The sequence below is a fragment of the Triticum urartu genome, chromosome 5A (genome assembly GCF_056163025.1).
Source record: "Triticum urartu cultivar PI428250 chromosome 5A, HENAU_Tu73, whole genome shotgun sequence".
Lineage (NCBI taxonomy): Eukaryota > Viridiplantae > Streptophyta > Magnoliopsida > Poales > Poaceae > Triticum > Triticum urartu.
In genome coordinates, this window is record NC_141877.1 from 452,756,711 (window position 1) to 452,828,799 (window position 72,089).

Genomic DNA, 72,089 nt, shown 5'->3' on the forward strand with positions numbered 1-72,089 from the left:
AAAAAACCCGACAATTCGGCAACAGTAGAGTCCTATAGACCGACACTATGCCTATGTCGAAACGGTTGGTGGACCGATCCGGAGATTATGTTGCCACCCATGTTGGGTAAAAACCTCCATAGCCACCTGCTCCAATCGCGTACACACCGCCTTGAATAGCGGTAGGTACTCTGCACGTTGTAGCATAGACCACATACGAAGCGAGTGCGTACAACGGAAAATAACCTGCAGAGGAGAAGCATTTTTGTCATTAAAAACCAAATCGTTTCTACATAGCCAAAGCGACCATAGTAAGGTGTACGCTCCCACCCTTATTAGTGTTTTGAATCTATTTGAAATACCATCCAACCAATGACCAAAAATATTGGCAACACTTGTGGGCGGATACAAATTTGACGCTATTTGGATGAATGACCACGTAGAACGCGCAAACTTGCATTGAAAAAAAAGGTGTTTGATTGTCTCGTCAAGAGTACAAAAACAACACTTCTTACTTCCTGGCCAGTTGCGTCGTGCAAGGTTGTCTTTGGTTAGCACAACACCTCTACGAAGATACCACATGAATATTTTAACTTTTAGTGGAATCTTTGCCTTCCAGATTTTCTTGTTATTGCTCTCCGGTACCTCAGAATGCGTGAGCGCACGATACATAGAGTCTACCGTGAAAGACCCTGATGTAGTAAGGTTCCAGCGAAACACATCACGCCCTTGCGTCAGGTTAATCAGATCCAGACGGGATAACAGATTATGCCATGACATAAGTCGGGCGCCAACCAAATCCCGCCTGAATGAAATATTCGGCGGGGATGAGCTGAGCACCTGCGCAATAGTATTGTTCTTATCGCGAGCAATGTTGTACAAGGCTGGATATTGTTCTCGGAGACTGGCATTGCCTAGCCAGATGTCTTCCCAGAAACGAATCTCTGACCCGTCCTTTATCGCGAAAGACCCAAAGCGAAAGAGTTGTTTCTTTGCTGCCATTAGGCCAGCCCAAAAGTGTGAGTCGCCAGGTTTCCAATATTCCTGAGACACCGCCTTTTGGCCTAGATACTTGTTGCGCAGCATGGTTTGCCAAACACCATCCTCAGTAAGAAGTTTGAACAACCATTTACTAAGTAGGGCCTCATTCTTGACCTGCAGGTCATGAATTCCAAGGCCACCTTGGTCTTTCGGCCTACAAACCATGCTCCATTTGGTCAGCCGGTATTTTTTCTTTTCACCATCTCCTTGCCAAAAGAATCTAGACCTAAAATAGTCCAATCTTTGCAAGACCCCTTTTGGGAGTTGGAAGAAAGAAAGCATATAGAGAACCATATTTGTGAGGATAGAGTTTATCAAAACCAGTCGTCCTCCAACTGAGAGCAACTTGCCTTTCCAACTGCTCAACCGTTTCTCTAGCCGCTCCTCTACATGCTTCCACTCCGCAATGGTGAGACGTCGATAATGACTAGGTATTCCCAGATATTTGATCGGGAATTGGCCAAGTGCGCAACCAAACAGGTCCGCGTAATCGGCCGCTGCCTCCACGGCTTCTCCAAAGCAGAACACTTCGCTTTTATGGAAGTTAATTTTAAGACCTGACATTTGCTCAAACGCTGACAACAGGAGTTTCATGTTTCGAGCCTTGTCCAAGTCATGTTCCATAAAAAGTATTGGTCATCAGCATATTGCAGAATAGAGAGGCCACCATCCACAAGGTGTGGCACTACCCCAGCAATTTGCCCGTCCTGCTTGGCGCGCTCAATCAGAATAGCCAACATGTCAGCCACAATGTTAAATAACATTGGGGACATGGGGTCACCCTGCCGTAGTCCTTTTTTTGTCTGGAAGTAATGACCTACATCATCATTGACTTTGATGGCCACACTACCTCCAGTTACAAAATTTTGGATCCACTTGCACCATTTTTCAGAGAAACCTTTCATCCTTAGGGCCTGTTGGAGAAAAGACCATTTGACCTTGTCATAGGCTTTTTCAAAGTCAATTTTGAATACTACTCCACTTAGGTTTTTCCGATGCATCTCGTGGACGGTTTCATGCAGGATTACTACGCCATCAAGTATATTCCTTCCTTGCATGAAAGCCGTTTGAGATGGTCGGACAACATTGTTAGCTACCGAGTTAAGCCGATTCATAGCCACTTTGGTGAAAATCTTGAAGCTGACATTAAGGAGGCATATGGGTCTGAACTGCTGGATCCGTTCAGCCTCCTTAATCTTTGGCAACAAGACAATCTCGCCAAAATTAAGCCTAAATAGCTCAAGTCGGTCGGCATGAAGACAATTGAACAACTCCATAATGTCATCCTTGATGATATCCCAAAAATTCTGATAGAATTCTGCGGGGAAACCATCTGGGCCTGGAGCTTTGTTATGTTCCATTTGGAACACCGCAGCTTTCACCTCCTCTTCCGAGAATGGTGCCGTCAGAATATCGTTTTCTTCTGCTCCCGTACTTTGACAGAAAAAGGAAATATAATTGACAGAGTAAGTGACTGGATTGCCAACCTAAACAGAAAGAATATACAAAGGGTATGCATCAAAATATATTTAAGATAATAAATGGCAGTACATATATATTAAACAACCTGAACGGAAAGAATGTACAAAGAAAATGCATGAAAACATATTTAAGTTAACAAATGGCAGCACATTATATATTAACCAAAATACACTGGCCGTCCTAAAGCCAATATAAAAAACCAACTAACAAACCTGAAAGTAGGAATCAACATTGCATTAATATCAGAATCTAATTGTTCAGGAAAGAATCAAGTAGCTTGTGCGACTCTAACTACGCTTTGTCTCTCCCTTTTTGCGAGTGTGATTCGTACTGAGCTATGTTTAAATATCTACCAAAAAAGTATGGCAACGATGAAGCTGATACGAAAAAGGCCAGCAACTCCTAGTGCAAATCACAACTACAAAATGTTCAAACCAACTATTTGCTCGGATGTTGCAACCATCCTTCACAATCAGTACTTTCTACCATACCATGAAACACCTATATCCCGAAGAATGAAAGCCATTACCATAATATGTAAGGCTACTATTACAGGAAGGAATTTTACCTTGTACTTGGCTGGGCAGATGGCTAAATAGCTATTTCATGCTTCTAAGTAGTTACACACGGTCCTTGTAGAATAATGCCCAGAAAAATAACTTCCATGCAGAATAGGGAACACAACACATACAGTAGCCTCAAAGCACTGTAGTTCTCTCTAAACTAAACCATGCTGATAGTAAGTAAATAGAGGGGCACAAAAGGCATACCTGCCGCAGAGCCAGATCGCCGAGTGTCTCCCTTTTCTTAATATCCAAGAGTCAGCTTTTTTCCCGCAGACTCCCATGTGCCTTTGGAACAGCAAAACAACCCTAAAGATCGTAATCATATTCTTTCATGGAAGAAAGGAAACTAACAAGTGAAACAAAACAAAATCAAGCTGAAATCAGACCACAAAACATCGAGTTCGCGCTGATGGCCAAAGTCCTGGCTGCCACCCCATACGCCATGCCCGCGTACGTGTTTATAGTGAGTCCACTAATGCGAGCATGCTGATTAAACAAAAGAAACCGTATAGTACGCCATTATGTGAAGAAATTGAATAATGAAGGCCATTGAAAATTTGGTGGTAAGCACGATCATCCAGGCGGGATGCCGACGCGCTCTCTCTTCCTCTGGATGCCGCGCTCCTCGACAACGACCCGCCTCTCCCTCCTCTCAAAAGCCGACCGGCCGCCGACCTGGATCTGCCTCATCACCGGAAGCCGCCTCGATGAGCTCCTCTTCCACTCTCGTGCATGTGCTAGCTGCTCCCGCTTGAGCTACTGGTGTTGTGCTGCTGCTTGTGCTACTGTTCTGTTGTGCCATGGATGGGTGGTTCTGCTGATGCTATTGGCTGCTGTTCTAAAAAAAATCAGTTTTCCAGTTGAAGCATGTGTACAGTGGGCATTTTACTTTCCAGTTGATATGTGTGGAGATAGCGTGCACTGCCATGTTGTTTGTTAACATTGGACATTGTACACAACAGGCATGTTGTAGCTGCATTACTATGTGGTTTGTAGATAGTGGCCAGTGGGGAATGGGATTTTTATCTCTTGATACAGTAGTATATTGTACACTTCGCACCATGTATCAGAACACATCACATGTTATTGAAAAAAGAATATCCTTAATACATATGTACTTCACCTAAGTGCTAGACTGCTGTGTTGAGACCTGATGCCTATTATGACATGATACCTGTAACACTGTTGCGATGTGCCATGCTTCCTAAATCCCAAGTGTTGGTTGGTACCTCTTATGTTTCAACATGCCTGGATCGTCAAAATACTGCATTGTAGCTGTGATAGTATTTGGTTTATGGTGACTTATTTTTTACTTTTCTTGCTTATGATGACTCATCTTATGGATGAAACTACTTTATTTCTGCTCTAGTTTGTTTTGGTTAAATCCTAGAAATTGGTGGCATATCAGGTCATGGAGGGGAGTAAGGGCATGCAAGAGCCATACACTGAACCTATTGTTAAAGTACCCAGAGAGCCTGCCATCATTACCAATCGTGTCCCAGACTTGCCTCCTGAATTCACATCTGGTTCACAACTTGCAGTAAGAGATGCTTCGTGATATCGAGTTGACCATCGCTTTGGGGAATGGCTAGAAGAGCGGAAAGTGAGAAAGCTGTTTGCAGACACATACTATGTAGGGAAAGTTGTCAATAAGAATAGAATCACTAACTAACATCTGAGATCAATAAGAATCCATCTAACAATTTAGAAACTGAGAGAGGGGAGAAAAGGAGTCGAGCCTGCCTCGGTATTGTGCAGCCTTCATCTTTCTCCACTTGCTTCCCTCCATCCCCGATCAGTGGATCCACGGCCCTCGAAGTTGGTGGGGCGAGGCGGCACTCGCAGGAGGCACTGCACGATGAAGGACAGATGTAGGCAGTCCAGCAACCTCGTTGATCAACAGGGGCCGATTCATGGCGCCGCACCAAATCAAGCGTCGTCGTCCTTGCCGTTTGCCTGTAGGTTGCTGACCACCCTCAAAAAATCATCCGTTGCCTCCAGACTCCTCTTCCTCTCCCTGCAATCGCTGCCAATCCTCATGTCTCTCCTCTCCTCCCTCAAGTTGACTCCTCCCTCCTTGTCCACGTGGCCAGCGCCCAAGGCCCGCGCCCTCGCCTCGTGGAACAGCCATTGCCGCGCCGTTGGGGCTCGGCCACCCCAGACCAGCCGCCGCCTCGCCGTTGGGGCTCGGCCGACGTGGGTTGCCATGGGGAAGGAGCAGATGCGGGAGGAGGGGGTGGAGAAGGTGGGCGGCTGCGGGGTTTGCTGGGAAGGGGATAGTGTTTGCGTGGCGGGAGGAGGGGATTGGACGATGAAAGACCTCAAGCGCGCGGCGCTCTCTCCCACGTCGCGTTGTTCCCGCGGCACTCCCTTCTCGCACGTCCTCTGGTTCCCGCCCGTGGCACTCACTTAGTCAGCCACAGTGCGAGTCAGACGACTCATACACGAGCACGCGCACGCACCGTACTAGTTGAACCAAGATTTGGAAATATCCACAATGAATCAACCGAATCACATAGACAGAAGGTCTACAAGTCATCCAACCAAAAAAAAATAGAAAAAGGTAACAAAATTTACCATGCAGTCAACCGATCCAATAACCAGTAGCAAAAGTCAAACGCCATCCAACGGCCACGCTCGATACGCACGGGAGGAGCTCCGTGGAGGAGGGTCGGCTAGCATCTTTACAGGTTTAAATGAGCTTGAACCCCTGGAAACTTGTGACATATGACCGCATCTCTCTAAAGCCATCCACTGCTTCAGATCCTCCCACATTGTGCATAAAACTTGGCCTTCAGTCTCAATAATAAATATTTTCAGAATCCTTCTTCAATACACATCAACATGGTTGCCCCTACAGGCCAACTTACGATTCTGAACATACTAGCTTTGGCTGTACGAGCTACTGAAGAAACTGAAGCTCGTTGGCAAACAGAATAAGGCACTACCTTTGTTGTTTTTGGACTTCTCGATTTTTTGATTATGAACTTGCGATTTATTTAATTGTTTGCAGGGTGCAGGGTGACTGCCCATGCTGTGGGGGCGGGCTTCGCTCTCTCAGGTAGCCATGTCCTCCGCCGCTCATGACAGCAAGCAGGGGAGGCAAGAGAGACAGACCTGGCAGCAAGCACTAGTAGTTAGATGATAAATATAGCGGACCATCTACTTATAAGTTCAAGAAAAAATAAGCACATCAGTCTTTGTCCATCACAGTGCGAAGCAAAGGAAAATCAAAGGGAACACTTAGCTACAACAGTCTCCTTATGTCGTGGTATTCTCACGGGGGGCTTGCGAGTCGACAGATGCCACAAGGGCTTAGTGTGAGGGTAAGACTGCTGCTGATAGGACCAGGAGAGGGTATGCGAGTAGCATGCGGTGGTTTACCCAGCTTCGGAGCTCTCCGGAGAGATAATACTCCTACTGCTGCATGTCTGAGTGTATCTGATATATTTAATACAGAGTGTTCCTAGAGCTGTATCTGGGATCAGTACCACAGGTATTTGACTTGGTGTATGCCTGTATGAGGCATGCTCTAGTGGCCGGCTATGCGCATGGCCTATGGCCGAATGGATGTGTGTGGGCTCATGCGTGAGTCTCCTCTATGGATGGATGGATGGATAGCTAACTATCTTGCTAGCTATTTGCTTGTGTGTGTGCGTCAGAATCCATCCCCTGGATGGATGGATGTGTGCCTCCTTTTATAGTGTGAGGTAGCTTAGGATGTAAGCTAGGTAGTGGCATGGGCTAGGCATGGTGGGTGTCATCCTTGTCCCCTGGGTCACTACATAAATAGTGCCAGGGGACAAGTGACACTATACATGATGGCTGAGATGACACATGAATAGTGCTCGGATACATCCGTCTCGTCGGTGTCTCGTCGATGTTGGGTCGGGCTGCAGTCGGCAGCCGGCTAGTTGGCGCAGTCAGTAGCCGGCTGGTTGGCACAGTCGGCAGGAGCGACCGGGCAGTCGGAATGAGGGGCTTTGCTAGCCCCGATGTCTTGAATAATTATCTTGCCGTCTTCGGGGTATCCTTGTCCAATTACTCCGACAGTAGCCCCCAAGCCTCCGGGCAACTTGGCAAAGTTGGGCGGAGGTTTTTTAGGCGAGTGTTCATGGAAATGATCATGAAAAAAGACAAAGTTAGTCCATGCAGAAATATCAAATGTTTGCTTTTAGCATTGAAAGTTTTATGCGGAGGGTGCCGACTCGGTTTCGTCCGAGCCCCCTTAAACTTTTTCATGTTCCCTCCACTTTTTGGCTTGTGCTCTCGCTCGTCGGACAGCCGCTCTGCGGTCTATGGCTGAGAGTGGGCCGCGAAGTGGAGTGTACAGTACTTAGAGTATGGGAGCAGATTTGACCGAGCAGGTACTCATAAAGGAAACGCCCGGGTCACCCGAACCGTTTTTCTTCCCGGATGTTTTTCGCGTGGGTGGCCTCCAGCGTTCACTCTTGCTAGTCGAACAGCCGCTCTGCGATCTGTGACTAAGAGTGGGCCTTTGGTACCGCGCACGGTACTAAGCCGTCTGCGGGAACTAACGTCTCAGGCCAAGCGGCCAGCCCCCGAGCCAACTCTGGCTGGCGCCGGGGCAAACAGTGATGCAACTGTAATTAAAATGTGAAGATAGCCCCCGAGCATCGCTCGGGGTTATCCGTGCTTGCGTGATGCAAAAATATGCGGGTGAGGAGCTCACATTGATTTTCGTGTAGTCGCGGTCGTCGAAGACAGCTGGCGCGACTCGGCGCTCGCGGAGCGCGTCGGCGCACCCGCTGGGTGTAGCCTTCGAGCCCCCGGGTGCTCGAAGGGGGGTCCCGGCCGGTCAGGCTCGACCGGCCAGGCGGCGAGGTGTCTTGCAACGCCCTTTTTCTTCTTTTCCTTTTCTGTCGGCTGCTGGCAGCTGGACAGAACTCTTCTCTTGTCTGCAATCTTCGCGGGGGTGCGCCAGCGCACCCGCTGGGTGTAGCCCCCGAGATTCGGGCCAACTGCTGAGCAGTCGGGCCGGATCTCTCGGCGAATACTTTGTCTTCTTATCGCGGGGGCGCGTCAGCGCACCCGCTGGGTCTAGCCCCCGAGATTTGGGCCGACTGCTGGGCAGTCGGGCCGGATCTCCCGGTAACTACTTTGTCTTCTCTCTCGCGGGGGCGCGTCAGCGCACCCGCTAGGTGTAGCCCCCGAGATTTGGGCCGACTGCTGAGCAGTCGGGCCGGATCTCCCAGCAACTACTTTGTCTTCTTCTCTTTTGCCGGCTGTCGACAATCGGACGCTTCTTGTGCACGAGCAGTCAGGTGGGCATCCGGCCTGACTTTTCTCCACCTGGCAACAATCTTTTTTCTTCTCTTTTCTCTTCGTCCGCCGACTGCTGGTAGCCGGACGGGCACGTTTCTTTTTTCTCAGTACCTGGCCACTTTCTCAGTCGGACGCGATGCTCTTTCTCTTTCTTTTCTTTTTTTAGCAGTCGGCTGTTGACTTTTGCTTTGGGCAGCCGGCCCACTTCTTTTTCCTTCTTTTCTTTGCAATCGGCCTCTGCTTTTCTCTTCGGGCACTCGTCCGCAGCAGGTGGCTAGATCTGGAGCGCAGCAGCCGGCAGCAGGGGAGGCCGAGCCGGGTGTGGGGTGGAGCCGGCCGTCCGGGTGCGCGGCTGAGCGCGATGTAGGCGCAGAGCAGCAGTCGGCCAAGGGCGACACGGACAGAGGAGTCCGGGATGCCGGGGAAGTCGACGCACGGGAGCCGGCTAGCCGGGTTGCGGGAAGCCGGCGAGCGCAGGAGCCGGACGGAGCGGAGGCGGAGTCGGCGATGTGTGCGGAGCGGATGGGGGCATGAGTTCGGACCCAACCGGGCACCGGGGAGCCGGAGCCGGCGCAGAGGACCCGGCGTAGGGCATCCGGCGGGGTGGAGTCAGCGCGGGGAGGCCGAAAGCGGGGCCAAGTGACGCCGGCGACGGGAGGCCGAGCTTGGGGCGCGGGCGTGTGGGCGGTTGGAGGTGGAGGCGCTTCGGCTAGGCGGAGGAGAGGAGTCGGCCCAATGCGGGATGTAGGCAGAGTCGGCCGCAGGGCAGGCCTGGCAACGCGCCGAGCCGGCTGGAGCTGTGAGAGCCGGGCCGGGATGGGGCCACAGCTGGCGCAGGCAGAGGAGCACGCAGGGGCGCAGCGGCCGGGCGCGAAGATGGCGGCAACGACGCGAACGCAAGCCAGCGGGCGGGCAGGCGAAGTAGGCGGACGGGCACGGAGGCGGAGCTTCCGCTCGGGAGGCCGAGAGCAGTCGGCCACAGGCGGGGATGGACCCGGCGGCCGGGAGGCCAACGAGCAGCAAGGAGCGCAGCGGGCGTGACGGGCACTCGACCACGGGCGGAGAAGGCCGCGTGGAGGCCGGCACAGGGCGGCGTGAACGCGGTGCCGTTGCGCAGGGCCGGCCAGAGTGTGGGCCACTGGGGAAGAGCCCGGACGGGAACGCAGCAATCCGCAGCGGCGCGGGCGCGGCCGTGTGGGATCTTGACTGGGGGCAGCAAGCTGCAGCAGCGCTGGTGTGGCCGGAGATGCACGAGGCAAGACGCAGTGCAGGTGCTAACAACAGGTCATGCCGTTGCTTGCGTAGTGTATGGATGGTTTGACCATTGACTTCCGTCTAGCTAGCAATCATAGATGATATATGGAGGAGTGAGCGTGTGTTTTGGCGTGAGCAAGCCGCAACGCAGAGGGAAGCAAACACGAGCAGCGTGTGGATGGCCACGGCCGACCGAAACGAGGCTCCGCGCGCGGACTGACGGCCGACGTTGCGGTGGTGATGACGAAGGCGTGGCCGACGGCGAGGACGCGCCGCCCCTCGCGGCCATTTCGGGGGCGTGTCGATGTCGAGCCCCAGACCGTTATCGGAGAGACGGCGCGATGCCGCGGTGGTGAAGACGAAGAGGCCGACAGCGAGGACGCGCCACCCCTCGCAGCCGCTCCGGGGGCGGGTCGATGTCGAGCCCCCGAGCGCTATCGGAGAGATGGCGCGACGCCGCGGCGGAGGCGATGAAGAAAAAAGGGTCCCGCCCGGACTGCGAAACCAGCAGCAGCGTGGTAGCATAGTAGTAGTACCACCCCACGGTGGGCGCCAACTGTCGTGGTATTCTCACGGGGGGCTTGCGAGTTGACAGATGCCACAAGGGCTTAGTGTGAGGGTAAGACTGCTGCTGATAGGACCGGTAGCGGGTATGCGAGTAGCACGCGGTGGTTTACCCAGCTTCGGAGCTCTCCGGAGAGATAATACTCCTACTGCTGCATGTCTGAGTGTATCTGATATATTTAGTATAGAGTGCTCCTAGAGCTGTATCTGGGATCAGTACCACGGGTATCTGACTTTGTGTATGCCTGTATGAGGCATGCTCTAGTGGCCGGCTATGCCCATGGCCTATGGACGAATGGATGTGTGTGGGCTCATGCGTGAGTCTCCTCTATGGATGGATGGATGGATAGCTAACTAGCTTGCTAGCTATTTGCTTGTGTGTGTGCGTCAGAATCCATCCCCTGGATGGATGGATGTGTGCCTCCTTTTATAATGTGAGGTAGCTTAGGATGTAAGCTAGGTAGTGGCATGGGCTAGGCATGGTGGGTGTCATTCTTATCCGCTGGGTCACTTCATAAATAGTGCCAGGGGACAAGTGACACTATACATGATGGCTGAGATGACACATGAATAGTGCTCGGGTACATCCGTCTCGTCGGTGTCTCATCGATGTTGGGTCGGGCTGCAGTCGGCAGCCGGCTAGTTGGCGCAGTCAGCAGCCGGCTGGTTGGCACAGTCGGCAGGAGCGACCGGGCAGTCGGACTGAGGGGCTTTGCTAGCCCCGATGTCTTGAATAATTATCTTGCCGTCTTCGGGGTACCCGTGTCCAATTACTCCGACACCTTACACACATTAACGCGCACACATTCTAGGCAAAGAAATGTTGGGCATATCTCCATCAATTACAAAAAGAGAAGCACTACTATCTCCCTATGGGACTAGCTTGCACCAGCGCTTCATATTCTCACACAAACCACCACCTGCCAGCACTGTCTTGTGCTTCTTCAAAAACACAAATCTTTGGTCAGGCTAAAGCAGTCACGATGACACAAACTTACAAGAAAACTCTTCTTTGTTGCATTTTTAAGAAGGATCTGCGAAACTGAAACCACAAATCAAAACAATAGTTCTTTGCACCCAGAGATACTATTGAACTTCGGCACAAAATAACAGAGCTAGAATGAAAGAAGACATTTTTTAAACTAACAATGGGAGAGATAGACAACACACACAAACTAACAAATAACACACATGAGCAAGGGGGGCTAGGCAATGGGGACTAACCATTCACTGGAGTTGCAGCAATCACAGGGGTGGATGCACAGAAAGTGCAGAACCTGAATGGGGACTAGATGCAAGCACATGCACTGCTCGGTGTACGGTGCGGTGAGGCCTTGAAATTTGATGGGAGTTCGCCCGGTGATGCCTTTTGAGCGGCATCGACGGACTTGTCGAGCAGAGCGGTGGCGCGGGCGGCATTGTGTAGAGGGGAAGGCTCCTTGGCCTCTGCTGCCTGCTTGCTTGATCCTGCAGCTAAGTGATCATTCTAGGTGCTGAAGCGTGATCCCTGCTGTAGTTGGAACCGGAACTGGAACTAGGTGGTTCCTTGTAGTTGGAAGGTTCAGACAGACTTGCCTTGCTTTAATTTCAGCAAGACCAGGCGTTACATCATGCACAATTTCTATTAAAAAATACCACTACTTACTGAAGGAGTATCTATGAGAAAGAGCATGGAATTTCATTGAAAGCTTTTGGTAATTTGCTGGCGTTGGTGAGCTAAACGACTGAATTTGAAAGCCAAGAAGTATGCTGAGAACATAAGTAAAAATGCAGAATATGGACAAGTATAATCACTTAATTGGGCTTGGATGCAAGCATTTCTGAGTAGTGAGTAGTGCCAGAAAGCAGAAGCAACCTTGAGCTTGCACTGCTCGGTATAGTTGGACTGGCGCATCCACGGCGGGAATGGTGCTGGCCTGGCTCCCCGCCTGGGACATGGAGAGGACGATAGCAGTGCTCGCAGTCCAGGAGAGTCACGGTCTAGCCCTCGATGAAGTCCTCTAGGCATATCTCACGTTCCTGCATGTCGGGCCGCCCCTCCTCCAAGTTCGGCGCTGCGTAGTTCATTGTCCTCAGCGCTGCGACCTTCTCTGCATCCGCACCCCATGAGATGCCGGTGGTGGGTGTTGGATCTGCTATTGTGCCCGCCTTGCTGTCTCACGCCGCCATATGTACAAAAAGATGGCGAGGCAGCCGATGATCGCTAAAACAACCACTCCTACTACCCAAAGTGTGTCGTCCTTTGACGGTCCTCCCGCCGGTTGGGTAGACGGGCCAAGGACAACACTAGAGTCCCACACCATGATGTCTGCAAAAAATGTTTCAAACAAAAAATGATTTCAGCCACCCAAAAGAGAACGGAATCGAGAGAAAAAAAATTTATACCAAAAAGACTATTCACCTCGTTTTATAGATAAAGAAAGGACCGTAAACGTACAAGCATACAACCAACGAAAACGGAGGTGCACACACACCACATGCGGCACGCACACATCAAAAGTACACAAGAAAGGCAGTTCAGAAGATGTTGGGGGTTACAGCACAACATGCCCACAAAAAACTTTACCCGTACGTAACCCTTGGGATAGTCAACGTAATCATGTGTTGAAACGCAGTGGCGGAGCTATGTGGTGAGCTAGGGGGGCTACGCCCGCCCCCCTCTTGGACTACTCGGTATAGTTGGACTGGCGTATCCACGGCGGGAAGGGTGCTGGCCTGCTCCCCGCCTGGGTCATGGAGAGGAGAATAGCAGTGTTCACAGTCCAGGAGAGTCATGGTCTCACCCTCGACGAAGTCCTCCAGGCATATCTCACATTCCTACATGTCAGGCCACCCCTCCTTCAAGTTCGGCGCTGCATAGTTCATTGTCCTCAGCACTGCGACCTTCTCTGCATCCGCACCCCAAGCCGATGCCGGCGGTGGGTGTTGGATCTGCTGCTGTGCCCGCCTCGCTGCCTCACGCCGCCATATGTACAAGAAGATAGCGAGGCAGCCGACGATTGCTAAAACAACCCCTCCCACTACCCAAAGTGTGTCGTCGTTCGACGGTCCTCCTGTCGGCTCGGCAGACGGGCCAGGGACAACACTGGAGTCCGACACCATGATGCCTGCAAAAAAAGTTTCAAACAAAAAATGATTTCAGCCACCCAAAAGAGAACGGAATTGAGAAAAAAACTTTATACCGAAAATACTATTCACCTCATTTTATAAATAAAGCAAGGACCGTAAACGTACAAGCATCCAACCGACAAAAACGGAGGTGCACACACACCACACACTGCACGCACACATCGAAAGTACACAAGAAAGGCAATTCAGAAGATGTTGGGGGTTACAGCATAACATGCCGACAAAAAAACTTTATCCGTACGTAACCCTTGGGATAGTCAACGTAATCATGTGTTGAAAGGCAACGACAAAGCTATGTGGTGAGGTGGGGGGCTATGCCCCCCCTCCCAGCTTGTACTGCTCGGTATAGTTGGATTGGCACATCCACGGCGGGAATGGTGCTGGCCTGGCTCCCCGCTTGGGACATGGAGAGGACGATAGCAATGCTTGCAGTCCAGGAGACTCAACGTCTCGCCCTCGACGAATTCCTCCAGGCATATCTCACATTCCTGCATGTCGGGCCGGCCCTCCTCCAAGTTCGGCGCGCGTAGTTCACTGTCCTCAGCATTGCGACCTTCTCTGCATCCGCACCCCACGCCGATGCCGGTGGTGGATGTTGGATCTGTTGTTGTGCCTGCCTCGCTGCCTCACAGTGCCATATGTACAAGAAGACGGTGAGGCAGCCGATGATCGCTAAAACAACCCCTCCCACTACCCAAAGCGTGTCGTCCTTCGACGGTCCTCCTGTCGGCTAGGCAGATGGGCCAGGGACGACACAGGAGTCCCACACCATGATGCCTGCAAAAAAGTTTCAAACAAAAAATGATTTCATCCACCCAAAAGAGAACGGAATCGAGAAAAAAACTTTATACCGAAAAGACTATTCACCTCGTTTTATAGGTAAAGCAAGGAGCGTAAGCATACAAGCATCCAACCGATGAAAAAGGAGGTGCACACACACCACACGCGGCACACACACATCGAAAGTACACAAGAAAAGCAGTTTAGAAGATGTTGGGGGTTACAGCACAACCTGCCCACAAAAAACTTTATCCATACGTAAGCCTTGGGATAGTCAACGTAATCATGTGTTGAAAGGCAGCGGCGGAGCTATGTGGTGAGCTGGGGGCTGTGCCCCCCAGCCTTGTAGATATTCTTGAAGAATTTTTTATTTGAAGGGCATAGATTATGAAAAAAATAGACTGGGGCTTTTTTCTTTTTTTGCTTCGGACGAGTTCGAGTCTTCGAGAACATCTCTTCGGCTCTGGGAGGAGTTATCAATTGTGCTGCTAATATTATGATCCACCCAAGTTCTCAAAGACGGGGCATCTACCCATTGGCTGGGCAGCTGGGGTTGCTGCCAGCCCACCCAATTTCGAGTTCTGGCTCGGACGCGCAGTGCTCGCGGAGTTTCTCCTATAAAAAATGCCAACGAGGATTAGCCCTTGGGTTGGTCTCATTTTTTGAGGACGGGGCGTCGACCCGTTGGCTGGGCAGCTGGGGTTGCTGCCAGCCCACCTAAGTTCGAGTCTCGGCTCGGACGCGCGGTGCTCGCGAAGTTTCTCCTATAAAAAAATGCTAACGAGGGTTAGCCCTTGGGTTGGTGTCATTTTTTAATATTTATGATTCTCAGTGCTGCTGCTCTCTCTCCCTCTCTCTTTCTCTCTCTCTCTCTATATATATAATGTACGCTACCTCGCCTCTGCAAATTGGGCATGCACTATTCAGGGGCAGCCACTTCTTAATATAGTGAGGGTGATAGAAGTGCTGGCAGTCGAGGAGAGTCAGGGGCACGCCCTCGACGAAGTACTCAAGGCATATCGCACATTCCTGCATGTCGGGCCGCCCCTCCTCCAAGTTCGGCGCTGCGTAGTTCACTGTCCTCAGTGCTGCGACCTTCTCTACATCCGCACCCCGCGCCGACGCCGGTGGTGGGTGTTGGATCTACTTCTGTGCCCGCCTCACTGCCTCACGCCACCATATGTACAAGAAGACGGCGAGGTAGCCGATGATCGCTAAAACAACCCCTCCCACTACCCAAAGTGTGTCGTCCTCCAACGGTCCTCCTATCAGCTGGGTAGATGAGCCAGGGACGACACGGAGTCCCACAACCTGATGCCTGCATAAAAAAATTTCAAACAAAAAATGATTTCAGCCACCCAAAATAGAACGGAATCGAGAAAGAAACTTTATACCAAAAAGACTATTCACCTCCACTGGTACGTGTCAGTCCAAAACAAAATGTTTTTAACCCCTTTCCGCGACGACATTTGGAACCGTCGCCAAGTGAGTGTGGGCGATAGGGGGTCCTTCCCACACGACCCAAAAACCATTGGGGATATGCCCTCCTGGCACACAAGCTTGGCAAAATGAGGTCGTCTGCGACCGCCGAGCGCTCAAATACAGAAATACATGAAATAGAGCTAAAAATACAATTATATGGCGAAATTGTTTCCGGTCGCAAGTACATCCCACATAGTCAGTCCTCGCTAAATGTTTCCGTTCGTATGTACATCCCACACAGTCGCTACAAGGAAAATGTTTCCGTTCACAGGTACATCACACATAATTTTTCCCGTTAAATCGTTTGCGTTATTGAATGTATCACACACGGTCCATAGAAAAAACTGTGTGGCAAAGGCTGTCTATCACACATAGTTTTTATGTGGTAAACGTTTGCGCAAGGTGACCTAACGCAAACAGTTTTCAAGAGAAAGTCGTGTGTGTTTGTTCATTGATCCAACACGGTTTATTCCTAGAAACTGTGTGCGTTCCCTGAGGTCATCACCCACGGTATTTTTTAACAACCGTTTGCAATAGCAAAGCCCAATTAGCGGGCTAATTCGCCATTACTAGGCTAATTTCCCTATTATTAATAGTCCATTTATTAATCTAATTGACATTCATATTAAGCACATAATATATTTTATTCCCATATTAAGGAAGCAGAATTTCATAATTGAAATACATCAGATTACAACATGATATAACTTCGGCACTGAGCTACCCCATTACACAACTGCACTAGCACCAAGTTTCACATGCAACATGTAGAACCTTTCGAAATTAGCATCATAGACGGTATATAGACAGATGCATCTCATATGGAAAAATGCTGAAGTGGAATGAGAATATTGAGCCTTTATTCATGTTGAAGGTCTTTGCAACTTTAGGCCAGTGCATGTGGATGATTGACCGTCTGTCCTTCGTCCTCTTCAGGAACACTTCAATATTGAACCGTGGGTGTTGTATGAAAACCTTCCTCGCCTCCTAACCATAGAGGTGGGTTGAGAGCTAATCATCAGTGAACTGCTTTGAAAAGGCCTAAAAACAAGAATGTGCATAAATATCTTCTCTATATTGGAAATGGGGCAAATGAATAAAAAAGGCAAGGTATAATAGTTAGTACCATCTTGTAGTGAACTGATGTCTTCTGCATTGTGGAGACAAAGATCTTGTTGTTTTTTGTCGCTAATTTCTTTATCCTAACAATCTTTCTGAGTTTCTTGATTTGATTGATATTCATGGACAACTCATTTCCCCATAAGCAAAAAGGGTCAAACGGTGGGTCAAAACCTCTGACAGCAGGACCTACATATGTGCAAGACCAAATTGTTAAAAGCCAAAATATTAGAATGGTTCTTGCAATTGCACAATAATGTGCTATTAGACAACAGACCATGCACGTGCTAACCTTGATTGTAAACCTTAGTGCTTCTCATTGTTTCTCTACAACACATATAAGGTAGTTAGTCATCAGGTTAAGTATTTACTACAGGCAAATTCAATTTATCCCTCACATGGTATACAATAAAAAAATGCACCCACAACTATTGAACATCGCATCACTACAAAAAAAGACACATCCGTGACATTTTGGGCTGAACGAATTTTTTTTCTGTCATGCCTATGAAACTTCTATGATGATAATTGTGACAAAACCCGGTATCATCATAGATGTGGTGGGGTCCTACTTCTATGACAAAAAATCATGACAGAAAATGGGCCTTTTGTCCTGGCCGGGCCTGAGACGCAGCTACATGACATTCTTTGGGCCGCCCATGACAGAAAAAACCATGGTAGAAGCGAGGGCGTGGAAAATTTTGGGGAGTTCCCTGTTACGGTGGGTGGTCGGGGGCCGAGCGATACGCATTTCTCTCATACGTATGCGCGTGTGTGCGAGGCGTTGGGCTCTAACTGGACCCGAGCGATTGCACTACATGCTACATGTTACTGATCCCGAGCGATCGATCGATCCCTTGCTTTTAACTGAACCCGAGTGATTCCTTTGCTACTGCTGCTAACTGAAGTCGATCGATGCTACCTCGGGATGAACAGTGAGCGTTGTTGGGGGCTTTTGATGAACAGTTCCCGATGGGGGGTTGGATGAACAGGACCCAGTGGTAGTAGAGGCTGTTGCCGCTGGATGAACAGTACCCCGATCGATCGAGTCGGTGGATGAACAGGACCCCATGGAGGGCTGGATGAACAGGACCCCGTGGAGGACTGGATGAACAGTAGCCGGTAGAGGGCTGGTTGAACTGTAGCCCGTGGAGGGCTAGATGAACAGTAGCCCATGGAGGGGTGGTTGAACAGGACCCCGTGGAGAGGGCTGGTTGAACTGTAGCCGGTGTAGGAGCGCGCGATGGAGGCTGGATGAACAGGAGCTTGTGGATGAATAGTCGCAGGTGGAGGCTGGAGGAGGTCGACGGTGGATGAACAGGAGCCCGTGGAGGCTGGAGGAGGTCGACGGTGGAGATGAACAGTATCCCGTGGAGTCCCGTTTTGCGGTACGCCACACCCCTCCCGATGAACAGGATCCCCCGTTTCGACCGTAGCGCTCCAACACAAGTATGTTTCCTCCGTTTTGTGGTACGCCACACCCCTCCCGATCAACAGGACCCAATTTCAACCGTCAGAGGTTCGTTTCCTCCGTTTTGCGGTACGCCAGACCCCTCCCGATGAACATGATCCTGTTTCCACTGTGCCGGTCGAACACAAGGCCGTTTCCTCCATTCTACGGTATGCCAGGCCTCATTTCCATCGGTTGTTCCGTCCAAGCCAGTTGGCTACCGATGAGAAGCACGTGTTCCATTGCCTCTCGATGAACACGACGCATTCCGTTGCCTCCCCCTGAACACGACGACGATGTCGTTTCTCCGTTCCGACCCAGCCACAACCATGTATAGGAGCCCTGGCCATACGTATGCGCGAGTAGGCATTCGAGACCCTGCCCGTATGTACGTATGTGGCTGTATTTACTTTCTTGAACGTTGGCCATTGTACGTACGTGTACATGCTACGTGCGTGCCTCTACTACGTCATGTGCCCTTCCTTACAAGGCCACGGTTCATCACTACAGCCTGTAGATAGACCGATCGACCAGTATGTACGTACACGTTCGCGACCAAAATGACAACGCTACGTACGCTTCGACCGGGTGGGTCCCGACTGTCAGGCACTTCCTTGCATGCGAAGATGTAGCTGGTGGGTCCCAGCAGTCAGGGGAGAAAACATTATTTTTCAGGGTAAAAAGGATGCAGTTGCATGCATGCATCCATGGGCGTGGTGCATCCCCACTGTCAGCCTCTCACGTACAATCATCTTCCAATGACTCTCATTTGTTGACCATGTTAACCACACCGTGCCGACCGCACCATGGCCGGTGGACGATGGCGAGGCCCCAGATTGGAATGACCTGGAGATGGGGAAGACGTGACAGTGGAGTCACAGATGGAGAGGAGTGGGAAACCTGACTGGTTTGGGTGCGCGGCAGCACAGCCGCCCACGGGTGACAGGAGCAAGAATAGAGGTTGAAGAAGGAGCACGGCTGTTGGATTAACATCCAATGGTCCAGCTGCTAGAATCATTTATTGATTAAGTTGACAAAGCCCTGCGTACACATCTACTTAGTAGGCCCACAAGTCAGCCACCAAATCTTTCAGGGCCCAGCTGTCATCGGCAGGAATGGTTTTTTTATAACAAGGAGGCACTTCCTTTCGTTCGAAGATACAGCCGGTGGGTCCCAGCTGTCAGGGGGAGGAAACATCTTAATAAGGAGGAACTTTCCTTGCATGCGAGCATGGACCTCGCGGGTCCCAGCCGTCAGGTTCTCCACGTACAGTCCTGTTCCGATGACTCTCGTTTGTTGACCACACCGCGCCGAGCACAGTGAGGCAGTGGACGACGGCGAGGCCCCAGACTAGAATGTCTCGAAGATGAGGAAGATGCGGCAGTGGAGTCGCAGACGGAGAGGAGTGGGAAACTTGACTGGTTCGGGTGCGGGGTGGGCCTACACTCGGCAGAGAATAATAGGAGGTGCGGAGTGAAGGGATGGCCTGGCCGTCGGTGGGGTAGCGTTTCGCCGAGGCGCGCAAAACAACACCGCTGGGTGCCGGAGGCTGGAGCGGGAGGTCCCGACAGCGTTGGGGGAAGGAGACGAGAGATTGAAGAAGAATGCCGACCATTGGATGTAAATCTAATGCCTTGCTTAGGCTTCGACCTACTGGCCCACATGTCAGCCAATCCATTTGTTTTTTAGTCCATTTGGTGGGCTGGGTGAAACAATGATGTAGCATCTATGCAGCCCGTTTATATATATGGTAGAATTTAAAGCCCATTTGCATTTTTCTCGAAATCGCGGACTTGCTGGGCTGGGTGAAAATATGATGTTGGGCTGGACGGAGAAATGTTATAAAAACATAAACACATGATTGCACGTCTATTACTGCATTGGTTAGTAAATTTTTTGCAGGCTTATGTGCGCAATCACTAGGAGTTAACTTTCCAAGTTATATATAAACAATTATTATTATTACTAGTCAATATGCCGTGCGTTGCAACAGGGAAAAAAATGATACACCACTATCTAATAAGCATGCCTGAATGATCCCTCCCCCCACTCCGCGTCCTCTATTCTATCAGCACCCCTTCCGTCCATCTTTCCGCCCTTGCCGAAGATGGCTGTTTTGTCCACCTGGTCACAAGCGAGTAGACGTGATCCATTCAAGGTGATGAGCTTGGCCACCTCATGACATGTATCACTGAACCGCGCAGGGTAATGGGATGTTTCAACCTATCTCTTGATCTGACCACCCTCACTACCTTATACTTTGGCCAGCTTTGACCGTGAACTTGTCTTATGGGAGGGAAGGTCCTGCTCGTGTCCCCGCATACCACCTTGACCTTCCAAACCACATGCTCGATCGCAACTAATATGTATATAATAAAAGGACACATTAGATGGCTATCAGTAGTGAACGTTAGGTAAGAAATATCATCGCCCATGCTTTCGTACAGAGCAAGCACCAACTGCGAAATAACTATAGTGAAAATTACATAATTTGTACTGAAATATTATTTCAATCTATTTGAAACTAAAATACACATGAGAAAACAATCATGTGCGAGCACAAAATATCTTAGACCCAGAAAGGGAACCTGATACTAATGATGTTCTCAGTATATATCAGACCATCTCATCGATTACACAGTGTGTTCTCTCTTTGGATGCAGGTGAGACAAATGTTCAAGTTCACATATAGATTTCGTATTGGAGTTGATGTATATACAAATCTGTGCTATGCATTTTGGTTGCACTGAAAGAGGGATCACCGTTCTGCTATATACGTTGCAGTCTTCGAATTGTGAAATCATGCACATACTTCTTCAAAACAAAAGTAGTACTCAAGGTCTGAATTCATTTTCAAAGAGCAAATCACATGCTGAAGTACATCCTTGCACCCAAGCCGTACACGTTCCAGTTGTGGAGTTCAGAAGGCTACGGACAAACAAACACAAATCAACACCCCTTTTACTGAATCAATTAACGCAAGCTGGCCATGCTACATGCAGGAGGGAATAAGATCAGTTACATGGGGATCGCCCTGGTGACACACAAATACATAATCTTGGTTAGGAGCCCCATGATATGGTGGCCCTTGCTGTAGAGGAACATGTACACCACTGCGCCCAGGAGTCACTCCATCACATCAAGGCACACCCCCATGCATATCCTGAAAGACGAACTTTATGTCAGAATATCATGAGTAAGAATAATCATGTAGAACACAAATACTCAAAAAAGTAGTAGGAAAACATTAATTGTTTTACTCATGAGGATACCTAAAGTTTTCTTGGACACGGTAACTGCTGCTGGCAACCTTGAGGTGACCTAACAATGATCCTAACCTGTATGCTCTCTACTTTTTCAAAATCAATTGAAAAAATTACCATTGTGTACCAGGAGAGCAACAGACACCTGGAGAATTAATTGACTCATGAGTATGTATGGGCAGGAATTTTTGGCACCGTTGTTGCAAGCAACCCTTCAGGCCATGCTAGGAAGACATCGACTGCATGTCCTAAAGAATGCATTAGGAGTTTGGCTTATGATTTGGCGCCGCATCTATCTAGCGCTATGGCCCTCCTAGCTATGCAAAACGGAATCTTTCGAGGAACTTGGACACCATGTTAGTAATCAAGCAAGTCATAGCCACAATCGCCAATGTAAAGTTAATCATATCTCACATTGCAACCGACATGATCGCCTTTCCTCTCTGTATTCCTCGAGTGTGGACGACAGCCACTATTAGACGCCGGCTACGCGCGGTCGCGCCACACAGTTACAATCTCCTTCTGCACTAGGAACGGTGCCTTCCAACGTGCCATAGAATCTCTACGACAGCTCACAGCTTGTTGTGTTCCCCCTCCGCCCTCTCCTCCCCAACCTCCTCCTTGTTGCCTTCCCTGATCAGGGCCTCCAGCGGCCAATGTTCAGCTCCTTCCGTGGAAGCTCCAGTTATTCAAGTTCACGACCACTTCATGCAACACATGCACCGAGCCACCGACGACTCTTGTCGCGACACTGGTGGCGAGAAGAATGATGTCGGCACCCGCCACAATTAGAATACTACCAACGACGACAAAGCGGGGCCGAACCCAAGCACCCCACATAAAGGTAGCCTGCTCCCGTCAGATTGTTCATGTCAATGATGTCACCCCTGCCTGCCACTACAACCGTGCAGCTTGTTCTGGTGGCCATCGTTGGTTCAACTTCGATCAACACAGCAGGGATGTTGCTCCCGTCTTCGGCAAAGCTGTCGGTAGCTTTAGGTTTTCAAGCCTGCCACGGTTAGAACACCACCAACAACGACGATGCGGGGCACACCCCACATAGAGGTAGCCTCGGCCTGTGGAAGGCCAAAGGCGTCCCTGTCGAAGTGCCGCTCACTCCATGGGTGCATGCGTGCTCGAGGAGAGTTTGAGTCGGAGGAGGTGATGGGCGCGGGAAGGATTAGACAGAAGATGATGTTTCCGGATCAAAAGAGGAAGGACTTGATCGAATAGGAAGGAGATCGGGACTGTCCTAGCACCGGAACGTGATCGTGATAGAAAGGGAGAAGATCAGCAATAGCGATGGAGATCGAGTTGGACCCGGCAGCGTATCTCTTTGGTGGGCTAAGGCCCAAGTAACAGGCAGCCTAGTCGTAGCGTACCTCTTTGGACCGAGCCCATGCAACGAAACTAAAGAATCTAGGAGCTACGTAAGCGATTTTGGTGTGACATAACGACAGACTGACCGCGGAGCAATAGTACCACCTCGGATGTAGAAAATAATATAGGTGAAAACACTGAAAGCATAAATTCACAGAAAGAAAGCGTATTGTGACGGTGAACCCACGGAGTCAATCCGTGCTTTATTATTTGGGAAAGATTTTTTAAAAACTTTTAATTGACGAAATAAAATATCATTTTAATTTGATGAGTTAATAGGACGTGGGGTATTATTATTTTTTAGCTAGACGTGGGACAGTTGAGTTGGTTCTAGGGAAAAGTACTGGGAAAAAACTCAATTTACATCAAAAAAGAAAGTGGGAGAAAATTCAGATATAGGATTAATGAAAATGAAAAATAAAGGAAGTGGGAAGGTCTATAAAATGGTTGGACGAACGACAGGTTTAACGGAACCTTATGTTGTTTCTATTATATATATATATGTAATAAAATAAGATATAAATATATGTTCAGTTCTGCATTCTTATAGAAAACATAGGTTCGGTTTTGCATGCTTCTAGAAAAATAGAACTGAGCTGTGCGTCGTCTTGAAAAAACAAACATAACTTGGGCTGCTGATGTTATAGACAAGTTAGGTTGGGAGGCCCAGAGGCCGCTTGATACCTGTTGGATCCAAAAAATGTTGAAACATGTCGAGGGCTCCCCATGTTAAACAACAAAACCTAGGCCATGGACCTAGTGGGCCTAGGACTGTCAGCCTCTCGACGAATAGTTGTCTCCCGATTCCTCTTGTTTTGCTGACAATGTTGGGAACGACAAACGGTGGCGCTGTGACGAGAGCACCAAGGCGGAGGACGACGTCGAGACCTCGGACCGAACAAACCGGAGCGGGGGAAGACGCAGGCGGAGGGGAGTATGAGGGTTGACTTGTTCAGGTGCAGGGTGGGCTGGTGGAGCTGCCGCCGTCGGACAATGTGTGGGAGTAGAGGGATGGCATGGCCAATGCCATAGGCTATGATGGCCAACCGCTGTATAGAAAGAGGACAAAAGATTGAACAAAATAAAGAACTACAAATGGATAGGTGGTTGGTCCCATATGTCTGTGTACGAGACCTGCTAGGTCCACCTGAGAAGGGGAATATGTTGGGAGGAGGAGATTCAAAGCACGGAAGTTGAGTGAACTAGTTTTTTTATACAGACAAGAGAACTAGTTACATACATAAGCAAATAGCCACTAAAAAAAGCAAACAGGTTAATGGGTTTTTAAAAGAAATATTTCAGACAAAACAAATAATTACGACACATAGGCTAATGCATGAAACACTCAGATGATAAAGGTGCTTATAAACAGATAAAGTACAACTCTAGACCTTCCTGGCACGCTTGATCATGACGCTACGGCTGTCCGTGTACTCGTCGGTTACGGGAAGCAGACACGCCCTCATGTCCAAGATCCACCTGTACATGTCGTAGCATGTGTATGCGTTCTTGGACGCGTAGGTTATGTAGGCTAGATTCAGAGGTACCTCCCACGTGTTCAGGTCCTTTGGTATCGTTGTCTTCTTTCATGTTGGCGTATCAGGGGTCGATGATGGTCTCGGCGAGGTCAACCACGAAGTTCTTCTCCTGCCTGTTGCCGATGACCTTGTATTGCTTCTGGATGTCGACAAGCTTGTTGCACCAGATGGCCGAATCGTCGCGTTCTTCCTTCTCTCCACCGTAGCGAAGGTGCAGTCGATGCTGCCGATGAAATGGGCGAATGCTCTAGAACCTCTGATGGCCCTACAGCACTGGTAGACGAGAACCTCGTCCCGCACACATACCTGGGCGACGACGATCCGCTGGTCCCTGTCAGGAGACGAATGGACGGGCACAAGGTCTAGTCCTACGACCTTGTGCTTTCTCGTCCTGTAGGTACTGCTTGAACTTGGTGAGGCAGAGCTTCACCGAATCCGGATCGTTGGTGTACAATACATTCAACTTGGTGCAGCCATAGGACTGAACGACGAACTCAAAGAGGAACTCCTTGCTGAAGTCCATATCCAGGAGGCTCACCCCTCGGATCGCCATTGGAGTATCTTCAAGTGAACGAGTGGGTAGGCGGCGGTAGCAGTTTGTTTTCAGCTCTTGGGGAACGGGATGCCACAGTAAACTGAGTGTGTACAGGCGACAACAGTTACTACCCCTCCCTCGCCCGCTGCACGTCCAACAGAAGATGCACCCTCGGCGCATTCAAACGCCTCCATTAAGAAACCTACTCCGGCCACACGTTGATTCATGAGCGGGTCTATATTGGTACTATAATAACAAGAGTTAGTGGTCACTTTACTTAAATTTAATTAGCTTTAATAGAAATTTATACTTAAAACAAGCAATGCATTGGCTCGTTCTATCAGTACCACGGGATCAACATGCACAACAATTAGAATTATTATTCTCAAGATGCACACGATCAGCACATTTGTCGCACTTTCACATAGATAATACTACCAAGTTTGAACTGTTTGTTATGGTTGTTGTCATCTGCATCATCATGCCGTGTTTCCTAGCTTGCAAGATTCAGAACCAACAAATAAGATCCAAATAATAAGTACAACAAAGATTCCTACACATCTCATTGATTCCCAGCTTGCAAGATTCATAACCAACAAATAAGATTCAAATAATAAGTACAACAGAGATGCCTACAACTTATATTTGGGAAAGGAGGGAGTGCTATACTAATAAAACATTAAGGCCATGAGGCGATGCAGTGCTGGTTACAGGAGGCAAGAACATTGTTGAGGAAATCGTTAACTGGTAGCTGCTCGGTTGGCTAGCGAGTAGGGGATTAATCGGCTAATCGGCAAGTTAATCGGCCATTTAATCAATTAATCGGACGATTTTTCGGTTTATCGGCTACTCGGTGACCCTATGAGTAGGGATTAATCGGCAAGTTAACTGGTTAATCGGATGAATTCTTGAAGAGGGGGCAAGAAGAACAGATGCATCCATCGACGACGTCCACCTCCTCAACTCAGGACACCGGCCCACCGAACGGCGGCTAAGTAGCAGCGGCTTTCGTGGCCAGGTCGACGTGCTTCTGAACAATGGCGTCCAAAGATTCCAGCCGCTGGAAGAAGGCCAACGTCTTTCTATCCTCGCTGGCCTTGTAGTGGCCTATGTAGACGATTTCCTCGTAGACGTCGATCTGCAGGTCGACGGTTTATTGCATGGCGAGCGCGGCCTCGAGGTGCACATTCTTTGTCGCGACCTCCGGCACCTGCAGGGCCACCAGGGCTTGAAAGAGTTTGTCACCATGGAGGCCGATGAGGGTGGCAGGCAATGAGGAGCCTGGGCGTGTGTGCTGGAGTAGTACGACAAGGTCATCCACGCGCTTCTTGACGGCAGTGAACTTGCGGATGGAGTTGACCATGATGCCGTCCATGTGATAGGCGAAGACGGTGTCGGCGAGGGCTACGACGCCGGTGGTCGCGAGCACCGTCTGGAAACGCTGCGCGGTGCGGGGCCGTGAGCCGGCGCCTTGGATGATATGGCATAGCCGACTGTCGCTCGCGTACATCGCCTCCATAGGTGCTTGTAGCTTCTAGTTACTTGGTCTTGGATCGGAGTGAGCAGTGTTGCGCAGAGACTACGAGTAGATGGATTGGAGTGGTGGGACGCCTTTATATGAGAGTCCAAACTCTGTTGCATTCACATCATGCTAGCTCTATTCCGCTTCTCCAATTAATTTCAGCTGCATGTAATTGAGGATGCATCATTGACCGTTCAACGTCTCGGGAACCGCTACCCTCTCCCTCATTGGCATTCAAGCACCTATGGAGGCAACTGCCACTCGCGTCTACACTGCTAGAAAAAGGGCTATAGCTAATATTGACATTAATGGCGCACCATGTATGTGGTGCGCCATTACTAGTTTTGTCCTGGCCCCACACCCCTCCCCAGACTTAACAGTGGCGCACCAGGGGATAGTGCGCCATTACTAGTTTTAACTAGTAATGGCGCACCACACACACCGTGTGCCACTACTAACATTTTTTAAAAAAAAATTCAAAACTAGTAATTACGCACCACACACCAGGTGCGCCATTAGTAACCCTGGTTACCAATGGCGCATTCTTAGGGGATGCGCCATTGGTAACCTGGGAGGAGCTAGATATTTTTGACAACCACCTACCACACTCATTTTTTTCATTCTCTCCACCTCTACCAAGCTTGGTCTCGGCTGCCTCCTCCTCCTCACCTCATTTACACCATAGATTCACCCAAATTAAGTGGTTAAATTTCCTTTTTTGATAAGTAAGTAAGGGGAAAGCTTTCTTTATGTACCAGATCTACTTTTTTCTCCCTCCAACAACGTACACACTTTTTATGGCCTAGATCTACGTATGTTTGTGGTGTTGCATATATTTGTGTTTGCAGGTACCGGTATTTGAAATGCGATAGTTGCCAATATTTTGCCGGAATGTTGATTCATTTCTGTTTCGGCGAGAATTTGGCACTATGCATTCTTTTTGGTCCTATTTTTAGGCAAAGTCATGCCAAAAAAATTTTGGTTCTAAAATATCGTTTTGCTCTACCTCGCAGGCGACCATGGTCTGCACGATGACTGAAGGCATCGTGGATAGGTTTTTGAGCTCCGCGAAGGCCAAGATGCTTCAAAAGAACGAGACGGAGATAAGATGTCCGTGTCGAAGATACAAGCTGAAGAGCCTTATGGACCCGGATTCCGGACAGGTGTGGGACCACCTCCTCTTGCGTGGTTTCATGGATGGCTATCGGTGGCAAGGTGATGAAGATGATTATGAAGTCGTCCATGGGGGATGGGCAAGAAATAAGGAAGGGTAGCAAGACAACCGCGGCGAGGGCGGTCGAGAAGACGAAGAATCTCTAGGACATGATCACGAAGTAGATGCAAGACACGGTCATCATGTAGAAGATGCCATACATGATGTTGAGGAAGATCAAGACAAAGGGCATGATCATGAAGATGAAGATGCCGGAGCAGACGATGATGGACCATCGATGGGCTGGGTGCAGGACCCTCATATTCAAGAGCTGCTTCTCAAGCAGACGGGTAACGCAAGAGCTGCCGCCCGAGAGAAAGCCAAGCTGGATCAACTGGAGATAGATGCGGTTACTCCATTGTATGAAGGATGCAGGCCCGAGGATACCCGCCTGAAAGTAATGCTCATGGCTCTGGAGATGAAGGTAAAACACAAAATGACCGATGCATGCTTCGACTAGAACATGTCATTCTGTTACGAATGTCTTCCCAAGGGGAACAAGTGTCCGACTAGTTTCGAGGAGGCGAAGAAAATCGTGTGTCCTCTGGATTTACCGCACGTGAAATACCATGTGTGCATGAACGATTTTATCATTTATCGGGACGAGCACGCGGAGTCTACCATATGTCCAGTGTGTGGCGTCACTCGATACAAGAAGAGGAAGAAAGCTCCTCGAAAAGTGGTGTGGTGCTTTCCGATCACTCCTCGTCTGCAGCGGTATTTCGCGCACCCTAAGCTAGCAAAGCTCCTGCGTTGGCACGCGGATAGGGAGGAGAAGAAGCGAGAAGATGACGGAAATGATCCGGAGATAAATAAAAAAGACAAGATGCTGAGTCACCCTAAGGATGCGAGCCAGTGGCAAGCGTTGAACTTCGAACACCCAGAACTTGGGGATGATCCAAGGAACATCGTGCTAGGCGCGAGCACCGATGGAGTCAATCCGTTTGGCAGCCAGAGAAGCACACATAGCACCTGTCCTGTGTTTGTGTGGATGTACAACCTTCCTCCTGGTTGTGCATGAAGAGGAAGTACATTCACATAAGTATGCTAATTGAAGGGCCGAAACAACCAGGGAACGACATCAATCTGTATTTGGTGCTGCTGAAAGAGGAGCTAGACACGCTGTGGAAAACGCCAACCAATACGTGGGACGCCGCAGAGAAAGAATGTTTCCCTATGAGATCCGCACTGCTCACGACGGTGCATGACTATCTCGGTTACGGATATGTCGCGGTGCAGGTGGTCCACGGATTTTGTGCATGCGTCAGGTGCATGGATGACACAACGTATCACCAGCTAGATAGAGATCTCGGGTCTTCAAAAACCGTGTTCATGGGACATCGAAGGTGGCTTCACGATGATGACTCATGGAGAAAATGCAAGGATCTGTTCGATGGTGAAACCGAACCTTGAAGACACCCGCGTACGAGGAGCGGCGAGGAAATAGACGAGATGTTGAAAAATTGGAAAGAGTGCCCACCACCGGGAAAGAAGCGAAAGGCGCCAGAGCCCACTACAAGAAATATGTCAACTTGTGACCACCACTATTGGTCACTGAAAGGTCATGATTTTTCATTTGCGACCTTTTTGTGACCAAAAACAGAAGGTCAAAAGCTGGCGGTCATAAACTGACTATCACGACCTTTCTTCTGGAATGGTCGAAGACGTTTATGACCAAAATACGTCTACTGTGGCGTTTTGGTCACTAGCAACCTCCCCAGGCCACGTAGGCATCCAGCGTGGCAATTTGACGTGGCACAAGATTCAGCCCGGTCCAATTCGATTTTCTACATGGGCCTAGCCCAACAATTCGGCCTATTTGTGTTTTTTTCTCATATTAATTTTGGCTAGGTAGATGGGCCAAGCCCAACAATTAAGCCTTCTCATTTTTGGGCCGTGGCCTTTTCCGCTAGAAAGTTTTAGTTTTTTTTGTAATATAAAAAAGGTCCACTAGTCAAATGGGCCCCAGATGTCAGGTTCAGGTACGTGGGTCCCAGCTAGCAAGTTCATATTCTTCATATTTCAATTTAACAGTAAATAAATAACCAGTATTTAAATTGGCACAAACAAAACACACACATAATACTCCAAATATTATCAGCCAGATTCAGTACAGAGCTCCTATTATACAAATAACATATACTTTACAATCTCTACACATAATAAGCTCATACAAGCTCTACACGTGATACGGTGCCCTGGTGTTAACCTTGTAGCTCTACAAGTGTCTTCAATCTTCTTCAACATGGAGCTCCTTCGGTAGCGAGCACAAACTGGGCACCTGCATCATCACAGGAAGGCAATTTTAGATCATAAAAACGAATGTTCCAAGCACATTTTAGAGAAAAGAACCAAGTAAATTTGCCCTTAATCATACAAACAAAGTTTAGAGAAAACCAAACATGAACAAGCACTTATTATGCAGTTTTTAAAGTTTTTAATACATTTATTTTCTATTAGAAAAACCGAATATGCTACTTCCTGATTCATGGCTGCATAGTTCAGCTAGCTACACCAGTTTGCTCTCATGCAAAAATTAGAAAGAAAAAAAAAGAACAACAAATAAATCAACACTAATTTCTCTAACACATACAGTAACTTGCTGATATAACTTGTATAACTTGTATATTTGTCGACGGAAAACAGGATGCAAAATCATGTTTCAGTCCAGATCAATCTATCATGAGAAAACATGTATAACTCCCACTAGAATTTTTTAATGCAGTTGTGAATTATCCTGAAAACTTGTGCACTTAATGATGGTTAGATCCATCTTACAGAATAGTCTATAAGTTAGGTACAGAACATAATGTATAAGCACGAAGTAAGATAGGCCATGCATCAAACATAGAAATAATTTTACTAGGTAGCAGCATAGTAAGTTGGTTTTTACTAGGTAGCGGCATAGTAAGTTGTGACATTTAAAAAAACCAGTAAGAAAACTAGCGGCGGCTACTCCAGCCCGCTGCTCTCCTCCTGGACACCGCCGCTGTATATTTAGCTAGCAATCATCAGCAGCAAGTACAGAGTAAACTGGGATTTTGTTGTAGCTACAGAAACTGAAACAACACACACATCATGGAATTTCATATCATAGCCAACAAATATTTTACCAGAACACAGGGTGTTCTTCTCTGTATTTTAGAAACATGTAAACAAAGGTTTCAGTAAAAATAAACAAGTGGAGTAGACAAATTATCAGCAAGAAATCAATGGCCAGATGAGCACCACCACAACAAATCGGCACTAACACTTGGTCATCGAAGCGATGCCCAAGCAAAGAACCAGCTCGCACACGCAAGCTGATGATTGCATACTTACAAATCATGTGCTGGCAGAAAAAAAATCCAAGCATGAGCTCATCTTCTCTCTCTGTTTGGTAACTAACAACCTAAATAAAATAAAATAAAAACATGACTTGTTCATACAGATCCCTCTAAAATTCCTTGGGACAAGTGCATCACATATTCGTCAACTTAGCAGCAGAAGTAGTGAGCACAGGAAGAGGGGGACGGAGATGGAGGAGCTACCTGCCGCGATCGCAATGGAAGCAGAGGAGCAGACCCCTCCTGCCCCTCCCCCACAAGCAGGACAGGGCTGCCGGCTGGGTACGCCCCTACTCCTCTGCCTCCTCGAGCAGGAGACCCCCTTCCCCTACTGCTGCTTCACGCGCCGCATCACTAGTCACCTCCTCATGCAAGAAGTACACAATAAATAGACAGACGGTCAGTGAGGTACATTTTCACAGCAACAGAAGCTTAGAATTAACAGAAATGCACACTCAAATGAAGTCACTAAGATACTTATGTCCACCACATGGTGTAGAATTATGTGGTATATAATTGCAACACATGAACCAAAAGAGGAATAACATCATCACCAAGAGTTTCTGATGATAAGCATAGCTCCCTACAAAAAAAGAACTAAGGGCACAGTGACTAAAGCATGGCTAAATATGAGTCCTGTCCTAAGTAGGATGTGCAGTTTGTATAATTGGGAAGCATTATGTTTGTATATTTCCCAGGCGGAGGTGCTGGTATCAGCCCATCATTATGTTCTTCCCTTGTTTTTATCTTTTCTCTGATTTTATTTGGGTGAGAGATACACTTGGGAACATACAAACGGAGGAAGACACAGCCCCGAAGTGAAAAGAGACTTGCAAAGGTTCAGAGAAAACAAAGACCCAACCACTGTCCAACTTGCAAAGGTTCACTTCTCAACAAAATAAAATAAAATAAGACTTGCCAAGGTGCAAAGTTTCATAGAAACAAAGACCCAACCACTGTTCCAACTTGGAAAGGTTTAGAGAAAACAAAGCATCCAGTCCAAGGATACCACCCGCTACATTCAGAAATGTATAGCGATTACCCTGTTCCCTGATAAGTCAGTCAGAACACCTCGTCCCTTCAAGTCACAAATGAACTTGACAGTTAGCTCAGCGATAGAGCATCACACAACATTATATAGCTTCTTCTTATCTCGGAAGCACAACACACAAACCAGCTAGTATATTTCTCAATTCAGGTAAACCACATCCTCAACAGAGCGCGTTGAGAGCATCACTATTCCACCACACACACCGAGTATGGGATAAAGGATGGAGATCATTCACGCGAAATCGGCCAAATGATTAAATGATACTACTACATTTCACCACTGCAGTTGGTTAAACGATACTAGTGCATGTTCAACAGGCATAAGCGAACAATACGCAACGCAGATAGATAGACATTCGGTAGGTTCCATCTCATCTCACGACCATAAACTAAACCACCACATGAGAATGATAACTTAAACTGCCACACGAGACTTGATAACTTAAACAGAGACGATAAGTTGATAAGCCGGTGGATTTAATGGCCGGCGGCCGACCTCCTAGTTGCTATTCATGCCCTCCAGCGGCGGGGGCGTTGACTGGCCTGGCTGATGCTGATGGTGCGGCCGCCAAGCTCCTGGCCGTCCTAATCTACACCATGGCTTGCTGACAACCCCACAAACAGGCTGCACAATAGCAGAATACACATGAACCAGATTGGAGTGTTACCTTTGTTGTGGCCATGGATGGTGTGGAGAAGAGGAGGAGGACGACCACTGGATACCTGGAGTAGGAAGAACGAACGAACACCTGTACTTCAGAATGAATTGTGAGGAAATTTGTCAAGGGGAAGGGCCGGAGCAGGGAGAGAGATTCATGGATGAGATTCGGGAGTACCTCAGCATCCAAGTAGGAGCGGAGGACGACAGCAGTCCGGCGTCTCTTGTACAGTAGCGGAACATGAGAGAGAGGAGGTGAGATGGGGTGGGGTACCGCGGTGGTGAAGAAGGTCTTGTCGCTGACCTCGGAGAGCACGGTCATGGCCAGCGACTTGGTGAGCCCCTGCAGCAGGAAGGAACCAAGCGAAAAAACAAGGTCAATTCAGCAACCTCCACCTGCGCTGCGCAACGAGAAAGAGAGGAGAGAGGGGGAGGGAGGAGAGCTGACCTCGAGCAGAGACGGTGACATGGCGGCCGGCGGCGGAGGGAGGCGCCGATTACGATCTAGGGGGTGAGGAGAGGATGTGCGGGGACCTTGACGAAGAACTCGGAGACGGCGGGGACCTCGATGACGAACCCCGCGGCGGGATCCCAGACCTGGTGGGCGGGGACGGCCTTGGCACCGGTGCCGGGGCGGGAGCGGCGGGTGGAGCCGCGCCGGAGTTGGTGCGGGCGTGGGGTAGCAGGTCGCGGGTGCGGCCCCGCGGAGCGAGACCCTCCTGGCCGCGGCGGCGCGGCCCTCGACGCCACGGAAGCGGACGCCAAGAAGGGCAACCCCACCGAGGAGGCAATGGCGAGGGCGGGTGAGGCGGAGGCCTTGAGCGCGAACGTCGACGGCGGAGGAAGGGGACGGTGGACGGGGGGCTTGGATAGGATCTGGAGAGAATGGGTGCGGCGGCTGGCGGGGAGGAAGGGGAGGGGATCGAGAGGAGCTCCGCCGGATCTGGAAGGGGAGAGGAGGAGCAGAGAGCGAGGGAAAGAAAGGAGGCGGGGGGGTGGATGGAAAATGACCACGGGACAGAGCTTGGGTTTCGGGGACAAATCCATGTTTGGTGCGGGCCGTTGGATCCAGGGGATCCGACGGTGATTTACCCATGATCCGCGTGAGAGGCCCCTGGACCAATCAGAACGCAGTATACAGGTATGATATTTTGACCATTTAAATTGGTCATAATCGACTAAAATTATGTGCTAAATCGTGTTAGCTATTTTATTATGACCTGAAAATTTGAAAAAAAAACTTTTTATTGTGTCAGCAAATTTGACTATTGTTTTCAGGAATAATCATAAATTGAAATAATATAATTTTTTTAAAGAGATATGAGAAACGAGTTCTTTTAAATTATTTTTTCATTTTTTGAGTGTTCGAAATGAGATTTTTTGTGAAGGACCTACCAAATATTTATTGCAAAATTGTACCAAATCAATTTTCTAAAATACTAGGACATATTTAATGCACAATTGACCAAATGGTTGGGTGTGAGAAGCTTTGATCCACCTCTCGTGAAAAAGACAAATTTCCGTTGATTCAGTAGGAAGCGGGCCAAATTTGAACTGTAGCTGCCTTCTAGTTTGCTCTTTATTTTTTCCAAAAATCATTTATAGATACATAAGTATCTATTTTATCAGAGAAACACCAATAAAATTCCAAGATTCAACCACTAGCTAGGAACGGTCATTCCCGCCATTTTGACCGCATTTTGAAACGGGCATAAAAATTCAAAAAAATTCAAAAAATTGGGAAACCTTCGCATTGTGTCATTATATGTGGCCAAGTTCCCAGGAAAAATAACAAACTTGTAATACGGCAATTATTTTAAAAAAGTGTTCTCAGAAACGAGCTATCATGTGTGGAGATCAATGGCTTTCAAGCCAAATGATCAATCTTATGGCCACAGTCATGGCATAGTTTGTTCAAATGATCTCATGTTGTGCACAAGGGTGCATATTGGAATGGCAAACAATGTTGCCTAAGGAAGTTTTCAATTTCTTTGGACGAAAAAACCATTTTCCATTTTTTGAGTGCCCAAAAGGAGGTTTTTTTGTGAAGAACCTCCCAAATAATTGTTGCAAAATGGGACCAAATCATTTTTCTAAAATACTAGGCCATATTTAATGCACAATAGACAAAATGGTTGGGTGTACAAAGTTTTGATCCACCTCTCGTGAAAAAGACAAATTTCCGCCGATTCAGGAGGAAGCGGGTCAAATTTGAACTGCAGCTGCATCATAGTTTGCTATTTATTTTTTACAAAAATCATTTCTAGGTACATAAGTACCTATTTAATCAGAGAAACACCAAAAAAATTCCGAGATTCAACCACTAGCTAGGAACGGTCATTCCCGCCGTTTTGACCGCATTTTGAAAAGGGCATAAAAAATTCAAAAAAAATTCAAAAAATTGGGAAACCTTTGCATTGTGTCATTATATGTGGCTAAGTTTCCAAGAAAAATAAAAACTTGTAATACGGCAATTATTTTAAAAAAGTGTTCTCAGAAACGAGCCATCACGTGTGGAGATCAATGGCTTTCAAGCCAAATGATCAATCTTATGGCCACATTCATGGCATAGTTTGTTCAAATGATCTCATATTGTGCACAAGGGTGCATATTGGAATGGTAAACAATGTTGCCTAAGGAAGTTTTCATTTTCTTTGGACGAAAAAACCATTTTCCATTTTTCGAGTGCCCAAAAGGAGGTTTTTTTGTGAAGGACCTCCCAAATAATTGTTGCAAAATTGGACCAAATCATTTTTCTAAAATACTAGGCCATATTTAATGCAAAATTGACAAAATGGTTGGGTGTAAAAAGTTTTGATCCACCTCTCGTGAAAAAGACAAATTTCCGCCGATTTAGTTGGAAGTGGGTCAAATTTGAACTGCAGTTGTCTCATAGTTTGCTATTTATTTTATCCAAAAATCATTTCTAGGTACATAAGTACCTATTTAATCATAAATACATGGTTTGGTGGCGATACGTCGAGGTTTGGGCGGTGGCCGAGGGCCCCAACTCTAGAGCGCGTAAACTCGCATGCCCGCCGCGTGGTCACCGCGTGACCCTGACATTGCCATGTGTTCTGGGAGGCATAGGCATGTCTAGTGGGTTGGGCACTCCCCAGGTAGGTGCTAGGAAGAAAATTACAACATAATATTCTCACGAGGAGACCAATCGATGCTCAAACATGAATTAGCAGCCAAGTGTTTGATTAGCGGTACGGGAAATGTACATGGCTAATGGGCGTGAGTTTTGGCTGAGGATGATCAGTTATTAAGAAGACCGTCTTCACAAATTTTCAGCTCAAAAGGAGGAGCCTAGGTGGTACTTGCTTTGCAAACTACCACACTGGACATAACTACGAATGTTGAAGCTCGGCTCAAAATAATGAATGGATTGAGCTGGTATTTGTCGCAGGATGGTTATTGGGGCATAGGAAAGCACTGTAGAAAATGGATACTATTTGGACATGCCAAAGTGGTACTTCCTTCACAAACTGTTGTTCTGAACAGAATAGGAAAATGAATATTTTTGAATTATTTTTGAACTAGGCAAGGAAGGTTTTTACATATTTGACGAAGATATGACCCAAAGAATTTATGAGATTTTTTGGGGAATTTTGGGAATGACAGAAATATAGGTTGCTTCACAACCTAGGGCAAAAACTGCCACATGGACATGACACATAGGCAAAACTGATGAGGTGGCGCCTAGTCATAGCAACCCACCACAATTTACAAGGCTATGACCATCTATATTGGTCGTTAACAACTAGAAATAAGGCAGCGGACTAGCGCTGTTTGCTTTATGACCAGTTCCTCTAATGAAATTATGACCTTTCTTACCAAAATGGTCTTGATGGTTTAGGGTTTAGAGCCTCCCCAGACAGCTTTTGACCAATTGGTCTAAAATGGTCATAAATTTATGACCAATTCTTCGAGGGTCACTGACAGAAGGTCATAAGTTGACATATTTCTTGTAGTGGCCGCTGCTAAAGGTATGGAAAATGAGGTCTGTTTTCTGGGACTTGTCGTACTAGAAGATCCTCCGTGTGCCTCACAGCCTTGATGTCATGCATATCACGAAGAACGTGTGCGAGAGTCTGCTTGGTACCCTGCTCAACATGCCAGAGAGGACCAAAGATGGGCGGAAAGCAAGGGTAGACTTGAAATCAATGGGCATCAGGGAGGAGCTTCACGCTAATGATGATGATGAGGCGAAGGACACGGAAAGTCGTCGTAAAGGCAAAAAGGCCAAGAAGATCGAAAATGACTGCCCTCCCACGTGCTTCACTCTAAGTCAGGAGGAGATCGAGCAGTTTTTCACCTGCCTCGTAGGAGTAAAACTTCCTTACGGTTACGCGGGGAAGATAAGTAGATACCTAGACCCAGAGAAGCAGATGTTCAGCGGGATGAATTCTCACGACTGTCACGTGCTGATGACGCAGATACTTCCACTTGCAATCCGTGGGATCATGGACGCGCATGTCCGTGAAACGCTATTTGGCCTATGCAAATTTGTCGACGTCATCTCTCGGAAGTCGGTTGGCGTGAGGCAACTCAAAAGGCTACATGAAGAGATCGTGGTGATACTATGCGAGCTTGAGATCTACTTCCCGCACACATTCTTCGACGTTATGGTGCATCTGCTGGTCCATATCATGGAGGATATCATCCAACTCGGGCCGACGTTCTTGCACAACATGATGCCATTTGAAAGGATGAATGGTGTCATCAAAGGATACGTTCACAACATGGCACGTACAGATGGAAGCATAGCCAAGGGCTTTCTGACCGAAGAGTGCATCTCCTATTGCACGAATTATCTAGGCATCGAGAACCCCGTTGGTCTGCCCATCAACAGCCACCTCGGCAGGCTCGCTGGATGGGGTCACCGAGGGTCGACTCGCCAACTTTGAAAGAGCAAACCTAGTCGCGCTACAACACATAGACGTGGTCTATCCTTGGGTGGTAGAGCACAAAACCTTTATTGAGAAGACGTACAATGACCGAGGCCAACAAAGGACGGACAGAGATATAATCAAAGAGCACAACTCATGTTTCACGTGTTGGTTCAAGGAGAAGCTTCTGTCATACCCTTTACATGAGGATTCTTCCGCGGAAGAAAAACTCATATTCGCCTTGTCGCAGGGCGCCGAGCATAACCTGATGACCTATGAGGCGTACGATATCAAGGGCTACACATTCTACACCGAGGAAAAGGACATGAAGAGCGATGATTATCAGAACTCCGGGGTAACAATGGAATCCTACACCGGTAATGACAAGGACAGATACTACGGAAGGATCAAGGAGATCTGGGAGCTGAGCTACGCTGGAGAGAAGGTCCCGATGTGCCATGTCAGATGGGCCAAGAGCATCCTAAAAGAAGACCAGTATTTCACCACCATGGTTATACCCGGAGCCAAATCCAAGACCGTGGGTGCAAACGTCATCGCGAAAAATGAGCCATGGGTACTGGCTTCCCAAGTGGAGCAATGCTTCTTCATTACCGACCTGTCAAAGCCCAGTCGTGTTGTCGTGAGGAGAGGCAAAAGGAAGATCATCGGAATGGATGGGGTCGCCAATGAGCAAGACTTCGACAAGTACGGTGACCCGAAGATGGAAGATGATGACGACGATGAAGTGCATACACCACAAGAAGAAGCAGTACCACCCTACCTAAAGGACATCCGTTCAAGAGAAGAACTCCATTTGCGAAAAATAAGGGCAAGAAGATTGTGAAAAGATAGCTAAGATCGATTGTATTTAGATTGTAGTCTTCATTTCTCGATTGTATTTCGACATATGGAAATGGCATTTCTTCTGTTCTAGTCCTGTATCCAGTAACCTCTTTTGTTCAAAACAGTGGGTATTAATGTTGTCTGTACTTACCTTCCTTTTGTAACTTCTCCATCACCAAGTTGAAGAGTATCGACCACTTTCTTCTTGGATTTGGAATTTTTGTTCTTCTCCCTCTTGTTTTGTTGCAAATCATCATTTACAGGCACCTTGGGCTTCTTTGTGTTTTCTTCTGGTATTTTAATTGTTTTTATTTATGTTTATTTTGGTAAAATAAAAAAAGTTAGTAATGGCGCACCAAGAGAAGGTGCGCCATTGCTATCACGGTGTTTATGGCGCACCCCTAGGAGGTGCGCCATTGATATACCAATTTTTATTTATGTTTATTCTGGTATTTTCTTTTTTAGTGTTCCTTTTCCTGCTTAAATTTGCAAACATATTTTGAAAATGCGAACATTTTTCTAACTCACAAAAAGTATTGAATTTGTCAATATTTTTTGAACTCATGAATATTTTTAAATTTCATGGGCACTTTTTGAATTCATGAATATTTTTTCAAATTTAATGATATTTTTTCATATTCATAAATGTTTTACCAATTCACAAATGTTTTGCAATGCAAGTATTTGAAAATTAGTAATAACTACTTATATCATAACATTTTAAAATTTACGGTCATTTTCTAAAAAATTATTAGATGCAACTAAAAATCCAAAAAATAGTTAGTAATGGCGCACCAGGAGAAGGTGTGCCATTGCTATGACGGTGTTTATGGCGCACCCCTAGAAGGTGAGCCATTGGTATACCAACTTTTATGGCGCACCCCTATAAGGTGTGCCATTGCTAACCCTCCCCAACTCCCACTTGCTCCCCTCTCCCTCTGGCCCCTCTCCCTCCCTCGCCACATCCACGCGCCCTACGTCGACGCGCGCCCCACCTAACCTAACGACCCCCGCGGGAGCACGTCGTCGTCCGCCCGCGCCCGCTCCACCGTCGCCGGCATTGCGAGGTGCACGCGCCCCACCTAACCCGACGACCCCCGCGGGAGCACGCCGCCGTCCGCCCGCGCCCGCTCCACCACCGCCGGCATTGCGAGGTGCGCACGTGAGCCGATCGTCCTCCCCTCTCCTCCTCTCCCCGGTCGCGCTCTCCCTCCCTCTCGCCCGCTGCTCATGCCCCTCCCTCGTCCCTGCAGGAGCGCGAACCCGAGGAGCCGCACAACACCGGATCCACCTCGTCTTCTTCCTTGGGTCGCTGCCGTCTTCCTCAACTCCGACCACCTCTGCTGCTACTAAGCTCTCGCAGGGCCTCCTTTCGCCTCCTCGGTGAGCTCCGCCTCCTCTCCCCTCTTCCTTCTCGACTTGTAATGTTATCAGTTTAGGATAGGGATTTCATGGAACCCAATCTCACATCTTTCTTATTTGGGCCGATTAGAGACTGTCGTAGGTACGATTTCATCCCCATCCCCTCCCCTTGGTTGAAAACGAAGGATTTTTGTTTCCCCTGCTCCCTGGTTGGTTCCCGCGGGAGAAAAATTCATGAGATGAATCTTATTCAGTTTCTGTTGTGTTGTGCTGCCACCTCCTTTTTACCCAAAATCAGTGATGAGGTTCTGCTGTGCTGCCACCTCCTTTTTTTGTAGGTTCTTTGCTTGGTTCGTTTGTCTGGAAAGGCCCATACATGTGCACTTTGATGCACATCATTGTGTTTTTGTTCTGTCGGGAAGTAGTGTTAGGCAAGGATGATGGGTACTCATTAGCAGCTGCTGCTTTTCTACACTTTCTACAGCTGCCATTCTTGTTTAATCAGGAACATGGAGGGGAGGGAGAGAGAGAGAGAGAGCTTCTTCTAACCCCCATTATCCATTCATAGCTACCTGCTGTCACATTCCACTTTGCCTTCTCTTGTACTGTCACATTCAATGCTACTATTGGTCTAGCATTGCAATTATCTTGGTCTTATAGATGTTATTGTTCCTGTCATATAGCACATGCTAGTTTCTTTATTAGTTGGCTGCTGGTTCTATTTGTTCATATGTATAAGCGCTATTGTTTCTTTGTTATCTTATAAAGGATATAGTCCTTCATTTGTATATAGCTGTAACTCTCTTATTGATCAACATATACCAATTCTAGTAGCTTTTGCTTCATTGGAATCTGGCAGCTTCTGATGTCAAATGACCCCTTTCTCCTGAAATGTTGATTAATTTCTGTTTCGGTTGAGAATGGGGCCCTCCTAGGTCAAGAAAATTAGCAAAGGTCATGCCCAATTTTCTTGACCTAGAAGGTGCCCGATTCTCAACCGAAACAAAAATTAATCAGCATGAATGGCTTTTACCTAGGAGCATTGTTCAACATTGCTTATATCTGCGCATATGGTCTATTTGTTATTACTACAACACCATGTTTTTTTTCTGATGATGGCAGTTTGGTGCTTGTCTGTAGTCAAATAGGAGTAAAGGATCACAGCTTTGTCTGTTATGTGTAATCACCTGTAAACTTTGACATTTGCTATAAATTAAAGAAAATAAGTAACCGAGGCTTGCAATCCTCAACCAAATGCAAGTACTTGGCTGAACTTCAACACTAGGCATGCATGATTTCCACAACTTACACCTAAGCAAGCAGCTAGCATTTCCCTTTGCTTTTGGCACTTGAGGTTGTTCAAGTAAAAGAAGAAAGAAATGTTGAACTAAAGGTACTAGTGGGTGATACGTCTCCAACGTATCTATTATTTTTGATTTCTCGATGCTATATTATCTACTGTTTTGGACATTATTGGGCTTTATTATCCACTTTTATATTATTTTTTGGACTAACCTATTAACCGGAGGCCCAGCCTAGAATTGTTGTTTTTTGCCTGTTTTAGGGTTTCAAAGAAAAGGAATATCAAACGGAGTCCAAACGGAATGAAACCTTCGAGAACATGATTTTCTCAACGAACAAGACTCGGGAGACTTGGACCCTACGTCAAGAAAGAAAAGAGGAGACCACGAGGTAGGGGGCGCGCCCTCCACCCTCATGGGCCCCCTGTTGCTCCACCAACATACTCCTTCCTCCTATATATACCTACGTACCCCCAAATGATCAGATACGGAGCCAAAACCCTAATTCCACCGCCGCAACTTTTTGTATCCATGAGATCCCATCTTGGGGCCTGTTCCGGAGCTCCGCCGGAGGGGGCATCGATCACGGAGGGCTTCTACATCAACACCATTGCCCCTCTGATGAAGTGTGAGTAGTTTATTTCAGACCTACGGGTCCATAGTTAGTAGCTAGATGGCTTCTTCTCTCTTTTTGGATCTCAATACAATGTTCTCCCCCTCTCTTGTGGAGAACTATTCGATGTAATCTTCTTTTTGCGGTGTGTTTGTTGAGACCGATGAATTGTGGGTTTATGATCAAGTCTATCTATGAACAATATTTGAATCTTCTCTGAATTCTTTTATGTATGATTGGTTATCTTTGCAAGTCTCTTGTAATTATCAGTTTGGTTTGGCCTACTAGATTGATCTTTCTTGCAATGGGAGAAGTGCTTAGCTTTGGGTTCAATCTTGCGGTGTCCTTTCCCAGTGACAGTAGGGGCAGCAAGGCACGTATTGTATTGTTGCCATTGAGGATAACAAGATGGGGTTTTCTTCATATTGCATGAGTCTATCCCTCTACATCATGTCATCTTGCTTAAGGCGTTACTCTATTTTTAACTTAATACTCTAGATGCATGCTGGATAGCGGTCAATGAGTGGAGTAATAGTAGTAGATGCAGGCAGGAGTCGGTCTACTTGTCTCGGATGTGATGCCTATATACATGATCATACCTAGATATTCTCATAACTATGCTCAATTCTATCAATTGCTCAACAGTAATTTGTTCACCCACCATAGAATACTTATGCTCTTGAGAGAAGCCACTAGTGAAATCTATGGCCCCCGGGTCTATCTTCATCATATTAATCTCCTACTACTTAGTTATTTCCTTTTGCTATTTACTTTGCCTTTATTTTACTTTGCATCTTTATCATAAAAATACCCAAAATATATCTTATCATATCTATCAGATCTCACTCTCGTAAGTGGCCTTATAGGGATTGACAACCCCTATTTGCGTTGGTTGTGAGGATTTATTTGTTTTGTGCTGGTACGAGGGACTCGCGCATAGCCTCCTACTGGATTGATACCTTGGTTCTCAAAACTGAGGGAAATACTTATGCTACTTTGCTGCATCATCCCTTCCTCTTCGGGGAAAACCAACACAGTGCTCAAGAGGTAGTAGTGGGGTGCCTAATGATCACCCAACCATTTCAAAGACTTGTTTCAATGTGCAATCTGTTTTAAACGCCCGGCTACCACAAAGGTGTACACCACACATGTATGCAAATGCAAGCATGGCACCTTCTATTAGTGAAATACCATAATCTGTGGCAAGCACATTGTTTTCATGGAGGTTTAAGCGAGAAAAAGTACGAACCCCAAATTAGTTGTCAAATAAAAGCAGGAACTTTATGGAACCTAGCATGAACCCCACTCACCCACTCAGCTTTCAGGTTAGAGTGATCGATACAGTATATTCCAGTGAAAGACCTAAGGAGACTACTGGAGTGCCCTCACACACATTCAGCTTAAGAACACAGCAACATTGTTGCATTATTCCACTTCTACTTGCTAAAGCTAGTATCAACGTGTGACCCTCCAGCTTTAGCAATAGTGCACTTAGTAGAACAGAAAATATATAACCTGCAATAGTGCACTTAGTAGGATAGAAATAGTGCACTTGGAACAATCTTTTTGGTAAAGGGGTGTTTATAACCTGTAATGTGAAAATATATAGGATAGAAGAATAGATACTACCCTGATCTGATCCAATAAATCTAGTAGCCTTTTTTCCTATTTAGAGCGAACATGGCCGACAACGATGAGGCCGGCGGTTCGGGAAAGCAATTCTGGGAGCTGTCCCAGGAGATGGAGGAAGAACCTCACCGCTATGAGGACGCCGCGGAAGACAACGATCCCGACTACACAACCCCTAGTGGCGTCGGGGATGACACCACTGATGGTGCCACTGGGGATGCCACCACTGATGATGGCAGCGCACACACAGATGGCAGCCAACCGAAGAGGCAACGGAAGGACCGGCGCCTGAACGTGCTCGGCACCGTCATGGAGGAATTTACTGAAGTGTCCTCTAGTGGGCATCCAACGGCACCCAAAGAATTAATCAGTGGGTACGCGGGACAACTCGGGTGCATTCTCCGGAGCACCGTCTCGATCAACACCGAGAACCTAAGGCATCGTGACAGAGGGAATTTGCGCAACCTCCTCTTCATGAATCTACACAAACGATACAAGTTCCCCGGTGACTTCGCAAACACACCCCTCTCAGGGAATAAAGTGAACAGTGCCGCCCTCACGAAGATGAGCACGACCCTGGCTACGTGGAGAGCCACGGTGAAGAGAAGGATTCTAAGAGCTGATATTTATGAGAAGATCAAGGAGACAAATCCTTCGATCAGCGAAGCTGACTACCTGGAGTTCAAGATCAAGTGCGAGAGCAACGCATCCATGGAATCGAGTGGGGGAAAGATATGCGGGACTTGAACTTAGGGGTCCACAAACTCGGTCTCGGCGGTTACAGAGTGGCGAAACCTATATGGGACACGGAGGACACGGAGCGTGCCGAGCAAGGCGTACCGCCCCTCTTTGATAAATACCGTGACAAGCAGACCAGGAACTATGTCAGGGCCCGGTACAAGGTGGACCTGGTAACAAAGGAGCTTACCACGGATCCGAAGACCAAGGCGCTTGAGCTTGTTATGGTAAGGAATACACCCCCACGTAATTAGGTCCCTATGGTTGCATTCTAATTAATGAAGCAAAATTTCTAAATGGTTCGCATTCCTTCTGCAGGAAACTGAAAGCAGTAGCGCGGGGTCGTCTCAGAGCTTCCCTTGGGATGCCACTTTAAATAGGGCGTTGAACATAATGAAACACAAGGATAAGTTCAGTAAACCATCGTCAGCTGGTCGTGTGGCCGGTAAAGGCTTGTCCACAAAATGGTCGGAATACTATAATGCTGGGCGAAAGGAGAGAAAGACCAGCTTGGAAAGCCAGGAGCGCGAGGTTCAAGAACTCAAGGCACAAGTGGCACAGATTCCGGAGATAGTCGAAGAGGAAGTGCGAGACCAACTGGGAGCAACGATCACCGCCATTATGCCTACCTTGCTTGAGGGGCTGCAGGCGTGGATTGCGGGCGGCCAACAGGGGCCGCCCCCGATTCCTAGATTCACGTGCAACAACTCGCACAACGCACCAGCGCCATTGGTGTCTTCGGCGGAGGCGGCATTGGTGTCTCCGGCGTTGGCGCCGGCATTCGACCTTAATGCACCCGGGTGTGGGAAGAATACGTCGGCCAGCACCTCGGCAGCAAGCGGCCCCTCCGTCACTTGCACGCCCGCCGTCGGTGGTGCCTCGACATTAGCCGAGCTCGACGCCATCACGGTAACTAAGCCTCGGCCGATGACTTCATCTCCTTGCCTCTAACTGGGCATCCCTGACACCCTACATGTTTTCGCAGGGCGCCGCCGACGTTCCATGCACTCTCCTGCACTTCGTGGACGGCGAGTTGATCGATGTCGCCAAGGCCAGAATCATTCAACCGGGCAACCGCGTGTTGCACGGTAATCCGATGCCACCCACCATGTGTAGGGTTCAACTGGTTCGGGTGCTGCGGGGCTGCGAGGACTTGTTACCTCCGTGTCGAACCCCTAGGGCCTACGAAGATGATGGGATGACCCTCAGCACTTGCATAAGCTGGTCCATGCTTTGGCCGAAGAGCCAGATTCATTTGGGGGTGGGGGAGAACACCGCCAGTCATGCCGGCGCCAAGCCATGGCAAGACCGCCGCAACGCTACCGCTATCAGCTGATCTGGACATGCATATGGCACAGGATCCGGATGACGACGGTACATTTACCAACGTCGATAAATACTTCAACGAACATGGGTACGGTGACGAATTCTTGGGGCCTCCTTCTCAAGAACCCAACCCTGCAAAAGACGATCGTGATCTAGCTGGTATCGCGGAGAAACCCAATTGCAACCGGCATCGTCTGGCGTTCAGTTCTTAGGAGATGCCTCCAGCTGCCGCCTTCACCGAGCCTCAGATAGCTGAGGTGCGAAATATTATCAGCCCCAACACACTCAAGAAGGTGTTCTCTGAGCAGAACTCGATCCCATTACAGCAGAAGAAGTAGAAGGGACGGAAAAGAAAAAATAACAAGGGTGCGAGCCAGCCGGCACCGAGTACGATCCGTGCTCAGAACGGGCCACCTTCACCTAAGGATATCTCGAGGAGGGTGCATGTGGCGGGTAGGCCGATGCTACCGACTAATCTGCTCAATGCTGCAACCGGTGCTATGCGAAGTCTGCATGACAGTGTTCTTTCTATGGAGAAGCGGCGTCTCTCCGAGAATGATGTGGCATACCCGGTTTTCGTGGCCAAGGTGCCAGAGGGCAAGGGCTTTGTCGATAGCACCATCAGGGGTATGATCGTCCTGTGGTTTGATGACATCTTCTCTATGTTTAACCTTCATCCGCTGCACTACACCTTCATTCGGCTATTTTCGCTCAGTATGGAGAAGCGGATCATTAGAGACAAGACCCCGAACATCGTGATAGTCGACTCCTTCCAAATGTGTGCCAAGATCTTGGGAAGCGCTGGGGACCGGCAAGTCGCGAGTTCATACCTCGAAGGCGTCATTCTGGCGAACCCAGATAAGGATAACTTCCTCGTGCCTTACTTTCCCGAGTAAGTCATCCCCACACCGCCCCGTAACATATGATTTCTTAGATTTCGATCGTTCTTTTTTTCTAACATTTCGTGTTTTGTGCAGTGACACACATTGCACACTCATCCTCTTAAGCCCAAAATATTCCATGGCCACGTATTTCGACTCGGACCGTCAGTCGAAGAAAGACTACACAAATATCAAGAAAGTTCTTGATGATTCTCTCCCCGGCTATGCCAATTCTGGAGGCATCTTTAGGAGGCCAATTTGTAGGTACGGCAAGCACGTGTTCACCCATGTAACGACGTTCCCATACGTCAAGCAGCCGCCTGGCAGTCACAAGGATGCCTACTACGCCCTCCATCACATGTGGGTGATCGTACGGGGCCATAATCACCTTCTGCTACCAACTAATCTCAAAGATTGGGCCGCATGCTTGTCGGCAATCCAGGAGGCGGACATCAGACAAGAATTCTTTCCCATCCAGTCGGAGTTTGCGGAAATCATCTATCAAGATGTCCTTCGTACCTCGGGGCAGTTCTACCTCAAATATCAACCGTCCAACAGTGAAATAGAAACAACGCTACAAATGCAGACTGACAACGACCGCACATTCATGACCATCACGAAAGACAGCGGCTTCATCCACGCTCCGGTCCCTGAGTCGAGTCGAAAGTAATGATGCTATGTAGTTCTGAAATATTGATTAGCTCATGTTGTAATTAAACTTTAATGAACTTGTATGTCTCTTTAGTTTGGATAGTCATTCAACTTATATGTAATCGATGCTATTTATTAGTAGGACCATGAATCGTGCTATTAATGTGTTGCTTTTCTCTTCCGATCCTTTTGTTGCATACTTATATATTGTCTGTGAATTGCTACTAACGTTTTGTTTGTCTAGTGCATAGAGATGCCATCGTATGTCGTGTACAAGGGTAAGGTTCCCGGAGTCTACGACGACTGGGAGGAGTGTCGGAGACAGGTTCACCATTTCAGCGGTAACAATTACAAAGGGTACACCACTAGGGCGGAGGCGGAAGCTAGATACGCGCGCTATCTAGCGGGAGAGAGGAGGGAGAGGAGGAGGAACCGGATGAAGACCAGTTTCATCGCGATGATGCTCATCGTGACCGCAACTCTTTTCTATGTGATGGTAGTTTAGATGATTGATATCGACTTTGTAATGTGACGACAAACTCGGCTAATATATATGATGAACTTTGCTAATGTCTCGAGACCTAAACTTGCCTAATGTTTGAACTTTGTTCGCTATTTCGAATTTGGAGACTAATATGATGAATTCTATTGTGTGATGTTTATATTCTATTGTGTAACGTATTTTGTAACCTGTGCAAATACCAGAAAAGCAAAAAAAATTCCTAATATTTATAGTAGTGGTGCACCATATTGAGCATTAGTGGTGCACCAGGGCTAAATACCAGTGGTGCATTATGGGGCATAGTAATGGCGCACTTGGGGGCATGCGTGAAGGTAAATATGGCCCCTAGGAGGCATAGTAATGAGGCACTGTTGGACATAGTAATGGCGCGCTATGTGGTGCGCCACTATTATCTGGGATACTAATGGCGCACCAGAGGTGCGCCATTACTATTTGTTACTAGTGGCGCACCTATAGTGCGCCATTAATAGCAAAAACCGGTGCGCCACTAACAGCCTTTTTTCTAGTAGTGCTATCACGTGTTAGGAGACGTTCCCGTCGACGACGAGGTGCCTATGGTGACTTTGTAAATTTCAAGATGATAGTATACTCAATATTGTGCACCGCGACCAAGGCGGAGAGGAAAACGAGAGAACTACGTATTCATTTACAGTGTAGCACTACAAAAAAAGACACATCCATGACATTTTGGGCCGAACGAATTTTTTTTCTGTCATACATATGACACTTCTATGACGATAATTGTGACAAAACCCGGTATCATCATAGATGTGGTGGGCTCCTACTTCTATGACAAAAAATCATGACAGAAAATGGGCTTTTCATCCTGGGCGTGCCGGAGACGCAGCTGCATGACATTCTTTGGGCCGTCCATGATGGAAAAAACCGTGGTAGAAGCGAGGGGGAGGAAAATTTCGGGGATTTCCCAGTTACGGTGGGAGGTCGGGGGCCGAGCGATGTGCGTTTCTCTCGTACACGTACGCGCGTGTGTGCTAGGCGTTGGCTCTAACTAAACCCGAGCGAGGCATTGGGCTCTAACTGAACCCGAGAGATTGCACTGCAGGCTACGCGTTACTGAACCCGAGCGATCGATCGATGGCTGTTAACTGAACCTGATCGAGCAATTCCTTCGCTACTGCTGCTAACTGAAGCCGATTGATGGGATGAACAGTGAGCGTTGCGGGGGGTTTGGATGAACAGTGAGCGGTGGCGTTGCCTCTGGATGAATAGGACCCCGTGGTGTGGTGGAGGGCTGGATAAACAGTAGACGGTGGAGGGGTGGATGAACAGGACCCCGTGGTGTGGAGGGCTGGATGAACAGTAGACGATGGATGGGTGGTTGAACAGGACCCCGTGGTGTGGAGGGCTGGATGAACAGTAGACGGTGGAGGGGTGCCCGTGGAGGGGTGGTTGAATAGGACCCCGTGGTGTGGAGGGCTGGATGAACAGTAGACGGTGGAGGGGTGGTTGAACAGTAGCCGGTGGAGTAGCGCGCGTTGGAGGCTGGATGAACAGGGGCCCGTGGAGGCTGGATGAACAGGAGCCCGTGGAGGCTGGAGGAGGTCGACGGTGGAGATGAACAGTATCCCGTGGAGTCCCGTTTTGCGGTACGCCACACCCCTCCCGATGAACAGGACCCCCGTTTCGACCGTAGCGCTTCAACACAAGTCCGTTTCCTCCGTTTTGCGTTACGCCAGACCCCTCCCGATGAACAGGATCCTGTTTCGAACATGGCCGGTCGAACACAAGGCCGTTTCCTCTGTTCTGCGGTACACCAGGCCTCGTTTCCATCGCCTATTCCGTGCAAGCCCTCCCGATGAACACGACGCATTCCGTTGCCTCCCCATGAACATGACGCATTCCGTTGCCTCCCCATGAACACGACGACGATGCTGTTTCTCCATTCCGACCCAGCCATGTACACGAGCCATAGCGGTACATATGCGCGAGTAGGCGTTCGAGACCCCGCCCGTATGCACACATACGTGGCCATATTTTCTTTCTTGCACCCTGGCCGATGTACGTACGTGTACATGCTACGTGTGCGCCTCTACTACGACACGTGCGCGCCTCTACATCGACCAGTATATATGTACGTACACGTTCGCGACCAGAATGACAACGCTACGTACGCTTCGACCAGGTGGGTCCCGACTGTCAGGCACTTCCTGGCCTGCGAAGATGTAGCTGGTCGGTCCCAGCAGTCAGGGGGCGAATCGTTTTTTTTTGCCCGGACGCACTTCCTTGCGTGCGAAGATGTAGCTGATGGGTCCCAGCAGTGTGGGGGAAACGTTTTTTTCACGGAATACAGTGTCCCGTCCGGTGGTTCCCAGCTGTCAGGTGGAGGAATGAAAGTGCAACTATCCCTGGGTGGTTTTGCTAATTCCTAACAACATATAGCTCATTGAGCTAACATTATTCCAAGATTAATATTTCAGGAAAAGCTCAATGAATGGCATGGCGTGGATGATTAAAGTGGACCCCTCAAAATACTAAGGACAAAAAGATTGGCTCAAGCTCAAAGCTGAAGACTCTATATTTTATATTTAAGTGATCCAAGATCACATTGAGTCTATAGGAAAAGCCAATACTATCAAGGAGGGATGAGGTGTTGCTTGATGAGATTCTTGCTTCATAGTTCTTAGTGATATGCTCCAAAACCCTCAACTACCTTCCCACATCCACATATGACCTATACCAAAAGTCAAACTCGGCCCCACCGATTCTTTCTATCCGGCGCCACCGAGTTCAGATGTCATAGCCACTGCCACAAACCCTAAGCAAATCGGTCTCACCGATAGGGATCTCGGTACCACCGAGATGGGGTTGTAATCTCTCTGTTTCCCTTCGTAATGTTTTGGTCCTACCGAGATGAGTGATCGGTCCCACCGAGATTGCAATGTAAACTCTCTGTTTCCCTTGTGTAACATTTCGGTCCCACCGAAATGAGCAAATCGGTCCCACCGAGTTTACCTGACCAACTCTCTGGTTAGCTTATTACCAAAATTGGTCCCACCGAGTTTGTGTAATCGGTCACAACGAGATTACGTTATGCCCTAACCCTAACCATATCGGTCCTACCGAGTTGCATCTCAGTCCCACCGAAAATCCTAACGGTCACTAGGTTTGCTGAATCGGTTTGACCGAGTTTCTCAATTCGGTCTCATTGAGATTGGTAAATTGTGTGTAAAGGTTAGTTTTTGTGTGGAGGCTATATATACCCCTCCACCCACTCTTCATTCATGGAGAGAGCCATCAGAACATACCTACACTTCCAATACACATTTTCTGAGAGAGAACCACCTACTCATGTGTTGAGCCAAGATATTCCATTCCCACCATATGAATCTTGATCTCTAGCCTTCCCCAAGTTGCTTTCCACCCAAATCTTCTTTCCACCAAATCCAAATCCTGTGAGAGAGAGTTGAGTGTTGGGGAGACTATCATTTGAAGCACAAGAGCAAGGAGTTCATCATCGACACACCATTTGTTACTTCTTGGAGAGTGGTGTCTCCTAGATTGGCTAGGTGTCCCTTGGGAGCCTCCGACAAGATTGTGGAGTTGAACCAAGGAGTTTGTAAGGGCAAGGAGATCGCCTACTTAGTGAAGGTCTACCGCTAGTGAGGCAAGTCCTTCCTGGGCGATGGCCATGATGGGATAGACAAGGTTGCTTCTTCGTGGACCCTTCGTGGGTGGAGCCCTCTGTGGACTCGCACAACCATTACCCTTCGTGGGTTGAAGTATCCATCAACGTGGATGTACGATAGCACCACTTATCGGAACCACGACAAAAACATCCATGTCTCCAATTGCGTTTGAATTCTCCAAACCCTTCCCTTTACATTCTTGCAAGTTGCATGCTTTACATTCCGCTGCTCATAGAATCTTTTCATGCTTGCTTGAATTGTGTTAAGATTGCTTGACTTGTGCTAAGATAGCTAAAATCTACCAAAGACTAAAATTGGGAAAAGGATAGATTTTTAATTGGTCAAGTAGTCTAATCACCCCCCTCTAGACATACTTTCGATCCTACAAGTGGTATCAGAGCTTTGGTCTCCATTTGCTTTAATTTCCATAGCTTTTGGTGGTCATAGCCTTGGTTTCACAACCTAGGAGAGTATGGCATCTAGCGAGGGTAATTATCACCGTAGAGGTCCTTACTTTGATGGTACTAATTTTGCTAGTTGGAAGCATAAGATGAAAATGCATATTCTTGGACATAACCCCGCCGTTTGGGCTATTGTGTGTATTGGCTTGAAAGGTGAATTCTTTGATGGGAGAGATCTGAATCGTGAAGCCACCGCGGAAGAGTTGAAAATGCTGTAATACAACGCTCAAGCCTGTGATATCCTCTTCAATGGATTGTGCCCCGAAGAATCCAACAAAATCAGCCGTCTTGAGAATGCAAAGGAAATTTGGGATACTTTGATTGACATGCATGAAGGTACCAACTCCGTCAAGGAATCCAAGTTGGATGTGCTTCAAAGTCAACTTGACAAGTTCAAAATGAAGGATGGTGAAGGTGTTGCTGAAATGTACTCTAGGCTTGCTCTTATCACAAATGAGATTGCCAGCTTAGGAGGTGAAGAGATGACCGACAGATTCATCATCAAGAAGATCCTAAGAGCCTTGGATGGAAAATATGATACCGTGTGCACATTGATTCAAATGATTCCAAATTACAAAGATCTCATGCCAACGGAAGTCATTGGAAGAATTGTTGCTCATGAGATGTCACTCAAGGATAAGGAGGAACTTCACAACAAATCAAGTGGTGCTTACAAAGCCTCATGTGAAGCCCCCACATCAAGTGAGAAACAAATCTTCAATGAAGAATTGAGCTTAATGGTGAAGAACTTCAACAAATTCTACAAGAGTAGAACCAAAGAGAGAAGCTCCAAGTCAAGGTCCTACAATGACAAAAGATCTTCTAATCAAGAGCGAAACTGTTACAATTGTGGAAGACCCAGACACTATTCCAATGAGTGTACGGCACCCCACAAAAGAAGAGAAGATTCTCCAAAAAGAAGAAGTAGAAGAGAAGAATCACCACCTAGAGAAAGAAGGAGTAGAGATGATCGTTATGAACGAAAACCCTCACGGAGAAACAAGGATTCAGAAAGAAAGGGCAAGTCATCAAGGAGCTACAAAAAACGAAGACATCAAGCTCATGTTGGTGAATGGGTATCTGGATCCGACTCCGACAATCACTCCGATAGAAGCTATCACTCCGACTCCGAATACACTCAAGATGAAGGTGTTGCCGGTCTAGCACTTGTGTCAACCAACTCCTACGACATATTTGATTCACCAAATGAAGGAATTGGAAGATGCTTCATGGCCAAATGTCCAAAGGTATCACACCCCGAGTGTGTTGATTTCAATAGTGATGAAGATGACTTGTTAGGTGATGATGATTTACTTGTTGACAACTCTATTGATGAATACTATGATGAAACGTCAATAAATCATGCTAATCAAGATGAAACGAATGACAACGATAAGGAGAAGATTGAGTCTCTAACTAAAGAACTAGACACTCTTAAGTTAGCTCATGAAACTATCTTAGGAGATCACCGAGAACTTTTAAGGACTCATAAGAAATTACGTTTTGAAAATCCCAACCTCGAGCAAGAGCATGAGTTCTTAAAGGCAATCAATGATGATCTTCGCAAGAAAAGTTCTTCTTACATTGCCAAGCATTTACTCTTATCCACTTACATGCCTCAAGTCAAGTCTAGTAACAAGAACAAGAAAGATTCTTCCTCTAGTAGTAACAAAAATCATGCTAAATCCAATGTTGTTGCTTCTAGTAGTTCTCTTGATTCCACTAATGATTCTCTTAGCCAGGTTACACTTGAGCAAGAAAATAGCTTATTGAAGGGAATTATAGAGAAAGGTGTTTACAAGAGCCTTGTCGGGAGAAAGCAATTCGAGGAAATTGTACGCAAGCAAGGAAGGTATCGGAAGAACCAAGGTGTTGGTTTTGAATGAAAGTTCATTTCCAATGGAGTTGAGTGGGAAGAAGATCAATACCCCAAGACGAATGTTGTTCCTCAACAAGAGAAGTATGATCCTACTTCTTTTAAAGGGACACAAGCTCAAGATGATCTTCCACCACAAGACCACAAGCAAAAAGGCAAGGACAAGCTTCAAGAGGAAATTGATGCATTTGAAGAAGCTCCTAAGGCCTTGGTCAAGTGGGTTCCCAAGACTACATCAAGTTCCACTTCATCAAGTACAATTACAACTCTGAGGATTCCCATCAAGATGGTGTGGATCCCTAAGAAGAAGAACTAGAGAGTTCTTGAGGGTGACTCCGCCAACATACTTCACTCTTATCATTTTGGCAAGAACAAGTGCAATCAACTTCCACATCTTGCACTAGTTCAAGGAGTCACAAACCCTCTTGTTGGTAAGACAAGGGACAAGGATAGCTCCAAATGATCTACATCAACATTGAGCATCCACATCTTCAACATCTACATGAAGTCATCATCGACAAAACCCAAGGTTAGTTCATCCCTCTAAGGGGGGATATCACATCTAGGGTTAGCTTTACTCTAAGAATTGAGCTAAAGCAACTCTAATGGTGTGAAAACAACAACGCTTTATGTAAAAGTGGTAACCCCACTTGTGCTTAAACGATGAGTATGACCTACGATCAAATGTTCTCATTTGACTCCTAAGTCAATATACTCATATATAGATGACCTAGTCATCGCCAATTGCTTGATAGATGCTAGAATTGGTTGTGCATGCTTTGCCACATATTTCAATTGCCATTTTATTGTGTGAGCATGTATGTTGCATAATTTACTCATTCAAGGACATCCACTTGTTGTTTCGATTGATTGGTTTCTTTTTCTCTTGCCAAGTGGATGGACAAGAATGCCTAAGAACCTTCTCTAGCTATCTATGATTTTCTCGTCTCAAACTCTATTCATGCTACATCACAAAATTTGATCAAGTTAGATTCGAACCACTCTATGTGAGGAACACTCGGAGTCCCCGATTTGTCATAGACTTAAACCACCAAAACTTCTTTGTGCGTTTCGGTCTGACCGATTCACTTATTTCGGTCGTACCGAGATCACTAAGTCGATCTAGGTTTTCAATCTCGGTGCAACCGATTTGAACTTTTTGGTCACACCGAGTTGCAGTAACTGCTTGCAGTTATGCATCTCGGTGCCACCAAGTTGTTCCACTCGGTCACTGATACGTCTCCAACGTATCTATAATTTTTGATTGCTCCATGCTATATTATCTACTGTCCCATACTATATTGGGCTTTATTTTCCACTTTTATATTATTTTTGGGACTAACCTATTAACCGGAGGCCCGGCCCAGAATTGCTGTTTTTTGCCAATTTTAGTGTTTCGGATAAACGGAATATCAAATGGAGTCCAAACAAAATAAAATCTTCGGAAACGTGATTTTCTAACCGAACGTGATCCAGGAGACTTGGACCCTACTGCAAGGGATCAAAGAGGTGGTCACAAGGGTGGGGGCGCCCCCCCCTAGGGCGCGCCCCCTGCATCATGGGCCCCTTGGTGCTCCACCGACGTACTCCTTCCTCCTATATATACACACGTACCCCCAAACGATCAGAACAGGAGCCAAAAACCTAATTCCACCGCCGCAACTTTCTGTATCCATGAGATCCCATCTTGGGGCCTATTTCGGAGCTCCACCGGAAGAGGGTCGTCATCACGGAGGGCTTCTACATCCTCCTAGCCCTCCGATGAAGTGTGAGTAATTTACCTCAGACCTTCGGGTGCATAGTTAGTAGCTAGATGGCTTCTTCTCTCTATTTGAATCTCAATACAAAGTTCTCCCCCTCTCTCGTGGAGATCTATTCGATGTAATCTTATTTTTGCGGTGTGTTTGTTGAGACCGATGAATTGTGGGTTTATGATCAAGTCTATCTATGAATAATATTTGAATCTTCTCTGAATTCTTTTATGTATGATTGGTTATCTTTGCAAGCCTCTTCGAATTATCCGTTTGGTTTGGCCAACTAGATTGGTAGTTCTTGCCATGGGAGAAGTGCTTAGCTTTGGGTTCGATCTTGCGGTGTCCTTACCCAGTGACAGAAGGGGCAGCAAGGCACGTATTGTATCGTTGCCATCAAGGATAACAAGATGGGGTTTATTTCATATTGCATGAATTTATCTCTCTACATCATGTCATCTGGCTTAAGGCGTTACTCTGTTTTTAACTCAATACTCTAGATGCATGCTGGATAGCGGTCGATGAGTGGAGTAATAGTAGTAGATGCAGAATCATTTCGATCTACTTGTCACAGACGTGATGCCTATATACATGATCATGCCTAGATATTCTCATAATTATGCTCAATTCTATCAATTGCTCAACAGTAATTTGTTCACCCACCGTAGAATACTTATGCTCTTGAGAGAAACCACTAGTGAAACCTATGGCCCCCGGGTCTATTCTCATCATATCAATCTTCATAACTTTTATATTGTTTTGCTATTTACTTTGATTTTACTTTTTACTTTGCATCTTTATATCAAAAATACCAAAAATATTCTATCTATCAGATCTCACTCTCATAAGTGACCGTGAAGGGCTTGACAACCCCTAATCCCGTTGGTTGTGAGTAGCTATCGCTTTGTGCAGGTACGAGGGACTTGAGCGTGGGCTCCTACTGGATTGATACCTTGGTTCTCAAAAACTGAGGGAAATACTTACGCTACTCTGCTGCATCATCCCTTCCTCTTCGAGGAAAACCAACGCAAGCTCAAGACGTAGCAAGAAGGATTTCTGGCGCCGTTGCCGGGGAGTCTACGCAAAAAGTCAATATACCAAGTACCCATCACAATCCATATCTCTCGCATTACATTATTTGCCATTTGCCTCTCGTTTTCCTCTCCCCACAATTCACCCTTGCCGTTTTATTTGCCTTCTCTCTCTACCCTCCCTCTCTATTTGCCTTTTTTGTTTGCTTGTGTGTTAGTTTGTTTGCATGCTTGTCGTTATGTCTGAAACTGGGGAAGTTATCGCCAATTTGGGCGATAACAATATCATGGAAGATTCTGATACTCCTGCTAAAGAACCTACCATCTTTCATACAAAAAAATTCCGTGTTGGTAGTGGTAATATTATTGGAAAAGGAGTTATTCAAGATTTCTTTACTTGTGCCGGTGCTTTACCTTCTATGGGTAGTTCTATCCTTCACAGAACTAGTAGTCTTGCAGACGCTATTGCCATGCTTGTAGTTGAACTTGAAAGACAATTCATGCACATGCATCCTTCTATACAAAGGATTTTTCTAGAATTTTCTAATATTGACCATTCTTCTATTAAGCATGCCGCTACTATCTTTTTGGCTCATGAGTTTAGATTCATAATAAGAGAAGCCAAAGAAGTCTTTGCACATTATAGGGTGGACGCTTGCCGTCCTCCCATAGAGGCTATCATCTTTGATCAAGAAGAAATAATGTGTTTTCAATCTCTAGACTATGTTGCTTTTAATGAAAATCTTAGAAGAAAGGTTCCTACCAATTTTTTAGTTGATAGAATTTCTGAACTTAATGATGATTTGGCTATTCGAAATAATGAACTAGGATATTCTCTTGAATATAGGCTCACGAAGTTCTGTCAAAAGAATGCTTATAATGATGAATTGGTTGTGCATTATGAAGGACCGAAGGAGGAACCTATACATCCCAAGGTTGATCTTGGGGACTTTTGTCCCGTTAAATTTAGTCATTTTGATTACTTTTTCTTGCCTCAAAGAAAAATTGCTGCCGAATGTAGATAATATGAAATGAGTTTCACCAACCTATCTTATTACTATGGCAATACCTAGATCTATTCTTGCTCGTTATGCCTAGCTAGGGGCGTTAAACGATAGCGCTTGTTGGGAGGCAACCCAATTTTATTTTTATTCCTTGATTTTTTTCTCCTGTTTAGTAATAAATAAATTATTTATCCTCTGTTTTGGTTGTGTTTTTTGTGTTTAATTAGTGTTTGTGCCAAGTAGAACCGTTGGGAAGACTTGGGGAAAGTCTTGTTGAACTTGCTGTAAAAAACAGAAACTTTAGCGCTCACGAGAACTGCTGTCATTTTTATTTCAAGAGTGATATTTAGTTAATTCGTTTTGAAGATGATTAGTAGATAAATTACTCACGTCCATCAATTTATTTTAGAATTTTTGGGGTTCCAGATCTTGCGCTAGCTACAGATTACTACAGACTGTTCTGTTTTTGACAGATTCTATTTCGTGTGTTGTTTGCTTATTTTGATGAATCTATGGCTAGTAAAATAGTTTATAATCCATAGAGAAGTTGGAATACAGTAGGTTTAACACCAATATAAATAAAGAATGAGTTCATTACAGTACCTTGAAGTGGTCTTTTGTTTTCTTTCGCTAACGGAGCTCACGAGTTTTCTATTTTGAGTTTTGTGTTGTGAAGTTTTCAAGTTTTGGGTGAATTCTTTTGATGGATCGTGGAACAAGGAGTGGAAAGAGCCTAATCTTGGGGATGCCCATGGCACCCCCAAGATAATCCAAGGACACCGAAAAGTCAAAGCTTGGGGATGCCCCCGAAAGGCATCCCCTCTTTCGTCCATTTCCATCGGTAATTTACTTGGAGCTATATTTTTTTATTCACCAACATGATATGTGTTTTGCTTGGAGTTTCTTTTATTATTTGTGTCTTTGTTTGTTAGTATGCCACAATCATCCTTGCTGTACACACCTTTTGAGAGATCCATACATGAATTAAAATTTGATAGAATACTCTATGTGCTTCACTTATATCCTTTGAGCTAAGTAGTTTTGCTCTATGTGCTTCACTTATATCTATTGAGCTAAGTAGTTTTGCTCTATGTGCTTCACTTATATCTTTTGAGCGTTATAATTTTGCTCTATGTGCTTCACTTAGATCCTTTAGAGCACGGTGGTGGATATGTTTTAAAGAAACTATTGATCTCTCATGCTTCACTTAAATTAATTTGAGAGTCTCTTAATAGCATGGTAATTTGCCTAATAATAATATGCTTGGTATTCAAGATTTGTGAAACTTTCTTTTGAGTGTGTTGAATACTAATAAAAGATTGAAGCATGATAATTGTTTTGAGTTATGGAGGTGATAATATTAAAGTCATGCTAGTTGAGTAGTTGTGAATTTAAAGAATACTTGTGTTAAAGTTTGTGATTCCCGTAGCATGCACGTATGGTGAACCGTTATGTGATGAAGTCGGAGCATGATTTATTTATTGATTGTCTTCCTTATGAGTGGCGGTCGAGGACGAGCGATGGTCTTTTCCTACCAATCTATCCCCCTAGGAGCATGCGCGTAATACTTTGCTTTGATAACTTCTAGATTTTTGCAATAAGTATATGAGTTCTTTATGACTAATGTTGAGTGCATGGATTATACGCACTCTCACCCTTCCACCTTTGCTAGCATCTCTAATACCGCGCAACTTTCGTCGGTATCATACACCTACCATATACCTTCCTCAAAACAGCCACCATACCTACCTATTATGGCATTTCCATAGCCATTCCGAGATATATTGCCATGCAACTTTCCACCATCTAGTTCATCATGACACACTTCATCATTGTCATATTGCATATCCCGGCACACCGCCGGATGCATTCACATAGAGTCATATTTTGTTCTAAGTATCGAGTTGTAATTGTTGAGTTATAATAAAAATAAAAGTGTGATGATCATCATTATTAGAGCATTGTCCCAGTGAGGAAAGAATGATGGAGACTATGATTCCCCCATAAGTCGGGATGAGACTCCGGACGAAAAAAAAGAGGCCAAAAAAAGAGAAAAGGCCCAAAAAAATGATGAGGGAAAAGAGAGAAGGGACAATGTTACTATTCTTTTACCACACTTGTGCTTCAAAGTAGCACCATGATCTTCATAGTAGAGAGTCTCTCATGTTATCACTTTCATATACTAGTGGGAATTTTTCATTATAGAACTTGGCTTGTATATTCCAATGATGGGCTTCCTCAAATTGCCCTAGGTCTGTCGGATTTCGAGTTCCGGCAGACCCTTGAGGTTTGAACACAGGGGTGCGCGCGGAGATCTCTCCCCTACCGATCTACGTCCGATCCTCTCGCGCGAACTAAGATGAAAATGATGACACAAGAGACACGAGATTTACACTGGTTCGGGCCACCGTTGTGGTGTAATACCCTACTCTAGTGTGTGGTGTGGTGGATTGCCTCAGATGCTGATGATGAATAGTACAAGGGAAGAACAGCCTCGCAAGAGGTGTTCTTGAGCTGGTGCGATGAACTGCTAGGGTGAGTTCCGTCGCCCCTCTTTCTCTCTGCTATCGCTCTACCAGATTTCTCGATGTCCCCTCCCTCTGTGGTGGCTAGCTCTATTTATAGAGGCCATGGGCCTCTTCCCAAATAATTGAGAGGGAAGGGCGCCAACAATTGGCCATTTTGAAGGGGAACATCTAGTACAAGTTATCCTGACCAAAGGTTGTCTTCGGCTGCCAAAAGCACTGGTGATGACGCCGTCTTGGGCTCCACGGTGACCTCCGTCCGGCCGTCTGGCTGGTCTTGGTCTCGTTGCACCAGAATGGTAACTTTTGCCTGATACCTTGGCCTGTGCTTGCCCCCTTTGCACCAAAGGGGAACAAGGACCCTGCGCAGGCCGGCGCCCGCCTGGCGCCTGCCTGGCCTTGATCGTCATGGCTTGCGTCATGGGATCCTTGCGAGGTACGCTTGCATTTATCTCTCCGCCTCCTCGCGAGCCTGCCTGATGAGGCCGCTCTTGAGGAAGCTTCCTGTCGTCCGCCCCGCGAGGCTTGGCCCCTCGCGAGGGTCTTGAGCTTGAGCTGATGAAGATGGACCGCGCTGGGCCCCTACCTGAGCCACGCCGTAGGCCGCAGGCAGGCAAGTCTGGGGACCCCCGTTCCCAGAACGCCGACAAGGTCTTCATGAGCAAGCAAGTTGGATGCACACCCACTTAGTTTCTTTTTTTTTGAGCTTTCATATACTTATAGCTCTGGTGCATCCGTTGCATGGCAATCCCTACTCATTCACATTGATATCTATTGATGGGCATCTCCATAGCCCGTTGATACGCCTAGTTGATGTGAGACTATCTTCTCCTTTTTGTCTTCTCCACAACCACCATTCTATTCCACCTATAGTGCTATATCCATGGCTCACGCTCATGTATTGCGTGAAGATTGAAAAAGTTTTGAAAAAGTTAGAGTATGAAACAATTGCTTGGCTTGTCATCGGGGTTGTGCATGATTTAAATACTTTGTGTGGGGAAGATGGAGCATAGCCAGACTATATGATTTTGTAGGGATAACTTCCTTTGGCCATGTTATTTTGAGAAGACATAATTGCTTTGTTAGTATGCTTGAAGTATTATTATTTTCTATGTCAATATAAACTTTTATCTTGAATCTTTATAATCTGAATATTCATACCACAATTAAGAAGATTTGCATTGAAATTATGCCAAGTAGCACTCTGCATCAAAAATTCTATTTTTATCATTTACCTACTCGAGGATGAGCAGGAATTAAGCTTGGGGATGCCTGATACGTCTCCAATGTATCTATAATTTTTGATTGCTCCATGCTATATTATCTACTGTTTTGGACTATATTGGGATTTATTTTCCACTTTTATATTATTTTTGGGACTAACCTATTCACCGAAGGCCCAGCCCAGAATTGTTGTTTTTTGCCTATTTCAGTGTTTCGGATAAACGGAATATCAAATAGAGTCCAAACGGAATAAAATCTTCGGAAATGTGATTTTCTCACCGAACGTGATCCAGGAGACTTGGACCCTACTGCAAGGGATCAAAGAGGTGGTCACGAGGGTGGGGGGCGCCCCCCCTAGGGCGCGCCCCCTGCCTCGTGGGCCCCTCGGTGCTCCACAAACGTACTCCTTCCTCCTATATATACACACGTACCACCAAACTATCAGAACAGGAGCCAAAAACCTAATTCCACCGCCGCAACTTTCTGTATCCATGAGATCCCATCTTGGGGCCTGTTCCGGAGCTCCGCCGGAAGAGGGCCGTCATCACGGAGGGCTTCTACATCATCCTAGCCCCTCCAATGAAGTGTGAGTAATTTACCTCAGACCTTCGGGTCCATAGTTAGTAGCTAGATGGCTTCTTCTCTCTCTTTGAATCTCAATACAAAGTTCTCCCCCTCTCTCGTGGAGATCTATTCGATGTAATCTTCTTTTTGTGGTGTGTTTGTTGAGACCGATGAATTGTGGGTTTATGATCAAGTCTATCTATGAATAATATTTGAATCTTCTCTGAATTCTTTTATGTATGATTGGTTATCTTTGCAAGTCTCTTCGAATTATTTGTTTGGTTTGGCCAACTAGATTGGTAGTTCTTGCCATGGGAGAAGTGCTTAGCTTTGGGTTCGATCTTGCGGTGTCCTTACCCAGTGACAGAAGGGGCAGCAAGGCACGTATTGTATCGTTGCCATCGAGGATAACAAGATGGGGTTTATTTCATATTGCATAAATTTATCTCTCTATATCTTGTCATCTTGCTTAAGGCGTTACTCTGTTTTTAACTTAATACTCTAGATGCATGCTGGATAGCGGTCGATGAGTGGAGTAATAGTAGTAGATGCAGAATCATTTCGATCTACTTGTCACGGACGTGATGCCTATATACATGATCATGCCTTGATATTCTCATAATTATGCTCAATTCTGTCAATTGCTCAACAGTAATTTGTTCACCCACCATAGAATACTTATGCTCTTGAGAGAAGCCACTAGTGAAACCTATGGCCCCCGGGTCTATTCTCATCATATCAATCTCCATCACTTTTATATTGTTTTGCTATTTACTTTGCTTTTACTTTTTACTTTGCATATTTATATCAAAAAGACCAAAAATATTCCATCTATCAGATCTCACTCTCGTAAGTGACCGTGAAGGGCTTGACAACCCCTAATCGCGTTGGTTGCGAGTAGCTATCGCTTTGTGCAGGTACGAGGGACTTGAGCGTGGGCTCCTACTAGATTGATACCTTGGTTCTCAAAAACTGAGGGAAATACTTGCGCTACTCTGCTGCATCATCCCTTCCTCTTTGGGGAAAATTTAGGGTTAGGTTTCCGCCGAAACCATCTCGGACCAACCGAGTTGTGGAACTCGGTACCACCGATTCGGCTCAGGCCATTGCACATGTGATTCTCAGTCTGACCGAGAATTGCAAATCGGTGTGACCGAGTTCAGGACTTTGTGAAACCCTAGCAGTCTCGGTGCCATCGAACTATGACTCGGTCTGACCGAGTTGACTAGTTTAGGTTCCAACAGCTGCTTAGGTATCACCGAGTTTACAAATCGGTTGATCCGAAATGCTTTCTGCGGAAAACTAAAACTAAGTTTTTGATTCATTCGTTTGCAAAAACCTCTGTATTTTGTGATGCACATCCACTCTATCTCATCTATATCTACTCACAGTGTCAGTTGTCAGAGATTGCAATATGTCTGATCAAAGTGACAGCCAGAACAGGGAAGAGGAGCAGGTTCACATGAGTGAGGGCACTAGTCCCTCTAGCAGCTCAGATGATGGAAGCAGGAGCACACCCAGCAACTTGCCAAAAGCTGCCACCAGGGCCAGAAAGAAGAAAACTTCTGAATCTGAGGATGAAGACTATGTGGCAGTTGAGGATGAGGCCACTTCCAAGAAGAAGGTGCTCAAGAAGGAGTATGGCACAGCTGCTGCCACTAAGCCTGGTATGAAGACCAAAGTACCTGCAAAGAGAATTCCCACGTCTAAAGCCAGAGCCTCTACTCAAGTACCTTTGGATTCTGAACCCAAAGAGGCCGCTGCAGAAGGGAAGAAGAGGAAGGAAAGGGTCAAGAAGACCATGGCCAGAGTAATTTGAAAGCCATCTATGATGAGAGACTCTGAAGAGGAAGAGGAAGAAGATGCTGCACCAGCACCTAAGGCACAGAAACTTATGGGAGATGCCATAAGATCAGGGGCTGCTTCATCTAATGTCACATCCTAGCTAGTCATGCATTAGAGTGTTGCATCATGTCTACCTTTCATCAGAAACTTGAATTGGGGAAGACAGAACCCCCAGCACCCCCTCTAGAATCAACTAAGGTTTACTAAAAAATATTTTCAATGAACCTGAAATGCCCTTCTAAAAAGTTCACTCTCTTTGTCTTGGGTTAGAACCTCTGGCAAAATTGGTGCACAATTTTCTAGGTCAACAGAAGGTCATTGAATTAAATCATATGTAAATTGCATTTGGGCATTTGAATGCTAGTAAATATTTTAAATGCTCAAATAATTCTGAAGATAAGTGTGAGCTGTTGGAAATATTCTAAACAGGGCCTCTGATTATTTTCAGGATTTTTAGAAGTGCCTAGCTATTTTTAATAAAGCCACAAACCTACAGAAAAATAGAAAAACAGAAATTAAAAGAGAGAAAGAGAACTTACCTGGCCGCAGCCCATCAGCCGGCCCACCTGGCGGCCCTGCACTGTGCTGGCCCATGCCAGCCAGCTGCTTCGTCCCCGCCAGGTAGGCAGAGAGCTGACGCCGGCGAGCGCGAGCTCGCCACGGAGCCAACAGCTTGCCACGTCGCGCGCCTGGACACTGGATAGGCTCCACGTCGCCGCCCCGACCCCGCAGACACCTCACTCGCCCCCGTGCCTCTCTCCCTCGCTCTCCCGCACCATGGCTGACGCACCTACCGCCGCACCGCCGCCGTAGTCGCGCCCTCCGTCATCCCCGCACCGAGCCACCGTGTCCAGAAGCTCCGCCGCCCTCCACTCCTTCGAGCAAGTCGAGCCCCGAGCGCTCGCTTGCCCCACAGCCTCTGCAACAACCTCGCCAGACTCCGCCATCGTCGGAGATCCTCTTCGCCATCGCCACCGCATCAGCTCGTCCCCGACCGCGCCGTCCATTCCTACGTGACCCCCGTGAGCTCAGCTACCTCCCCATCCTCTCCATTTGCTTTCTTGTGCACCGTAGCAACTGCACGAAGCTTCACCGCATGCGCCACCGCCGAGCTCCTCGCCGACGTGTCTCCGGCCAACCACCGGCCACACCACCGTGTCCAACACACTCACTACACACCCATGAGGCCGTAGCACCCCTCTGCGCCCCCTGCCGTGCCTCCTAACGCCGTTTCCATGCACGCCCGAACTCCGGCCGCCGCCTGGCTCGACGCCGGCGTCATCTCCGGCCACCCCCGCACACACCGCTTGCTCCACTCGGCGCGCGAGTTCACCAGCAGCACGTAGATGCCCACCGCCGGCCATTTGGTCGCCGGAGGAGGAATTCCGATGCCCTCCGCCGTGTCTGTCCTCACCGGCGGCTTAACGCCGGCGGGTTTGACCCGTTGACCTTGACTGGGTGGGCCCAGGTTGACTCCCCTGAGTCTATGACAAGTGCCCCCCCCCCCCTCTGCTAATTAACCCAGATTAGTTTTAACTAAATTTAGATAGTTTAAATAACTGCTGACACGCGGGACCCACTGTTCAGGTTGACCTGGATGTCCCCGTTGACCACTGACGTCACCCTGACGCACTGCTGACGCAATAACTAATTTCTGGATTTATTTTTATATAGAGAATTCCAGAAATTGTTGCAAACTTTAAAACATCATAGAAATTAATCTGTAACTCCAAATGAAAAGATTTATATATGAATTTTGATCAGAAAAATTCAATCTATCCATTGGTAATGGTTTCATGCATGACAAAACAAGTTAACCTTGTTGTTTAAGCAAAATAAGATAATGCACTAATATGGTTATGTTAAATGAACTAACATTTGAATCTTTGATTCAAATGGGTTCATTCCTTTCTGTTTTAGCTTGCATTAGGCCAAGACACATTCATTTTGCCATGTTATAGCATGCATCATATTTTTGCATATTGTCATGTGTTGATTATGTTCGGTGTGTCTTTCGTGGTAGGTTCTGCCTCCGAGGATAACCCCGAATATCCGTCTGAAGGGCAGTACCCTACTACCACTACATCAGGCAAGGAACCCCATTGATCATATCGATACAATCCCATGTTCTCGCCTCTGCTCTCATTTACTGCATTAAGACAACAATGTTTCAAACTACTATGTGCTACGGTAGTTGAACCCTTATCCTCTGCATGACCTGTCATTGCCACAGTCACTAGATGAAACCCACTGGCATGTGTAGGAGTTGATTGAGCCTTGTATGTGTTTCCTACCTTGCTATGCCTGCTATGCTTAGAGTTGTGTCAGGGCTGATTCATCTGGGTGATGGGCTAGAGTGAAATGATTATGTCGGTAATGTGAGGGATGTGTTGAACATGATTTGGTAAAGGTATCGATGAGAGGCCATGTAGGAGTACATGGTGGGTAGTTTCATTGAGGCCGTCCCTAAGAATTGAGATCTGTATGTGTGATTTAAGATTCAGTTACTACCATACATTGGGCCCGAAACCAATGGACCCTCTCGGCTTCTTAATCACCCTAGTACTCTGTCTAGGAGTTGCAATTAGTTTCTGGTGTTTGTAGGTTATGTGTTGGCGGCCGTGCATAGCGCTGACCCTAGGGGTGGGCTATGTTGCGGTAGATACACCGTGGCTGGGTATGCCGGGCGCCTGTTTGGTGTCTCGGGACCCTGTTCACATCGTTCGGGGCCGTATGTGGAAACCTTGGCCGGACTCCCTGCGGGTGGAACCTGGATAGGCGATAAACCTGGAATAGAGACTTGAGTGTTTAGGTAGGCCATGGCCAACACCCTCACTGGGCTTCCACTTGAAGGTTGCCGAGTACATGTCGTGTAAACGGCGGTAAGTGGTGAAAGCGTGTATAAAGAAGTACACCCCTGCAGGGTTAACATCATCTATTCTAATAGCCGCGTCCGCGGTAAAGGGCTACTTGGTTGCCTATACAGTTCATAGACAAGTTAATGGATACTACTAAAAGACTCAAGATAAGTGTGAGTACCGAGGATGGCCCTCTCGTAGGATGACGAGGGAGGATCCCCGGTGGTGTATTGTGTTGGTGATTAGTGGACTCGTGTGCGAAAACTATTTTACTAAGTGGTGTCCCGTAGGATATCTTAGCCAAGAGTCAAAGCTGGCTTGCTGCAATAACTCCACCACCTTCTTGAGAATGAGCATGTATGGTAGGTGCTGATGTAAGACTTGCTGAGTACCTTTGTACTCATGTTTGTTTAATTATTGTTTTCAGACGACAACACTGCCCCCTCCGATGGGTTATGTAGATCTCGACGTCGATGAGTGACTTGCCACCCAGGTGGTGATCCTGGCCATGGAGGGCCCTATGTAGATAGACAGGCTTCGAGAAACCTTCTTTCTTTCTAGTGTCTGTACTCAGACTATTTGCTTCCGCATGTGCTTGTATGCTTGTATGACTTGAGTGTCGGGTGATGTGACCCCTACCTGTATGAACATGTTATGTATGGCTCTCTGGAGCTTTTAAATAAAGTACTTGAGTTGTAGAGTTTTGTTGTGATGCCATGTTGTATTTGCACATATCGAGCATATTGTGTGTATGATTGAAATGCTTGGTATGTGTGGGATCCGACAATCTAGTTGTTTATCCTTGGCAGCCTTTCTTATGGGGAAATGTAGTCTAGTGTTCCTCGAGCCATAGTAGTCCGCTACAGCCTGGTTCACCGGAGTCCTGCTAGCCCAGCACTACTGCTCAGGACACTTGACTGGCCGGCATGTGTTTCACTTCGTTCCTATGTCTGTCCCTTCGGGGAAATGTCACATGGTGACATACGGAGTCCTTCCTAGCCTGCTACAGCCCGGGTCCCCCGGAGTCCTGTTAGCCCAGTGCTACAGCCCGGATTCACTCGCTGATGACCGACATGCTCGATGTGATTCATGTATGCCTGCCTCCATAGGTCTGTGCTGCTTTGGGTTCTCGACTAGCCATGTCGGCCCGGGTTCTCTGTCATATGTATGCTAGCGACACTATCATATACGTGAGCCAAAAGGCGCAAACGGTCCTGGGCCATGGTAAGGCGACACCTGTGGGGATACCGTGCGTGAGGCCGCAATGTGATATGAGGTGTTACCGGCTAGATCGATGTGACTTGGAATCGGGGTCCTGACAGCGTTGGCATCAGAGCCGGTCTGCCTGTAGGTTCGTTGAGCCAAACTGGTCGATGTCGAGTCTACAAATGCTTTAGTTATATGTAGGGGAATTGATTGTGGGAGGGAACGTAAGGCTCTTTTTACTCCTTTACCTTATGCCCTCTGATCTGAGTCATTCTCTTCTCATTCAACGTGGGTTAAGGACTAGGCTCTCTTCTTCTGTCAGGTTCACGTGTTACTACCGTAGTAACTTATAGGATTGTTAGTTACCAGCCTCAGTTCAGTTTCTACCACTTTGAGTATGTTGATAGGTGAATCAAAACCTTTATATGATGTTGTTGAGTGGTATTGCAAACTCTTGAGGATGTCTCAAATCTTTTTCTGAGCATTTACAGCTGTTATGCTGTCCAATTTTCCCTAGAAATTCTAATGTCTTTGCATTGTGGTTGTGCTTTCAGATGGCCACTCGTGCTCAAAACCAAGTGGTTCGCCTGACCCGGTGCCTCGATGTGCCTGGTCATACTGCTATGTTAGTCCGGGTAATGATCGAGACGGGTTACCGTTGGTATCCCGAATACACTGTCGAAGAGCAATTCCGAGACTTTAATCAAAGCCAATATTTCTGCACCGTCAGGATATTTCCTTCTTATCCCGGATCTACCGAGCCCCTCCACTGTTCCTATGGACTCGGGGTTACTGTTGAGATGGCTGTGCAGGATGCTGCCTATTCCATGATGACCATCATGCGAGTCCGGACTGGCCTGCTTCGGAACACCGACTTCCGTTATATGCCAGCTTCACTCCCGGGAGCGCAAGGGTATCTCCAGGCTATCTATGCTGACTCCACACGTGAGGACTCACTAACTCGCACCACTACCGAGATGCTCGAGGATAAGGACTGTGAGAATCGGGCCTTAAGACTGGAGCTTTTCAACACCCATGCTGATCATTGGGCCACTTTGACTCGGTTTGCACCTGCTGTGCAAGCTGGATGTATGGATACGAGGGATCTGTATCCTGTGAGATCTGCTCTGCCAGACATGGTGGATTGGCGTGATGTGGGAGGCATCACCCCACCCCGTGGTCCCCGCAGGCCACTGTTTGTTGGTCCAAGACCTCATCCTAGCCCCTATGGTCCACAAGCTCCTCAGGACCGTCTATTTTCGGATGATCACGTTGAACTTCCAGGCTATGGAGGTGACTTCTATGAGGACTACTACGGAGCTGTCTGAGCTAGTAGTAGTATCACTAGTATTGTAATAGTTGTATCTCCACTGTCCTGCGTGACTTGTGGAATATGACTTAGTGTGTAATCAATTCCGGAGGTGTAGACAAATAATGTATAGGAGCTTGGAATGCCTCCGATGAGATGTAACGTCTTTCATCATAGTTGTACTGTAGCCTGGGCTTGTACTAAACTATGTATGGTCTGTATGACCGTTGGTATATATATGGTAGATCTATATTACCATGTCATACGGATGAACATCTCTGCATTCCGTGTTATCCATTACATTCTGCACTTCCTTGCTAAGTTGTGCCATCCTTATCTAAACCGTTGTCTTGTTTTCTCCTAGGATGGTCAACACCCGCAGCAACCCTGCTGCCCCGAAGCAGGGGGAAGCCAGTGCAGTTAGGGGAGAAAATATGCCTCACCCGCCTTCTCTGGCCGATGTGATGCTGGAGGCGGAAAGAAACAAGCGTGAGACTAACCGCTTGCTGGAGCGGATTGAGCAGAACACTACACGCCATCAGCGAAATGACTTGGTGTCAATCAATGACTTCATCAAGTTGTACCCACCAAAGTTTAACCATTCCGTCGAGCCCCTCGACGCGGATGACTCGCTTCGCAGCATCACCCACAAGCTATGTTCTGCCAACGTAGCCGAAGCTGATAAGGTTACTTATGCTGCCTATCACCTCGAAGGCCCTGCTAGCCTTTGGTGGGAAAATTTTGAAGCTATGCGCCCGGTCGGCCAAATCACTACTAGGGCTGAATTCAGTGAGGCTTTCCGCGAGCATCACATCCCGAAAGGTCTCATAGATCGCAAGAGGGAAGAGTTCTGCAATTTCACCCAAGGAAGACTGACTGTGGATGCATATAGTCGTGAATTTGGGAATCTGGCACGATATGCTCCTGAAGAGGTATCCACCGACGCTAAGAAGCAGGCAAGGTTCCGCAAGGGACTTAGCCCTGAGCTTTGTCGCGATCTTCGTCTGCATGAGTGCACCTCCTTTCAGAAGTTGGTCAATAAAGCCATCAGTGCTGAGACAGGCCAGTCTGACTATGACGCTTCACGCAAGCACTCTCGTGATTTTGGCTCTTCATCCGGCTCTGGATCTCAGAAGCGCCGGGTGTGGATTCCAAGCACGGCACTGGCACCTAGGTTCATTCCGAGGCCATCCTTTGAGGCGCCTCGTCCCAACCAGCAGTTTGCACCGTCCAAGCCCTATGGTGGCCCCGCTGCTAATGCTGCTCCACGCCCCAATGTTGTGACATGTTTCAAGTGTGGAGAGCCGGGTCACTACAGTCGAGAGTGTCCCCAGAACAACAACCCCAATCACTCTGGAAAGTCCGTTGGTCGTGGTAAGCCAGCGGGAAAGACATTCTACGCCAAGCCGGTCACCACTGCACGTGGCCATGTTAACTATGTCTCAGCCGAGGAGGCTCATGAGGATCCTAATGTCGTCCTTGGTACGCTCCTTGTTAATTGCCATTCGGCATCTGTTCTTTTCGATACTGGAGCATCTCATTCATTCATATCTGAGAGCTATGCTTGATTGCATAACACAACATTCTGTGACATGCCCACTACCATGGAAATTCAAACCCCTGGCTCTAGATGGCAAACTTCTAGAGTAAGCCATGGGAATGAAATTCTTGTCGATAGACTTGTCTTTCTTGCATCTTTAATAGCTCTCAAGTCCTCGGACATAAACATCATCCTGGGTATGGACTGGATGTCAGATCATTATGCTAAGATTGATTGTGCCACTAGAACCGTTCAACTTACTCACCCATCGGGCAAGACAGTCAATGTTTTAACTCGAGTGGCCAAGCGCCAGCTTTACTCCCTAAATGCCAACCCCTTCCAAACCTTGAAGATATTCTGGTAGTCCGGGACTTTCCGGATGTCTTTCCAGAAGAACTGCTAGGTGTTCCACCTGACAGGGATGTCGAGTTTGTGATAGACCTTGTTCCAGGAACCGTTCCAATTTCTAGAAGACCCTATAAGATGGCACCCTTAGAACTAGCCGAGCTTAAGAACCAACTCGATGAGTCCTTGAAAAAGGGTTTCATCCGTCCTAGTTCCTCTCCTTGGGCTTGCCCCGTCCTCTTCGTCAAGAAGAAGGATGGAACGGATCGGATGGTTGTAGATTACCGACTTGTCAACTTGGTCACTATCAAGAACAAGTATCCGCTTCCCAGGATCAACGATCTGTATGACCAGCTCGTTGGATCCTCAGTCTTTTCCAAGATGGATTTGAGGTTGGGCTACCATCAAATCAAAATCAGAAACGGGGACATTCCCAAAACGGCCTTTGTTACTCGTTATGGCCAATACGAGTACACCGTTATGTCCTTCGGTTTAACCAATGCCCCACCACCTTCTCTCGGTTAATGAACTCGGTCTTCATGGAGTGTTTGGATAAATTCATCGTAGTATACTTCGATGACATACTCATCTACTCCAAGAATGAAGAGGAACATGCCGAACATCTAAGGATGGTATTGACGAAACTTCGAGAGCATCGCCTTTATGCCAAATTCTCCAAGTGTGAATTTTGGTTACCAGAAGTGACCTATCTAGGCCATGTAATCTATGGTAAGGGTATTGCTGTCAATCCCAAGCGAGTTCAAGCCATCCTTGATTGGACTCCACCTGAGACGATCAAGCAAGTTCGGAGCTTCCTTGGCTTAGCGAGCTATTGCCGCCGCTTCGTCGAGAATTTCTCCAAGGTTGCTAAACCTCTAACTGAACTCCTCAAGAAAGATAAAAAGTTCGAGTGGACCCCATAGTGCGAGTTCAGCTTTCAGGAACTGAAAAGACGCCTGATATCTGCTCCCATACTGGTACCACCAGATTTCTCCAAGGACTTTATTATCTATTGCGACGCCTCGCGACAAGGACTAGGTTGCATACTCATGCAAGATCGTCAGGTAATTGCCTATGCTTCACGGGAATTACACCCACATGAGGAAAATTATCCCACACATGATCTAGAGCTTGCAGCTGTAGTCCATGCACTTAAAACTTGGAGACATTACCTCCTCGGTAATCGTTGTGAGATCTTCACCGATCACCAAAGTTTGAAATATATCTTCACCCAACCGGATTTGAATCTCAGACAACGACGTTGGGTCGAGTTGATCTCAGATTACGACTTAGGAATAACTTACACCCCGGGTAAAGCCAATGTCATGGCCGATGCACTAAGTCATAAATCCTATTGTAACAACCTTATGTTACAACAAAGTCAACCACTTCTCCATGAGGAATTTCGTAAGCTTAATCTTCACATTGTTCCTGAAGGATTCCTATCCACCCTGGTGGCGAAACCTACCCTTACGGATCAGATCATCAAGGCACAGATGGTAGATCCGGGAATCTCCCGTATTA